Source organism: Henckelia pumila, chromosome 1 (genome assembly GCF_033568475.1).
Source record: "Henckelia pumila isolate YLH828 chromosome 1, ASM3356847v2, whole genome shotgun sequence".
NCBI lineage: Eukaryota > Viridiplantae > Streptophyta > Magnoliopsida > Lamiales > Gesneriaceae > Henckelia > Henckelia pumila.
In genome coordinates this window covers 77,090,338-77,162,426 of record NC_133120.1, presented here as the reverse complement: position 1 = coordinate 77,162,426, position 72,089 = coordinate 77,090,338, and the positions used below count along the sequence as shown (strand labels likewise).

The following is a 72,089-nucleotide window of genomic DNA, read 5'->3' as shown; positions in this document are numbered from 1 at the left end:
GCCCATTTACTTAAATCTGGCCCAATAACATACTTAAGCCCAATAAAATTATTCTAAGCCCAATTAAAATAATTTAAAGCCCATAAAACATTCTAGGCCCAAAAACAACTTAAACTGGCCCAATGGGCCCAAAAGCCCAAAGACTGACCCAATAACTTTCATGGGCTCAAAAGCCCATAAAATTAATGGACTAACTTAATTAAAATTTTAAAAGCCCAAATAAAATTATTTGGGAGTCCAAATAATTTTATTTCTAATTAATTGGCCCAAAAACCAATTAATTCATAAAATACTTTAAAAATAAAAAGACTCGAGCCCGGCCCACCAACCCGGACCCTGACCAACTTAACCCGACCCACTACCCTACTGACCCGACCCGGACCACATACCCGACCCGGACCACACCCTAACCCTAAACCCGAAGCTCCCCCTCCCCCTTCCCTTCTCGGCCGCCGCGTGCAGCAACCCTTCTAGGGCTGCTGCCGCCCTGCTCCGGCCACCCCTGGCCGGAGCCCCGCCGCCCAGACGTAGCCCACGTCTGGGCGGACCAACCCAGCCCAAGGCCTCAGCCCCATGCATCTCCTACACCATAGCCGATCACCCTTTCCCCAAAACCCTAACCTGCACCGAACTAGAACACCCGATCGCCTAGCTTGCTTCCTGGGCTCGTTTGGCTAGAACCACTCGAGCCACTCGAGTCCAGACCACCCTTACACGACCTCAAGACCCCTGGCCAGCAGCGAGACGCGCCATTAACCAAAAACATGAACATGAATGCCCAAAACGTGAACAAGTGCATACCTTCAACTCTTCTCGATTTTTTTTCTAAAAAATTCTTAAAAAAAATGATGCTCACGCACACACACACACGTATAAATACTGATATAGTACGTAAAAATAAGAAGAATCATGCCTTGCACCGAAGTTTGAAGAGAAAGGAGTGCGTGGGACGATTCCGGGACGACGGGACGACGATGACACGCTCGGAAGCTTCAAGATCGTGGCTATGGTGTTCTTGGAGGTGTCTCGGTCAAAGGAGATGATGAACAGTGGGGGTGGCGGCTGATGGAGGTGAGTGATCGGTTAGGTTTTTGGGTAGATTAGGTTTTGGGTTTTTAATTTAATTAAAATAGGTTTTAGGATAATTAAAAGTTTTAAATATAAAATTTAAAATTTAAAAACTCCCATTAAAAATTAAAATCTGATAATTAAAACTAAAAATATAAAAATCCCGAAATTACAAATTTAGGGAATTTTAAAAATAATTAAAAGTCATTAAAATGGCTAAATTTTGATAAAAATGGACTCCTAAAATTATATAAAATTAAATACTAAAAATTTTGAGGTAATAAAACTCAAAATAATATTTTTGGGCTCTAAAAATGCTCATGGAATAAATTGGCTAGAAAGTTGTCATCTCGTCCGTCCACGGTCCCGTCTACGCGATCAAAACAATTAAAATACTAAAAATCGTAAAATCACTAATTATGGGTTAAATGCTTAAAATAACTTAAATCATGCACAAATAATTCACATAATTATTTAACCCATAAATCTAAAATTTAAATAATTAAATACCCTAATTATGCATGCGGATTTATGTATTTAAAATACCGGGTGTTACAATTCTCCCCCCCTTAAATTGAATTTCGTCCTCGAAATTTAAAGTACTTACCCGAACAACTCCGGGTAGCGAGTCCTCATGTCTGCCTCGGTCTCCCAAGTAGCTTCCTCCTCTGAGTGATTCAGCCACTGGACTCTGACCATCGGTATGACTCGCGTCCTAAGCCTCCGCTCCTCCCTTGCCAAGATCCGCACTGGCCTCTCCTCATACACTAGATCTGGTGGCAACTGCAAGGGCTCGAAATCCAACACATGCGACGGGTTAGAGACATATCTCCGAAGCATGGATACATGGAAAACGTTGTGCACTGCCGCTAGCCCCGGTGGTAGAGCTAAACGGTAGGCCAACGTGCCAACTCTCTCCAAGATCTCGAATGGCCCTATATACCTCGGATTAAGCTTGCCTCTCCGGCCAAAACGCACTACTCCCTTCATCGGTGACACCTTCAGGAATACGTGATCATCTACAGCGAACTCCAAATCTCGTCGTCTGGCATCTGCATAACTCTTCTGCCGACTCTGAGCAGTCCTCATCCGATCCCGAATCTGAGTCACAATGTCAGCTATCTGCTGCACAATCTCAGGACCCAGTAGAATCCGCTCACCAACCTCATCCCAATGCACAGGAGATCTGCATCTCCTCCCGTACAATGCTGCATAAGGAGCCATACTATAGACGACTGAAAACTGTTGTTATAGGTAAACTCCACTAATGGCAGTCTAGTCTCCCAAGAGCCCCGAAAATCAATGACACAAGCTCTCAGAAGATCCTCGAGAACCTGGATCACCCTCTCCGACTGACCATCTGTCTGGGGATGGAATGTTGTGCTGAACAAAAGCCTAGTCCCCAAAGCCATGTGCAGACTCTTCCAAAACGCAGATGTGAATCTCGGATCTCTATCTGACACAATAGACACTGGTATGCCATGCAGTCTAACAATCTCTCTGATGTAAAGCTCTGCATACTGTGTCAAAGAATAAGTAGTCCTCACCGGCAAGAAATGAGCTGACTTGGTGAGTCTATCCACGATCACCCAAATCGCTGTGCAACCTCTGGCACTCCTCGGTAAGCCAACCACAAAGTCCATCGTAATATTCTCCCATTTCCATTCCGGAATAGGAAGAGGTCTAAGAAGTCCTGCTAGACGCTGATGCTCTTCCTTGACTTGCTGACAAGTCAAGCACTCTGACACCACTCTCCCGATGTCACTCTTCATCCCGGGCCACCAATACAATAGCTGCAAATCTTTGTACATCTTCGTACTTCCGGGGTGAATGGAGTACGGAGATGTGTGAGCCTCTGCTAAAATCTCAGCTCTCAACTGATCGACGTTCGGTACCCACATCCTACCACGGTACTGAACGATACCATCCACCACTGTATACAAGAGGTTACCCCTAGCCTCATCTCTCTGTCTCCATCGCTGCAACTCCTCATCAGTAGACTGTCCATCCCTAATCCGATCTCGCAGAACTGGCTGCACCGTCAACACTGACAAGCTCGGTGCATGACCACTCGGATAACACTCCAAGTCAAATCTCTGAATCTCGCTCTGTAGTGGTAACTGTACAGTCAAACATGAGACCACTGACGACTTCCGACTCAAAGCATCTGCTACTACATTAGCTTTACCCAGATGGTAGCTAATGTCACAGTCATAATCTTTCACCAACTCCAACCATCGGCGCTGTCTCATGTTCAACTCCTTCTGTGTGAAGAAGTACTTGAGACTCTTGTGGTCTGTGAAAATCTTGCACTTCTCTCCATACAGATAGTGCCTCCAGATTTTCAAAGCAAAAACCACTGCTGCCAACTCCAAGTCATGCGTCGGGTAATTCTGCTCATGAATCTTCAGCTGCCTCGACGCATACGCAATAACCTTACCACACTGCATAAGCACTGCGCCTAAACCTAGTTTAGACGCGTCAGTGTACACCACTAACTCCTCGTGTGGTACTGTCACCGCTAACACTGGTGCAGTAGTGAGTGCTTCCTTCAGCTGATCGAAGCTCCTCTGACAGTCTGAACTCCAAATAAACTTCGCGTTCTTCTTGGTTAAGGAAGTCAAGGGTACTGCAATAGAGGAAAAACCCTTGATGAACTTCCTATAGTATCCTGCCAAACCCAATAAAATGCAAATCTCTGAAGCATTCTTCGGAACGCCCCATTTCTGCACTGCCTCAACCTTCGACTGATCCACTGCAATCCCATCTCTCGAAATAATGTGGCCAAGAAATGCCACCTGCTCGAGCCAAAACTCGCACTTGCTGAACTTGGCATACAAACGATGCTCCCTCAAAGTCTACAAGGCTGTCTGTAGATGCTGCCTATGCTCCTCAACGCTCCTAGAGTAGATCAAGATATCATCAATGAAGACTATGATGAACTGATCTAGATACGGTTGAAAAACTCGGTTCATGAGATCCATGAAAACCGCTGGAGCATTGGTCATCCCAAATGGCATCACTAAGAACTCGTAATGCCCATAACGTGTCCGGAAAGCAGTCTTGGACACATCTGCCTCTCTAACTCGCAGCTGATGGTAACCAGATCGCAGGTCGATCTTGGAGAACACCGAAGCTCCCTGCAACTGATCAAATAAGTCCTCTATCCTCGGCAGTGGGTACTTATTCTTCACTGTGACCCTATTGAGCTCTCGATAATCGATGCACAGTCTCATACTGCCATCCTTCTTCTTCACAAATAATACTGGAGCTCCCCATGGAGAAAAGCTAGGACGAACAAAGCCTTTCTCTAATAATTCCTGTATCTGCTCCTTCAACTCTTTCATCTCGGTAGGAGCAAGTCTGTATGATGCCTTGGAGATAGGCACGGTGTCTGGCACTAAGTCGATGCTGAACTCCACATCTCTCACTGGTGGAATTCCTGCAATATCCTCCGGGAAGACGTCCGGAAAGTCACGAACCACCTCTATCTCTGATAATGATCTGCTAGATGGTTCTGATGCCGTGACAATACTCGCTAGAAAACCTCGAAAACCCCGTCTCAACAACTTCCTCGCCTGAATAAGAGATATCACCTGAGGTGTACTACTGCTCTGAGATGCATAGAAAGTAAACAGGTCGCCTTCTGATGGTTTCACTGACACTGTCCTTCGACGAAAATCAATCGAAGCTCCATTGACTGTCAACCAGTCCATACCCAATATCAAATCAAACCCGTTCAACGGCAAAACCACTACATCTGCGCGAATGGAGTGCCCCTGTAGCTCCAACTCCAGTTCTCGAATGACACTAGAGGTAGAAATAATCTGTCCTGACGGCATAGTGACATCATAACCACTGTCGGCAAATCTCAGGTGTGATGCCTATCCATCTGATAAACTCTAAGGAGATAAATGAATGCGTAGCCCCTGAATCTAGCAACGCAAATATGGAGTTTCCTCCTACTAGAATTCTCCCGATGATTAAGGAGGTATCTGGGTCTGCCTCCTCAGCCTGCATGACAAACACCCACCCAGTGGTGTTCTTCTTCCTTGAGCAGTTGTATGCCCCATTCCCTAGCTCCTTGCAGTGGTAGAAAATGTTGGAACCGATCAAACACTGACCTAAGTGAGGCCTCTAACACTATGGGCACAAGGGAACTACTCCTGTCTTAGGGGCCCCGCCCCTCTGCTGCTGCTGCGGCTGGCGCCCCTAAGGCCTCTGCTGCTGTCCCTGCTGATTCGGGCCCTTAGACGGCCCAGTAAACTGCTTCTTCGCAGAAGGCTGCGAAGATGGTCGATAAGCTCCTGGCTGGAACTGCCTCTTTCTTTGCTGTTACCTCTGCATCTCTCGTCTTCCTTCCTCAGAACGCAATGCTCTGCTAACTGCCGCCTCGTAAGTAGTGACATCCAACATGCGAACGTCATGCTTGATGTCAGCCCGCAATCCACAAACTGTCTCAACTTCTCTGGTGGACTATCTGAAATCAGAGGCACAAAGCGACAGCCCCTCTCGAACTGACTCACGTACTCGACCACTGTCTTGTCCCCCTGACGGAGACTCATAAACTCCCGGATCATGCGACTGCGCACATCCTCTGTGAAGTACTTGGCGTAGAAGATACGCCTAAACTCTGTCCATGTCAGTGTAGGAAGGTGAACTCCCCTGGCAGCACCCTCCCACCAAAGCGCTGCGTCACCCCTCAGCATGTACGTCGCACAGTTCACCCTGTCGGTGTCTGTGATCCCCATATAAGCAAAGATGGACTCCAGAGAACGAATCCATCCCTCAGCCACCAAAGGATCGGTGGTACCAACAAACTCCTTGGGTCCCTTCTTCTGGAACCTCTCAGCAACGTCCTCCTCATGGGACAGCCTAGGACGAGTAGCCTGCTGCTCTAACTGAGCAGTAATCCCTGCCATCATATTCGCATTGGCCTGCTCCAATGCTGCTAGAGGGTTCTGCGGAGGTGGAGGTGGAGGTGTAGGTGGAGATCCCCCACGTCTGTTCATCGGTCTGGGAGGCATTCTGCACCACCACATATTTCTTTACGTAAATCGCCATGCATAACTAAGTTGTTTAAAATTAATGCTAACTTAAATTCTAAAAATTAAATCATGCTATAAACACTTAAAACTTACAGACCGGTAGCGTGGATTTCTGAGCTCGCATAGCAGTAATGACCCCTCCAAGAACCGTGCTTTGATACCAACTGAAATGACCCTAACTCTCTAATTATAAATAAATATGCGAAATTTTTTTTTTTTTTTTTTACTTACTAAATAAAAATATGTACATACATGCCCATACATATATGCACAGAATAAATAGATTTAAAAATAAATAAATTAAATAACTTAAATAAAAATTGCATTCTTTAAATAAAATAAATATCTGAGTCAAACATTTAATTAAAAATACTGCATAAAAAAATGATGTAAAATTTGCATGCACTGAAAATATTCAAAACCACAACCACTGAAAAATAATTAAAAAGTGTAACATGCTGACGTAATTAAAACATGCAATGTGACTCAGACATTTATCACGGTCACGGGGTCACTGCATGTCCGCTCATATCTCCTCGCCGCCGGTAGGAGCTACATCCTCCTCTACGAACTCACCTGCACCATACCAGTGTAGTGAGCCTAGAGGCCCAACATGCTAACATAACAAGGGTTTAAAATAATTTAAATCACTTGGATACTAATACATAACATATACATGAATGAGCATGCTTAAAAATATCATGGCATAAACATAACTTAAATTAACTTAAATAACATAATACATAAACATTGTTGAGCAGTTAAATTTCTAACATCGCATGGTTGTATCCGTAGTGTAACCTTAAATCATACATTAAATACTGATCAGCGTGGAAACCAACGTACGTGGCGGTGACGAATCACCTCTTAAATTGGCAGTAAACTGCCCTTCAATAGTTCACATATGGGGACGAGTCCCCCTTAAATTGTCACACTACTTCAACTTCCAACATAAAATATTTTATTATGGCTCAACCTTAAACATTTAATTATGCATAAAATTATTTCATGAATGCATGTACTTAAATAAAATGTGTGTCCTTCATATATATTTAATTTAATTTCTTACTAACATATAAATATTAAAATAACTTCAATGCATAAAAATAATTAAATATATAACCAGGACACATGCAAATTTCTCATGGATTGTACTGGACTGCTGGCCCTAACACTCAAGCCCATTTACTTAAATCTGGCCCAATAACATACCTAAGCCCAATAAAATTATTCTAAGCCCAATTAAAATAATTTAAAGCCCATAAAACATTCTAGGCCCAAAAACAACTTAAACTGGCCCAATGGGCCCAAAAGCCCAAAGACTGGCCCAATAACTTTCATGGGCTCAAAAGCCCATAAAATTAATGGACTAACTTAATTAAAATTTTAAAAGCCCAAATAAAATTATTTGGGAGTCCAAATAATTTTATTTTTAATTAATTGGCCCAAAAACCAATTAATTCATAAAATACTATAAAAATAAAAAGACTCGAGCCCGGCCCACCAACCCGGACCCGGACCAACTTAACCCGACCCACTACCCTACTGACCCGACCCGGACCACACCCTAACCCTAAACCCGAAGCTCCCCCTCCCCCTTCCCTTCTCGGCCGCCGCGTGCAGCAGCCCTCTGCTCAGGCCACCCCTGGCCGGAGCCCCGCCGCCCAGACGTAGCCCACGTCTGGGCGGACCAACCCAGCCCAAGGCCTCAGCCCCATGCACCTCCTACACCATAGCCGATCACCCTTTCCCCAAAACCCTAACCTGCGCCGAACTAGAACACCCGATCGCCTAGCTTGCTTCCTGGGCTCGTTTGGCTCGAACCACTCGAGCCACTCGAGTCCAGACCACCCTTACACGGCCTCAAGACCCCTGGCCAGCAGCGAGACGCACCATTAACCAAAAACATGAACATGAATGCCCAAAACGTGAACAAGTGCATACCTTCAACTCTTCTCGATTTTTTTTCTAAAAAATTCTTAAAAAAAATGATGCTCACGCACACACACACGTATAAATACTGATATAGTACGTAAAAATAAGAATAATCATGCCTTGCACCGAAGTTTGAAGAGAAAGGAGTGCGTGGGACGATTCCGGGACGACGGGACGACGATGACACGCTCGGAAGCTTCAAGATCGTGGCTATGGTGTTCTTGGAGGTGTCTCGGTCGAAGGAGATGATGAACAGTGGGGGTGGCGGCTGATGGAGGTGAGTGATCGGTTAGGTTTTTGGGTAGATTAGGTTTTGGGTTTTTAATTTAATTAAAATAGGTTTTAGGATAATTAAAAGTTTTAAATATAAAATTTAAAATTTAAAAACTCCCATTAAAAATTAAAATCTGATAATTAAAACTAAAAATATAAAAATCCCGAAATTACAAATTTAGGGAATTTTAAAAATAATTAAAAGTCATTAAAATGGCTAAATTTTGATAAAAATGGACTCCTAAAATTATATAAAATTAAATACTAAAAATTTTGAGGCAATAAAACTCAAAATAATATTTTTGGGCTCTAAAAATGCTCATGGAATAAATTGGCTAGAAAGTTGTCATCTCGTCCGTCCACGGTCCCGTCTACGCGATCAAAACAATTAAAATACTAAAAATCGTAAAATCACTAATTATGGGTTAAATGCTTAAAATAACTTAAATCATGCACAAATAATTCACATAATTATTTAACCCATAAATCTAAAATTTAAATAATTAAATACCCTAATTATGCATGCGGATTTACGTATTTATAATACCGGGTGTTACAGCTCCGGCCAGGGGTGGCCGGAGCAGGGCGGCCGAATGGCCAACATGTGAGGCTGCCGTGAGAAGTTGAAGGGAAGAGGGGCTAGAGTTGTGTCTTGTGTTTAAGTGGGCCGGGCTGGGGTTTTTTTGGTCCGGGTTGGGTCTAAATTTTATTGGGTCAATTTATTTGGGTCCGGGTCTGGGTTTTATTAGTTGGGCTCGGGTGTTATTTTAAATTAAATAAGAGATTAATTAACAATTAATGGGTTTGGGCTTGGTTAATTAAGTAATTGTACTAATTTAATGGGCTTTAATAATTATGAAAGTGAGCCCACTAATTTTTCATGGGCCATATGATCCATGAGAATTATTGGGCCAAGCGGAGTCGGGTTTAATAATTTTATCGGTCTAATTTATAAGTTAATGGTTAGTTAATAATTTTATTAATTTAATTTTAAGTTAATTAGTTAATGAGCCTAAATTATGTTTTTAGTGAGCCCATTAGTTTCTCATGGGCTTGGGGGCCCATGAAGCTTAATGGGCCAGGTCAGGTTGGGCTTTTGGGTTTTTGAGCCAGTCTAGGAATTTTTGAGTTAAGTCTAGTGGTCAGCAGCTCGAACAAGTCCTTGGAAAAATAAATGTTCGTAAATATATATTTAATTCATGCATGCATTTTTATTAGATATATAAGTATTATTTTTAAGAAAATAAATTAAATATATATTTACGGACAAATTTTCATGAAAATAAAGAAATAATGAGAATTTTTATGTTCATGCATCATGTAACAATTTTTATGATAATTTTAAATGCATGTTAAGAAAAATATATTTTTTATGGAAGTTGAAGTGAAGGTGGAAAGTGATGTGGTTGGAGGCCGGGATACCTGGGCCCGGTGACCTTCCTAATGATGTATAAGTATGATGAGCTTATGGATCCAGCTGAGAGGGCTGGTGAAGTGGCAGCACAGAGGTGAAAACCCCACCGCCGCGTACATTGGTTTAAGATTGATCAATCGCTCAATATGATGCCACCGACATGGATACGACCTGTTGAGAACTAAGAAATCATGATATGTTATTTTTACGAAAATTATAAAGTATGATGAATTATGTTATAGCATGATGATTTAGCAGTATGATTATTTATTTATGTTTATATGCATATAATTTTAAGATCATGCACGTATAATTATTATTCACATATTTTATATGATGTGTGCTTGTGTGTGGTTTCATTTTGTTATGTAAGGATAGAACGTGCTGAGCCTCTAGGCTCACTAGATTTAAATGGTGCAGGTGAGCAGAATGTTAATGAAGTTAATGTGTTTCCGACCGGCGGCGAGGGCGTATGAGTATTCAGGCGGCTAGTACCCGTGACCATCGCTCTATTATGAATTTTATGTTGAGACTAGAACATTTATGTCCGCATAGGTTTTATTATTATAGATTTTTAGTATATGCATGATTTTAGATTTAAGTATTTATTTTCTAAGTTTTCATGAATTTTTGTGAAAGAAATATTATTTAGGAGTTTTATTATGGCATTCATATAAATTATTATTTAGTAATTATTTTTAAGTATTTAATTGCATGCGTGTACTTTTATTGTATCTTTGGTGCATTTGTATTTTTAAATTAAGTAAAGTTATTTTTAAGTACGATATATATATGTATGGGCATATATATATTTATATTCATTATTTTATAATTAGAGATTTAAAAAAAAAAATTTCACTAGAAGTTCTAGGATGTTTCATATATATCACGAGAGACCTACTCTATGTCATACTAAAAAAATTGTGTGAGCCCGGGTACCCTTCATAAGATAGGGTGAGCCCGTGTACCCTTTTTGATTACAGTGAGAATAGATATTCTTGACATAGTAGGATGAGCTCGGGTACTTTTGACAGGATAATGTGAGCATGAGTACTCTTGAAAGGGTAGGATGAGCTTGGGTACCCTTGACAGGATATGGTGAGCACATGTACTCTTGACATGATAGGATGAGCTCGGGTACCCTTGACAGTGTAGGGTGAACATGAGTACTCTTGATAGGATATGATGAGCCCGAGTTGGATGATCTACACACACTCAAACAAAAAGGTTAGTGGGGCGTCGAAAATATTTTCGGCCTAGCCACTCTAACGCTCAATTCAGTGAAGCATTCACGCAATGAAAAGTAAAATACTTAAAAAATATATGTATATAAAGTGTTTGAGAGAATGAAATGACATCCTTGATTTTACCTTTACTCACAGGTCTACAAGGTTGGAGACCATTCCGGGATTCTCGGGTAGTGTTCATGATGTAGGACGTCTAACACGTTCTGGTATGGGCACTATTTTAAAAACATGAGAGGGAACACATTCCTTGATTATCGGTGGACGTAGTTCATGATGGATAGACTTAGTGTATTTACCTTGTCTGGCCAGGAAGTGTCTGAGATGCCAAGGCTTCCCATCCTGGCCAGATACATTTTTACACCCAGAATATATCATTAGACCCGTCGGGTTGGCCCGCTCCGCTATACAAAATAGATGGGTTAAGTCGCATTTTTTCAACCCGTCTAATGTAGGGTTGCGACGGGTTGTGGGTCGGTCCATCATGCTAACCCGTTTTGACACATCTAAATATCATTCCACCATGTCTCCATGGTTACTCTTAACCCGACCAAACTCCCTTCCTACTCGGGTTCATCTTCTATCCAGTCTTTCCTGGGCTCTCCCTTCCCAGCCAGAGTCTGAGGATGACCAGTGAACTTCCGAGGCATCAATTATGTTTTAGGGTGGAAAAATTGTTTCCACAAACAACATATAGTAATATAGCCTTAATTCTCGAAATCAGAATAAAAACTAGTGATACGTGGGAATCTTTTGAATGATGTGAAAATAAATTCAAATATAAAAAGATAACATAAATTTTATATATATATATATAAATTTTTATAAAATTTGTAAAATTTGAGTCAAACACGAGTCGATACAAGGATGTCAAGATAAATTGAAATATAAAGATAACATAGATGTTTCTTTAGCTCTAATTAATGCAAAATTTGAGTCAAAAGTGGGATGATGCAAGGATGTTGAATATAAAAAATTAACTTCAAATTAAGTTCATTATTTGAAGGATTAAAAAAATGGTCGTATTTGTCAAATTAAAAGGGGGTCTGTAGTATCTCCATTTTTAATTAAGTTAATCAAATGTCTAAACAATTTTAATTGGTCAAAAAATGATTAAGAAATCCTCATTTGGATTTAATGAGTTGAAAATCGGATTTAAGATGATCAGAAATATTCTATAAATCCCCAAGTGTCTGGGAAATTCGGAAGCTCCGAAGATCAGATCGGAAGTTTTGAAATGGTTCGGAAGACAATGTTAGATTTTGGATGCAACGAGTAGTTCAAAAGTTCCGAACTGCAGATCGGAAGATCCGATCACCTTTGGATATGAAATTAATGGTTTTCTGATTGATGACTTGAATCGAGAGAGTTCAGAAGCTTCGAACCCCCAGTTAGAAGATCTGAACTCTGCAAGCACAGTGAGTTGTCCTATCACAGGACACACGTTCAGTGGATAGAGTTTGAAATCTCCGAAGACACGTTCGAACGCTCTGAACTCAGATCGAAAGCTCCGAACTATGGATTGAAAGTTTCGATCGTTGTCTACAAATAGAGGGCTGAGGCAACCATTTCACTTTCTCATTTCCAACCTTCCTTCTAGTCTTTAGTGCATTCTTGGACGCTCTAGTCGACGGTTTGAGGGTCGGGCGATAAAGAAGCGCTACCGAGATCGTAACGAATTTGTGCCTAGAGTTTGGGGTCATTGTCATCAAAGGACTGACGACGGACGCATGTATAAGCCTATACTCTAATTAGCTTTTGGGAGTAGTTATTTGTCTTGTTAAGACTTTTGGTACGCAATTAGTGTTATGGTAATTACTTGCTTATATGCTGAACTTATGTGCCTAGGGGTATAAACGAGCCGAGCTACTCGTGAGCAACTCGGGAGTAGCTCGGTCAAAGCTCGACTCGAGCTCGATTTGACCGAGCTCGAGCTCGAGTAGCTCGAGCATACAATCGAGCTCGAGTCGAGCTTTGAAACTATGTGATCGAGCTACTCGATAAGCCACATATATATTAAAAAATAATATAAATAAATATATATAAATATAATAAATATAATATTATATTTATATGTTAATTTATTTATAATATTTATATATTTATTTATAATATTTATATATATTATTTTATTTATATATTTATTTATTTTATAATATATATAATATTATATTTATTTATTAATATATTTTTAATTTATATATATATATATATATATATATTATATATATATATATATATATATATATATATAATATAAAAGCTCGAGCTCGAGTACTCGAACTACAAACGAGCTCGAGCTCGAGCACATATTTTACTACTCGATCGAGCTCGAGCTCGAGCTCGAGTAGTAAAATATGAGCTCGAGCTCGAGTAGTGTGCTACTCGAGCTCGGCTCGGCTCGATAACACCCCAATGTGATCCAAAGTTGCTAGGTTGCTTGATTAGAGGTACAAACGTACTATCCGAGATATCCTGGTTGAGTATGCATGTTCTATGTTTGCATGTTTATATGTCGTGTTCTATGTGCATATATTATGTCATAATTATTATGTTGCATACATTATCATGTTGAGCTTGTACCTTGGTATACCCATAGTGGGGCCGCTCAGTCCCGTATTCTTGAGTGAATGGTTGACCCGTTAGTACGAGATCATGTTACCGATATCCACGGATGCTTTCTGGTCTGTGAGTCACCTCCTGATGCGACAGTTTTCATTTGTTGTAAGGTTTAATTTCCGTTGTTTTCATTTGTACTCGTATTTTAAGTTTTAATTGCATGTTGTTATTGTTAAGTAGGTGATCCAAGAGCGGGTCACTACATTATCTTTGCTCCTCCTGGAGCTCTACTCCCCATATCTCCATTTGTTGATACGCGTCATAGTTTATATATTTTTAAATTAATTTTTCTAACTTCTAAAATATCTTTATTACCCACACAAACAATGTGTGTAAAAATACAATATTACAAATATTTAGAGTTTTTTTTAATAAGCGGAAATTTCTTATGATATTTAAATTCTAATATATAAATTTTGAAATTTTTTAATTTTTTTATCCAAAATTAAATCGATATTTATAAATATTAATGGTTAAAAATATAATAATGACATGGTTATAATTTATAAATAAGAGCGAATAAATAAAACAAGAAAATTAGTAAATGAAGAAATAAGTGAGATTAAAAAAGGGAAGAAAAGAAAAAAAGATGAGGGAAGAGAATTATTGGTGGCAAAGGGAAAGTGAAAAAACAGGGAAAAAATTAATAAATAAAAATATAGTGGAACACGTGTCTACAAATGAAGAGGCGGAGCACAGCTCCCGGAGGAGCATAGACTTCCCCGTCAAATTAGTTGGTAGTTGTACACATTATGTTCAGTTCCGAGTGTTCTGTAAAATAATTTTTTTTAAAAAAAGAAAATAAAAAAGGATTGAAGCAAAAGATTTATTATAATTAACAGATCTCGAGAAACTCAAATTTAAATCTGAAGAATTTTTAAATATTTTCCTATTGCGAAATATATATATTTTAAAAAAAATTAACGGAAGAAAATGCTATGAATAATTACGTGGGACAGCACTTTATAAATTAATGTTATAATTAAGTGGGTCTAGTTAATTAATGATGCAAACAAATCGAAAGTACAGGAATAATGAATCATGGTTAAGTTTTGATTAGACTTAGAATTCCATTAAATCTTAATAATAAAAAGGTTAAATAATAAAGTTATATAATATAGGTATAATTATGATTTCAAATAATGCTTTCATCAAATCAATTAAATTTAGTTAATATAGAGGTTGGATCAAGATTCATGTATCAAAATATGTTCCACCAGAATTTGATTCAAAATTCTTGGGTTAAAGCTTATTTGGGTGAGATAATTATCGGAATAGGTGATCCCATAAGAAGATTTCGTACACATTTATCTCACATTGTTATATGATATGGCTAGTTGGGTGAATTGTAAAAAAACAACTTAATGGGTAAAGACAGATATCCGTTAAGACAACTTCGTCGATAAGATAATATAAGATAAAATATGATCGATATATGTAAGGTGATAAAGGACAACACCAACAATATGACACGCTATTCTTCAAATTTATGAGCTATTGATACTTGATCAGTTGGTAAGATCGATCAAGGTCAATAAACCTAAGCTCAAAAAATTGAAGCCCAAAGATATAGGGTCCATGAGAACCAACTCTGATCCAAGGTGCTTAGCTCGGATGCCAAGCTAAAAGAGTGCGGATGGAACCCCAAGGTGGGGGGATGAGATGGAAGAATCATTCCGAACTCAAGGAGATTAAGGTATTAAGAGGGTAGGAAATAGAGCTCGGATCACTCTCACTGAGGACAGGAGATTGGTTTGAGTCTTGGGGTGTTCGGAGAGGCATCATGAATTAAAAACAATCTAAATTAAAGTGACGATATATTAATTCAAAAAAATTGATTGTTGTAAACCCACTCTTTGTACTAGTTCATCCATAAAGAATATTCTTCAGCTCATCACATTTAAGTGTACACAATACATGATTAGTGATCGTCCATACTGATAGAGTCACCTTCCATTTGGACTTTTGGTATCTTATTCCCCTATAAATATCATGCTTGGATCTGTTCTTGTGTTCATTTTCGTAACACACATTTATATATAGAATTTGACTTGAGTGTTGGATAGGACATGTTGGAACACACCTCCGTCCTCTTCCTAATGTTCATTCCTTCGATCTCAGGTGAGCAAGTTGTCCACGCTGCCGAGTTTGGCAACCACTTGACTCAGCAACTTTGATTTTGTTCAGTGATAATTGAAGATATTGTCTCATATTTTTCAAGAACATCAGTACTCAAGTAGGTGCAATCCCTAATGTTCCTCCGTCATTTAGCATGGAGCTTTGCTCTGACACATAAGCATAATGAAATAAAAGTTTCGTCTCTATTAACAACTATAATTTTTGGCTTAGTAATGATTAACATTTGATCTAAAAATAAAAAAAAATATGCCAGTTTGATTCAAATTAGAAAATTTAGTAAATTATTAAATCAATATATATATATATATATATTGCAATAAATGAATATATTTTTCAAAACAAGATATTAATATTCGAAGTATTTTTTTTTTTTTTTTTTTGAAAAAATGGTTCACCGACTCCTCCACGCTTTTGCAATGTGAATACCGTTGCTAGTATTAAAATCTTGCGCAGAACTCGAAAAGAATCTTTGCCATTACAACTAATAAATTAAAATAAACAAAGACTTAATTACCAAGTTTTGAAAAGCATGGGAACTTGTTGCCTAACATAATCATTCATTCTTCACAGGCAAAATGTACTTTTGTTAGGTACTAACAGCCGTAGATCCGTATTAACAATTAATTTAATATTAATTATCTGCAGACATTATCTGAGTTTATATCCCAAAAGCTTAACTAAATCAAGCTTTAATACGTTCGTTTGAGGAAAATTAGGCAAACCCATGTGCCAGCCTAAGCTTTCTAAAAGGTTTAATCAATTATTGTTGTTATTTTTGCTTATTTATTATTTGAAACAAACAAATTGTTTTGTTTATGCGGCGTGACAACACTCATAAACCAAACATATGTTTAATGTTGAATGATGGATAAATTGATAGGTATCTGTCGTGTACGAAATGGTAAATAATTTTTGCTCGAATATATATCGAGGTAATATTTGTAAGAACTTATTTTTAATGATTTTTTTTCAGTATAGATTTGTCAAAACAGGATAGATAATCTGACCGACCTTTAATCCGTCAAAATCCGTTATTTGACGAGGCGGGTTGTAGTGACCCAACCCGAAATCTCCTACAATTTAAGAGTAATTAAGCATGCAATTTACTTAATCAAACGATAAACAGAATTTAACAGCGGAATTTAAAAAAATCGCAACAGTCGACGGAATACAACCGACACTAAAACCCATAAATAATATCTGAATAAATACAACCAAATCGAAACATGGTATCAAATCCCTAACCACTAAGGGAACTCACTGCAACTCTGGCACCTGGTCTCAACCCTGCCACGATCCGGCGTCATCCAACCTGAGACATGTCCCGTCGATTATGGTGTCCAAAAAATTCAAAAATACTGGACGTAAGCGACTACGCTCAATACAAAAGCATAGATATACAAACAAATATGATGCATGAAATGACTTTAAAACTCAGTCTGCTCAGGGCCGCCAATCGAATATACAGTACCGGCTTGAGTCCACTCCGCAGGATACATCCACACATTCGTCCTATCACCGTTGCGTCAGTCTCCGTCGTCACGACGTCTCTCGGTGATATACAAATCACAATAAATGTAGGGCCGAGCCTCCCTACCAACATGACTCATCTCCAAAGAGATAAAAGTTCAATATGATCATGCATGTGCAGAAAATAGTAAATCATGGCACATAAAATGCAACATATAAGTGTATATCATGTCGACTATCTCGGACAGTACTTACGTACCTCAACACTTGAATCTCCAGAATCACAAGTCTAGATCCCAACCTATAATTCAATATTACCATATCATTAATACTGTTCTAAAAGTCTTAACTAAGATAATAGATACTCTTTAATTTTAATAGGGATCTCAAGCTATACTTGCATCTGTCGTTAGCTTTTTGCAGTCGAAATCCCAACTTCTGGACACAGCCCTGCCACGACTTACGCAACGCCTTGCAAACTCCCGAACTCTGCCTAAGCGGCTAGAAACCGCCCAAAAGTACTAAGAAATCAGAGGAAAGAATTAGTGAATTGGCAAAGAATGAGGCTCTTGGACCCTCTATTTATAGGCCATGATCGGACGGTCCGATCTGCACCTTCGGATCGTCCGATCTCCCTTGATCACCACGTGTAATGATTTCTCGACAAGTGTCCCTGCCAGTACTTCGGACGCTCCAATCCCACTTCGGATTGTCCGATCTCGCTTCATGACGTCATCTTGCTGACCTTACACTTGGACATCTGGCTACTATGAGTTCGGATCATCCGATCCTTCGATCGGATCGTCCGATCTTTCCTCTGCCTCCGAACTCCAATGGAGCTTCCGAACTTATGCAGATCGGATCCTCCGATCCTGGTTCGGATCGTCCGAACTGGTCCAAATTATCGAAGTCCAAATTATTATTCAAAGTTAGCAACTCTATATTTAAGATTACACTTAATCATATAAATTTGGGTACATGTTACTACACGGGTTGTGAAGATTAGTAACCCAACACACCTACTTGATGGGTTGAGACATATTGACCCACAACCGCTACAACCCATCAATTAGCAGGGTAGGGCTGACTGAAAAATTTTCTACCCAACCCACCTATGTGATAGAGGGGAGGCTGGCCGGCGAGCTAGTCTATTACGACAACTTTAGTTCTAGTTAATGAAATGCTTGGATATTATATATAGAAGTAGTGAAACACTTAAAATAAGCTCTCCTAATTACTACTTCAATACATAAAGATATGAACAGAAAACACCTAAAATAAAAATTGATGAAAAATCCATAACTTATTTTTATAATTTTTTTGAAACAAACAAATTATATTAATCACTGAATGAAAATAGAGCTTTAGTAGCCAGCAAGTGCACCACTCCATTCGTTATGTGTCACATGTATGTTATCGATAAGATGGTTGATAGATCAAGTAGGGACTAAATCTCTAACACTAGAACACCATCCGGATCCAGATAATCATCAAATTGGATTACTACTTGAATCGTCTGCAAAGAATTCGAAAAGATACAAACATTCGAAAAACCTTGGTCTGCACAAAGGTTCATCCCGAACCGAATAGTTGCAAGCTTCGCATTCTTAATCGATCTCGGATTCTAGATACCACAAGCCTTAGCCCCAAGAACCCATTTCTGCGAGTCTCAGTTAACACCCCCTACACTGCGTAAATCACTGGAAACCTCAAAACCAATATTTACATCCAACCATAGATAATTAGGTGAAACAAACTTTCAATACGATCTGATATAACATTATTTTTTGATTTAAGATTGATTGAATTTAGATCGGGATGATTCGATAGACCACTATAATTTGGTTTAATTGACTAACCATGACCTTATAATTTCAAAACATCAGTATATTTTAAGTTTGTTAAAGAAGAAAACCTCAAACAATTCATTTTCTTGAAAAAAAAATATAAAATCTATTTCACAGAAAAAAAAAACATGTGAGAAGTGTTTGTAATGTGCGGGCCGCAATAATTTTTAGTATAATGTTTTTTTAATAAATATAGCAGAAAGAAAGGAATTTAAAAGTTTAAACCACAACATACCCGTCGGGGGGGACTGAGCACAGGTCACGTGAGGTGTGTGCGGTGTGCACGTGCAGAGTACGGCCAAAAGGACAGCAGCAGTAGGTGAAGACTGGGTGGACTCCAGCACGTGACAAATTTATAAAAATTGTATAAAATATTTAAATTTACCAAGTATGGCAACGTACGGCTGAAGCTTCTGGTCCATTAACCAAGTTGTTTCTTGACCCCATTTGGCCAAAAGTGGTTCCATTATCTCACTTTGTAGTTTGTATAATTTTCCTATAGACCTATCTCTTAGCAGAGACGGTTATTATTTCTCTCTTCAGTTTTTTACATTAATGCGTAATTGATGTTAGAGCCGTCAATTTGGGTTAGACTCGTCGGATTGGTTCGCCCCGCCACACAATTTTAAGTGGGTTAACTAAAGATGAGCCTAGATGGGCTAACATGCCTAGGCCCACGACCCGTGCGGGTTGGCCCGCGGTCTTGAAAAATTATTTTTTTATTTTTATTTTTATTATGATATATGTATTTTTTAATAAAATTTGTGAATTTTTTTATATTAATTACTTTATATAAAATTTACACGTATAAAATCAATAATTAAAATTTTTATTAATATGTTTCTATTAATATTTATTTATTTATGAAATAAAATTTATTGTGATTATTTGCTCTTTCGTTGAATCCATACACGGTTGATTTATTGTGATTGAAAAAACACTAATAAGTTTCATTTCTCAATTAAACGTTTATTCGATTATTTTCATAATAATAATAAAGGTGTTGATATTGATTATCACATCCTCACATCTCTGCAAAAAAGGAGAGACTATATCATGTAAAAAATTAAACTATTTCGTATCTATTTAAAATTTTCACCGAGATTAAATTACGACACAATTTTTAGTTTTCCAGCGAAATTAAAATGAGGATTACCTCACTTCACATGATGTATTATAATTAAATTTTTTTTTATACGTAGTGTGTATCTCCACTACTAGTATATTATCAAAACTAAATATATCAAACTTTCAAAATTCCTATAAGATCTTTTAATATCATCCAATTTTAAACTATCATAACACTTGTAATCCAAAAATTACTATAAAATATAATAAATCTTGAAAGATCTTAAAATGAATCTTACTCACATAGTTATTTTAGCTAAATTATTAATTGAAATATTCATAAGAAGCTATTTCCAAAGAAACAAAAGATACCATAGACCAAAAAAAAAAAAGGGGTAAACTTCCCAAATCTGAAATTTAAAAAGATTGACTGATTTATTCGAAGAAAATTAAAAAAAAGGAAAGTGAGAATGGTTGTTGTAACCGTGGATGTGGATCCAACGGCTGTAAAGGCGTGTCAGTTATTTACAGCCTGGATTCTACTACAGTAGTATTTTTTTTCATGCTTTCAGTTGTTTGTCGTTTTCCGAAATATCAAACGAAATCCCAGAATGCGCTCCAGCCTGGCTGGCTCGGTCAACATTCACCTCCATTCGTATTAACTTCCAAAACGGTCGGTGATTTTCTTTATTTATTTTAGGTGTCCCCCTCCTCCCACTGACACGTGTCCCCCTACAGCTGTTGGACTCGTAACTGCCACTCACCCTTCACCGGCTCGACCGGTCGTCCCTATCCTCTTTCCCCCATTCCCATGTATAAAATCCCACCCTTTCCTCTCATTTCTTCTAGAATTGGCCTAAAAAAATCAAATAAATTTCAAATTCTAGGGTTTTGTTTAATTAATTGATTGATTGAATCTACGGTTTCGGTTTGGTTTTATGTTATGGCGGCGATGGTGGTGAGGAAGGAGAGTGATCGGATAAAGGGGCCGTGGAGCCAGGAGGAAGACGAGCTGTTGCAGAGCTTGGTGGAGAAGCATGGCGCCAGGAATTGGTCGCTGATCAGCAAATCGATTCCGGGTCGTTCTGGGAAATCTTGCAGGCTTCGGTGGTGTAACCAGCTTTCGCCGCAGGTGGAGCACCGACCCTTTACGCCGGAAGAGGACGATACTATTCTCGGGGCGCATTCCAAGTTCGGAAACAAGTGGGCCACCATCGCCCGATTGCTCTCCGGCCGGACGGATAACGCCATTAAAAACCACTGGAATTCGACGCTCAAGCGGAAGTGCCAGTCCATGACGTCGGAGGACTTCAACAGCTTCGATCCCGAAGCTCAACAGCCGCTGAAAAGATCCGCCAGCGTCGGCCCTGTAATGGCCGTTTCCGGCTCCGGGTTCTGCTTCAACCCGGGTAGCCCATCCGGGTCTGAGGCCAGTGATTCCGGTGTTCCTGTCTACAGACCCGTTGCTAGAACCGGAGGATTCTCGCCGCCGGACCCGATCACATCTCTCACCCTTTCACCTCCGGGGTCCTCTCTCAAAGAAAAGCCCTACCCGAATCTTAACCCGGCGATCGAACCTGTTCTGAAACCCAAACCCGTTCCCCGCCCCGTTCATATGATTCAATCCCACCCGCCACAACCTCCGCAGACAACCGTGGGGGAGAAGCAGTTCTTCAACCCCGAGTTCTTATCGGTGATGCAGGAGATTGTGAGGACGGAGGTGAGGAACTACATGGCGGGGATTGAGCAGAAGGGCTTTTGTATGCCGACCGAGGCCATTAAGAATGCAGCGGTGAAGCGAATTGGGATAAGCAAGATTGATTGATTGATTGATTGATTGATGTGGGAAAATTCTGTAAGGAATCAAGAATTGTGATGATGATGCTTAAGAGAGTTTAAAAGAAATAATTTTGGATAAGAGGAGACTGTGTACAGGGCAGGGGAGGCGTGGAGAAGGAGAGACAGGTGGAGGGATTTCATGTTTAATTGATAAATATGTTTAAACAAAATCTCGAAAGAAATTTTCCTCTAATTAAGGCTTTTTTACTTGTTCCACTTCTGAATCACTCTTTGAACAATTAATCAATTTTGGAAGAAATCCCTCTCCCAAGCTTTTAAACAGTTTCATGATGTTTAAAGTTCAAATTAATGTATTTAAGATCCAATTAAGTGACGACTTTCATAATATTTAGCTTCGAAATTCATGCAATTCAACTTAAATTACAATTCTCATCACATATATATAGGAGTTGATATGTATGATAATACGAAATAGATGGCATATAAAAGGGGGTGAATATCAACAAGGAAACATCATAGCTTATCTATCTTTTTATACCATAGAATGCACATCGGGGAGTACGAGTTTTATTTCTTTAGGCAACAAACGTGTAACTTCTTCCAAATCCCTTAGTCAACTAACATGCTAACAACTTCTCTCATCGTTGGCCGATCATCTCTATTTTCCTGCACACATTTTAAAGCCACTTCCACCAATTTCCCCATTCTTTCCGCCTCATATTCACCTACAAAACTAGGATCAACCATTTTCTTAATCCACCCCCCCTCATTCATAACACAAATATTCATCAGCATCTTCCCCTCCGTCCCACCTTTTCTAGTCTCATCATGCAACTCTTTCGGGTTTCTCCCAATCACCATCTCCAACACGACGATCCCATAACTATACACATCGACTTTAGAAGTGATTGGAAGGCGAGAAACCCATTCCGGAGCCATGTAACCTCTTGTCCCTCGAATCCTCGATACGTTCATGTTCTCCTCGCCGCTTCTGTTCAGAAGCTTCGACAGCCCGAAATCCGCCACCTTCGGCTCGTAATTGGAGTCCAAAAGTATGTTCTGAGGTTTAACATCACAGTGCAGAACCCACTCCAAGCATTCTTCGTGCAAGTATGCTAGCCCTTTAGCCGTGCCAACTGCGATGTCATATATTTTCTTCCAATCTAGTTTGTTGGAGTAAAGATTTTCTGCAAGCGATCCGTGCTCCAAATACTCGAAAATAAGTAGCCTATACTTCCCTTCAGCACAATAACCCCAGGACTCGATTAAATTTGCATGATTCATCCTTCCAATCAAGTTAACTTCAGCAAGAAACTCAGCTTCTCCTTGATTCGGTTCAATATCTAAGAACTTGATAGCCGCGATCCGATTATCCGGTAAAGTTCCCTTATACACCACACCGCTGCCTCCTCGCCCAATTTCTTGGCTGAAGTTATTGGAAGCCTTCTTGAGTTCTGCGTATGTGTATCTCTTGAATAATCCAGAACCAGCTTGAACATACCCTTGTCCCGTTGGACTTGAACTTTTGCGGGTTTGGTACAAGTATATAAGCAGACAAAAGATTTCGAATGCTCCGATTGCTACGGTACACCACAATAAGTACTTGAACCAGCCATCCTCCCCCTTCTCCCTGTACTGCCTGCTGAGTTGCGTGACAGAGCTCGGACACCGCATGTTGATATGGTCTATCGTCGAATTTCTGCCAGAAGGCTCCCAAGATTGAGGCAGTTTCAAGTAAAACCACGACCACACTCCCGGAGTTTGTAATCCATTTAACAATGTTGGCTTAGTATAACAAGTGTACGTGCCAGTAGTTTCCATATCGTACTGGAATCCTTTGCATTCACAGTCACTGGAGCACAATTTCTTGCATTGATCCAAAGTACAGTTTGGGAAGAACCCCTTGTCGTAGCCATAAAATTGGTAATGATTATGCTTAAGAAAGTACGGAGAATAGCTATCTCTACATGGAAGCTCGAATTCTGGGACGCATCCTTTCGACCAATCGGTAGCGTTTTTCATCTTGTGTCCTGCTAAGCACGAACACCTCGGACTCGAATCATGTCTGTAAGAGCACACACTGTTGACACCACAAATGCCATGGACCTTACAAGGTTCCCTGAAGGCTTGCCATGTGATATTCCAAATCCTCATCCCTTTGTCTAAACTGTAAACTCGAAGGTTACCGTCGTGATCCAGAGTCATTCTTCTCTGAGGCCCGAGACCATAATCCGATGTATTGATCTGGAATTTGTCCGAGGACAGAAAAGATCCTCTTAAATCAAGGGTGGCAATCTTGCTGGCATTATAGCTAGTCCTTCCTTCGTCCCAAATACGTCGCCACGGCGGAGGCCAATAAATACTAGTAAAATCTCCGCTATCGTAGAGAAGAGACAGGACACAATTATTGTCAAACAACAACGTATAAGAACCCGAAAAATAGTCACCAAAGCTCCGCGAGGAGACTAGTTTCGTATTTCTTTGAAGTGATTGGAGAGGAAGAAGTGTGTTCGTGGGGAAGTCGAAACTTCTCCAAATATCAACACCATCTTCTCTGTGGAGAACAAGATTGCCATCATCATGGAGCTTCAATACCACCGGTAAAGACGATTCGGTGCCACTGTTCCATACAAACAACCGTCCCGCGTCTCTTAGGACAAGATCTCCGGAGTCTTGCAAAGATAGCCTCGTGTCTCTTCCATTAACCGGTCTGTCCCGATTAGCCATCCAAACTAGAGTTAAATTTCCATCAAACAGAGGCTGCGTGTACCATATCGAAAAGATGTAAGCATTGTCACCGACTGAGTAGAAACCAGCGGTGAAAACGGCTGATGGCGATGAGATTAAAAGGTCTCGCGGAGGTGCCAGCGATGAACCTTGAGTTAAAGTTTGATATGATCTTGTGGAGGATGATGAAAATGGTGGGAATATGATCAAATTAAGCAATAAGTATTATCAGATAAAATATGAATTTCATATCTAGTGATGTCTTATTATATGTGTGTTAATCGTGCTTCGAATTCTATTCATCTCATAATGAGTAATAATATATATTATTTTATTTCTATAAATCTATCTCAAAAACCTATAAAATACTACTGAATATAATGGTGAAATTGGTTCAGGGAGGACTGAACCAAACGCGATTACCATTCAAGTCAATTAATTGGGTCTTCCCAAATTTCTAATATACACATATATTAATAGTCCATCTTTACAATTCACAAATCAAACCACCAAATCATAAAATAATAATTATAATAAAAATAACACCAAGTATATATCCTCAATTTAGTAGTCTTACAACATGCCTCCGTGTACATTATTCTTTTCTTTCCTAACTTTTGACAATAATTAACTAACAACTTTTGCGAACTCTTAAATTCTTTTGTATTTTTCAAACGTTTTCGGTCCATTAACTTCAATTAAATTGATGTAGACAAGTTTTTTGTATGAACTTTTGCTTGTTTACATAATTAAAATTCACGTGGTCAAATAAAATCTCGATCTGAATAAGAAAGATTCGCCTGTTCGGGCAGATGGTGAACGGAAAAGTTTAGATATAAAGTTGTTGCTCCTAAAAGCCCTAAAAAAAACTTAGCGTGGATCGTTAGTTGTTCAAGAACAGAGCGTTAGAAGTGTCGTTATATAAAATATTCACACATTAATACATTAACTACGTAGTTTGTTTCCACCCTTCACTTCCTTGTGATTAATCTATATATACCAATAAAAGTATGGATAAAGAAGATTGTTTTTCAATTGTGTATTGACAAAAAAGCAATGCTATATGTACAACCAAATTTGTATAACAATTTTTACACCACAAAAAATTCAATACAAAATTTTAATTTATCAAATCTCACGATACATTGAATGCAAAATCTCACGATATTATATCGAAATCTCATGAGATAATAGCAACATATCACGACATAATTGTTGTAAATATCGTTGTACGATATATTGGTTGTACCTCTAGCATTATTCATTGAGAAAATTATCCCTACCCTTTATCCACACTTTTATGTTATTATTAAGTATAAGTATTATTACTTTGACCCACTAACTACTCACCCACATTTTTTTCAACTTATCATTCCACTAATTAGTTATTATTATACCTAATTAACTCTTAATAAATAAAATAAAAAAATTATTTAAAAATCAAACTTAAAAATTAATTGTCATTAGAGCATTAAAAATCAATAGAAGTTAAAAAAATCGGTTATCTAATGGATAATTAATTATTAACCAACTAAATTACCCACATTTTTCTCAAATTAATTTAATTCATTATTTAAATTGGAGTCCAATAAAATTGTTAAAAATAGAAAAATAAAGTTTAATTATATTTATATTTTAGTTTGTAGTCATATATACTTTTAATTTGAAATTATATATACTGCTATAATGATAAATAAGTATGGATAGAGAAGATTGTTTTCCAATTGTGTATTGACAAAATTATCCCTACTCTTTATCCACACTTTTATGTTATTATTAAGTATAAGTTTATTATTATACCTAATTAACTCTTAATAAATAAAATAAAAAATTATTTAAAAATCAAACTTAAAAATTAATTGTCATTAGAGCATTAAAAATCAATATAAGTTAAAAAATTCGGTTATCTAATGGATAATTAATTATTAACCAACTAAATTACCCACATTTTCCTCAAATTAATTTAATTCATTATTTAAATTGGAGTCCAATAAAATTGTTAAAAATAGAAAAATAAAGTTGAGTTATATTTATATTTTAGTTTGTAGTCATATATACTTTTAATTTGAAATTATATTGTGAGACCTCGGTTCTAAACATCTAAACTCGAGTTAAACAATAACTAAGCATACAAGATCCAAGATTAAAAGCACTAATTTTTTTTTTTGAAATAGTGCCTCGCTCGATCGGTAAGATCTTATCGATCGAGCGAGCAACTTAGAAAAAGTCACTGCCCGAGAAAACCAACAGCTCCGCTCGATCGGTAAGATCTTACCGATCGAGCGGCCACCAAAATTGCAAAATAACAACTCAGCAAAAGGACCTTCGCTCGATCGGTTAAATCTCGCCGATCGAGCGGTGACAGCTCTGAAGCAAAAACCAGCATAAAACTTGCTAGAACTTAAGTCCAATACATTCAAAATACCATCATGCATTACAATCACAAATTCTCCAATTAATACATGAAATTCTGGAGTTCAACAGCTGCTCAAAAGTAGAGAACATACAACAACAACATAAAGACGAAGTTCGATAACTAAACATGTTCGAACATAACTAGGTTAACATGCTAAAATCAACTTCTAAACCGAGTCCCACGACTAACTCTCCCTCTTGTTGCTAACCGGGCCTTCGCTGACTCGATCCTGCCTCACCTGTTGCCAAGTACACATACAAAACAAAGCAACAGCCGGATAAACCGGTGAAAAAGACATTCCCAGCAAAAGCAACATAACAAGTAATATATAAACAACATGCTATCAAAACAACATATTCAAGTCAAAGCTAATGATATGCATGTCTTTAAAACCAGGATATCAATTCTGATAAACAAGGGAGTGCTGCTGTGCTTTTGGGATCCCGAGGATGAGATCACGCAACTACTCACCGACTCTCCCAATCGAGGTGGTGCCACGTATCCCAATCCTCTAGACTTTGGTGCGACTATGAGGAGTATGCTGACACTAGGTGAACTTCTACAACCTAGGCCACTCACAACATAGCCCCCAAACTTCTAAACAAAAAGGGTTGTTCTGCCCGCTGAAATCAAAGTTGGCTCAAGATAAATGCATAACAAAACATAAAACATAAGCCACATAATAAAACTCAATCAATCGACAAATATAAGTTCCACATACTAGAACAAGTATTGATGCAATATGTGATTTTAAGGGAAACTCGAGAACCAACTGTCCCGAGTATGCTATCCCACCAACGCAGACTGCTTTTACCTTTTAATGCAGTAGTTCCAACTCTGGATAAGCTACAATAAAAGATTGTATCAAAGACTATACAATCTAAACAACAACTACGGTTCAAGATAAATCTCTTTACCGTTCTTCATCCAATTTCTTGATGATTAAATGTTGTTAACACCGGGCTTGACAAACTCCAAATGAATCTGTTCAGAACAACTACGGTTCAAGGTAAATCTCTTTACCGTTCTTCGTCCAATCTCTTGATGATTAAATGCTGTTAAACACCGGGCTTGACAAACTCCAAACGAATCTGTTCAGATACAAATAGATGATCAACAACGACGATTAATTCACAAGTCAAAGATCAACAACTCAAAAACGGTTCAAATCTCCAAAACTCAAATCGGCGGCATAATGGCTATAACCGAACAAACCGGGATCGCATACAGCAGTTCAATATCGATATCAACTCATATCAATGCTAATACAACAATAACAAGGCAATTCCAACAAATCCCAAAAACCTCATTTTCGAAAATGACTTCCAAAAATCATAACAAATCCGAACGTCACTCTATTTCAAAACCGACAGATAATAAATGATCAGAACTCTGTCAAGAACAACATACTCGAATCTCAAACGATTCTAACAACATCCGAAAAATAGAAAGTATCCGATCGTAGAAAAACTTACGATATAACGGAGCTCTCGCTGCAGTGATCGCTAAACTGCTTTCAAAATTAAATTTCAACGGACGGATCGAGCTCGAAGAGAAATCCCAAAGCTTGAAATCTCAAAAGGGCGCTTCAATGGAGGTGGCGTGCAAGGAGGAAGAAGATGGAGAGAATGAAGACTAGTCTCAAGTCAAGATAATATATTAAACTCCAAAATTGCACTTTAGTCCCTGAAATTTTCTAAATTTTCAAAATAGACAATGATCAAAATCAAGTCGGCTCTTGAACTCTGGAACTCTGATTATCTCAAATAAGCTCATTTAAGATAAAAAATGGGGCGTTACAATTCTCTCCCTCTAAGAAGAGATTTCGTCCTCGAAATCAATAAGAATCGCAACTCATAAGATATCATTCTGTCGGCAGAATGATCGGAGCGTCCGAACCCTCTTTGGGCCGTCCGAACTTCGACATCGGAGCCTCTGAACTCAACAACGGAGCCTCCGAACTCAACAACCCTCTAACCATTATCGAGCGTTCTTAATCCATTTCCGAACCTTGTTAACCCATCTGGAACTTCCTTAATCATATTTCATTTAATCTAACATGATCGTTCTATTAATCATTCATTAATCGTTAATTCTGGATACGGGTTACTACAGGGTGTTAGACAACCGATCACTGAAGTTCCACAAATCGCTGATGATATTCCAATAGATCAAGTTGTTAATGAGGATCAACAAGAAATTGTTGATCAACCAGTTACTCAAAATAACAACCTAAGGAGATCTACTAGAATAAGAAGGTCAGCGATATCTAGTGATTATATTGTGTATCAACAAGAATCGGATTTTAACATCGGAGCCGAAAATGATCCTGAAACGTTTTCACAAGCCATGAGTTGTAACGAGTCAAAATTATGGTATGATGCTATGAAAGAAGTAGGGGTGGAATAGGGTCGGGACCCGTCCCGTAAACCCCCTACCCAACTCCCGTCCCGAAAAGAATCGAGAAACTTTTTTTTCTCCTGATCCCGTACACGAAACATTTCGGAACCCGACTGTTCGTGATCCCGAACATTCGGGATCCCGTCGAGTAGGGAGAGAAAATCCCGAATTTTTTTTTCATGTTCAAGATTTCGTTCAAAAATTAAAAAAATTATGTGATAATTTTATTAAATATACTATTTAGAAACTTATATTTATAAATAAAAATAAAAATTCAACTTAAAAAATATAATTTTAAAATATTCCAGATAATGTTTCAAAGTTTTGTTAAGAGAAAAAATATATCGAATAATTATTAATAAAATGTTCGGATACAATTACTAAATAAATTTTTTTAAATAGATTGTCAAATTAATCTCTTGAGTCTTATTCTACATATTTGTTCTAATTAGATAATTATAAATATGAATTAATTAAATTATTAATTAATTTTTTAAAAAAAATACACAAAAATAAAATGACATTTTGTAATTTTATAATTGGATCGTCCCAACAATAAAAATTATGCGAATTAAGTCCACAATTAAGTGTTATATGAGTTGAAACCTAATAATATTTAGCTTATTATATTAATAAAATATATTATTATATTATTTTGGGACGGGTCGGGAATCCCGTCGGGATAAGGTTTTATTTCCGATCTTGCTCCCGATATTAATCGGGATAGGAAAAATCCCGAAAGTTCGGGTCAGGAAAATTTCGTGTTGGGATTTTTTCGGGACGGGAATGGGATGGCATTCGGGAAGGGTCGGGATTTCGGGAGTTTTTGCCACCCCTAGAAAGAAAAGATGAATTCTATGGCATTTAATGGAGTCTGGGATCTTGTTCAGTTGTCTGATGGTATAAAAGCCATTGGATGTAAATGGGTCTTCAAACTCATTGAGCAACATTGAAAGATATAAAGCAAGACTTGTCGCTAAAAGGATTCAATCAAAGGGAAGGAATCGATTACAAGGAGACCTTTTCTCCTGTATCTAAGAAAGATTCTCTCCGTATCATTCTAGCATTAGTTGCACACTTTTACTTGGAATTACAACAAATGGATGTGAAAACAGCATTTCTCAATGGAAATCTAGAGGAAGAGGTTTATATTAAATAACCTGAAGGATTTTTCTCTAGTGATGGTGAGCAATTGGTTTGCAAATTAAAGAAATCTATATATGGATTGAAACAAGCTTCTCGCCAATGGTATTTAAAATTTCATGATGTTATCTCTTTATTTGGATTCGTCGAGAACATCATGGATAATTGTATATACCAGAAAGTCAGTGGGAGTTAAGACTTGTTTCATTATTCTATATGTGGATGATATATTGATTGCAACCAATGATATGGGTTTGCTGTATGAGGTGAAACAATTCCTCTCTAAAAACTTTGATATGAAGTATATGAGTGATGCATCTTATGTCATTGGCATTAAGATATATAGAGACAGAATTCGAGGAATTCTAGGTCTGTTTCAAGAAACCTATATCAACAAGGTTTTAGAGAGATGTCAGATGAAAGATTGTTCACCAAGTGTAGCTCCAATTGTAAAAGGTGACAGGTTCAATTTGAACAAATGCCCAAAGAATGATCTTGAACGGGAACAAATGAAAAATATTCCTTATGCTTCAGCTATCGGAAGCATGATGTATGCTCCGATTTGTACTAGACCTGACATTGCATTTGTTGTTGGGATGTTGGGAAGATATCAGAGTAATCCAGGTTTAGACCACTGGAAATCTGCAAAGAAAGTGATGAGGTACCTTCAAGGGACCAAAGACTATATGATTATGTTCAGACGAACTGAGAATTTGGAAGTAATTGGCTACTCTGATTCAGACTACGCTGGCTGCATTAACTCTCAAAAATCCACTTCAGAATATATTTTCATGCTAGCTAGTGGAGCTGTGTCTTGGAGAAGTGCAAAGCAGACATTGACTGCAACTTTCACTATGGAGGCTGAGTTCGTATCTTGTTTTGAGGTCACCTCACAAGGTGTTTGGTTGAAGAGTTTCATATCGGGGCTTAGAATTTTTGATTCTATATCTAGGCCATTACAATATATTGTGACAATTCAGCTGCTGTTTTTATGGCTAAAAATAACAAAAGTGGTAGTCGAAGTAAATACATCGACATTAAGTATTTAGCCATAAGAGAACGTGTTAAAGATAAAACAGTGGTTATCGAACACATTAGCACTGAATTGATGATTGTCGATCCTTTGACTAAAGGCATGCCACCATTGAAATTTAAGGATCATACTGAAAGCATGAGACTTGGTTCATATATGTAAATTTGTTGTAAAAACAAATTAATGAAACTCTGTTGCGATATTTTCTCATATTTGTTGTGTACACATTCATTGATTCGAGAAAAATATCAATAACGTTGGACCTCGAATAAACATACAATAAAGGTTTATTCATAAAGCTTGAGAGACATAATACATTGTGATACATGGAAGATAATACTCGCTTATCAGAGGACTTGTCGCCATGATTCATGTATTTTGTTTTTTTATATATATTGGCGTGTATATGTGCCAAGTGGGAGACTGTAAGAAAATATGACATATAATTAAACGAGATATCTTCGATGACGGAAGCTGTGACGACTGATGCCGCCATACTTGAACACTGTGCATATGGCGTCTCACATTCAAAAAGGTGAGACACGCAACGCACACTTATTTTGAATCTCGTGCTCCCGAACACTAATTGATAGTATGAGAATTTGCCTATAAATACCGAGGCTCCTGAGGTCCCTAAACATACAACTCATAACAACACAAATACACCATCTGCGAGAGAGTTGGAGTGTTTAGAAGGCTTCAACTGGAGAGGAAAGCAACACACTTACAAATTATTCGATGGCTGGAGGTAACGCTCGATCTTGCTTCCGCATATTGTTTATCATGTTCATATATTGTATAAACATGTTTATTGAGAAAACTCTAACATACCATTCCTACGAGTTCCTCCCCCCGTCCTGGGTTCGGGGATGACGAGCATCTCCCGGGGTATCGAGCAAGAAGAATTGGGACAAAGAAAAACTGAAAGGATTAAACGATTTAAAAAAAATTAATGCTTTTCATTTCTTCTCACAATTATATTGCATTTTATAGACAATCAATCGTATTCACTATACAGTAAAACATTTTTAAATTAATAATGTTGGGACATGAAATTTTATTAATTTATAGAAGTATTAATTAATAATTTATTATTTTAAACATGCATTTTCGAATTAACTAATATATATTAATTACATTGATGTATCACTAGAAGTTTTCATATTATTTACTAAAAAATATTTCTATATTATTCAAATGAAAATTGATGTGTTCACAAGTGAAAAAAATTATAAGAAATTACGGCTCACACAACTGAAAATTTCATTAATGATGAAGTTGAAGATGATGTGGTATCTTCGGAACCACCTAAGTAAAGAAAGCATTCATATAGAAAACAACGATTCACAATTTGATATCGCAGTTCGAGAATACAACAATGGAGATTCTTATCTCGCCTTCGTAAGGCTTTGTTTGTTGAATGCGGAATTGTGATGTCGAAAGCTTTGGAACAGAATGAGTTTGAATTGTTTGCAACAATGACGTGGGCTGTGTGGTATGAATTTTGTAAGAGAATGCATGAGCCTAACAGAAAAGTGGAAAGAATCAAAGTTGATTGGGCCATTATGCCGCTGGATACATTTAGAAACGCAATTATCAAATGCAATACTCTGAATTTACCGAGGCAATGTATATCATATTCGGTGTGGAGGCCTCCAGTATCTAATCAGTTAAGAATGGATGTTGATGCGGGGTGTATGTAGTCGAAAATTTTGTTTAGTTTGGGGGTGGTGATCAGAGATTCTCACGAGCTGGTTATTGGGATTAGGGCTGAAATCATTCGAAATCCAGGCTCGGTAAAAGGAGTGGAATTCACACCTATCCGTCATGGCATGGCTTTTTGTTTGCACTATGCAGAGCCGGTTCTTGTTATCTCGAGGCTCTGGTCGAGCCTATCAATTATGCCCCAAGTTTATCTTTCGATCAATAAATTTTCTTCTACATGCACGACTTCATCAAAAAAAAACTTTTACATCATTCATAATATTATATGTACCTAAAAAAATACAACACAACCAACTCATTTAAAATGTCTTTTTGATACACTTTTGAAGGAAAAATCATCAATTATATAACCATTTAATGTTTTCCAGAATATTCTTTGCAATGCATAAAATGAATAATCCATTTAGTCTATCTTGAGTTATTGTGATCCGTAAATAAAATTTTGTTAATTAAAGAACAAAAAATTTCCCTCAAAGTTCATAAAATACACAACAATTTAATCAAACCATAAAAAAATCGCTCAAAATTATGATTAATTAAAGAACATTATTGATTTGAAAAAATGATTACTCCACAAAGCACTAAATAAAAATAATAAAAAATTAACAAACCTGAATCAATAAGAAGAAAAGTTTTCGTGAGATTGTAAATATATAAACTTAAGTATCGCAAGATTTTTTCTATTCACGACCAGTTTACGGAGTGAAATTTTTTTGATAGATATAAAGTTATATTTTGATTGACAAAAAAGATTTTAAAGATATAAATTTTAGGAATAATTGACTTATTTTAAAATTATTTTATTTGATATATATATATATTTATATTTATAGACTTATTTTAAAATTATTTTATTTGATATATATATATATATATATATATATAATTTTTAAAACTTTTGTGCCCCATTTTTTTTTCAAAATATTTGGGCCCTGGGCAGAAGCCCTGGTAGGCCCTGCCCCAGGGCCGGCTCTGGCACTATGGTTTTGTTGGTGTTTGAATTTTTCAGATTCGCTTCAGACGGTTCAATCAGTAACTCAACCAGAAGAGGATCTTAGTCCAAATGATGCTTTAGCTTTGGAAATTCTAGAGCTTCTTGACAATCCAGCTTTTATCTCGTTCCATCATATGCGAAAATCATCGAATGAAGTGGCTCATTGTCTTGCTCGACAAACTCTCTCATCGTCTTGAACTTTGAATGGTTTAATGATGTATTATCTAGTTGGCTGTCTAATGTTGTAGAAACTGATTTGAGAATTCCTTGATATAGATTGCTTGTTAACTTTGAAAAATAAATAAATAATATTTTACATATAAATCAGGAACCCAGTAACGTATTTTTTTTAAAACAAAAAAAAAAAAAAAAACTCATTAGCGTGGTTGAACGGACGGTCGGTCTTCCATGACGTGCAAGACCTGGGTGAGACTATGCTGCACCTGAAGAAGAGTTCTTCTCTAGGTGCAGCATAGCCCTTGGATCAATAGGGCCCACATTATAACATGTGGAACCCACATGGTCCCACATGTTATCATGTGGGCCCTCCCTTGATCCAAGGGCTTAGCTGCACCAGGTGTAGCATAGGGCCCACATTATAACATGTGGGACCCACATGTTATAATGTGGGCCCTCCCTTGATCCAAGGGTTTAGCTCCACCAGGTGTAACATGTGGGCCCTCTCTTTATCCAAGGGCTTAGCTCCACCAGGTGTGCTACACATGGTAGAGCATAGTCTTACCCCGCAAGACCTATATGAGTCAACTTGGAAATTGAACAAAAACTTTTTAGCATGGTTGTACGGACTGCAGGTCTTCCATGACGTGTGAGACCTATAGGAAAGTCAACTTGGAAATTGAATTGAACTATGTTTTTGTCCGAGATTGAGGGAACTTGGAAATTGAATATAACTATAGAAGCTAGAAATTAATGAGTGGTTGATTGTCTTGAGCTGTGATTGAGTATATTTTAGAATTTTATTTCCAATTTATAGCAATTTAGCTCCTAATTAATCTTCACAATATAGTAAAAATAGTGTCTGAATCATTTTATGATGTTTGGATATGGTGTTTTGCAACAGCACCACTGTAATCCAACGTCATATTGCACACCGTGGAGGATTTCGAATCTCATTTTATGACATTCGAAGTACCCAACATTTTACCTTTTTTTATACTTTTTGAAAAAAACGACTGAATTGGTGCACTGGTTCCGACTTCCGACTCCTCGATTATTTTGAAAAAACAATTGATGCTTTCACCAAATTTCCCTTTGAATTGAATTGCAGTCGAAAGTAATTCATGCGAATCCAGCTAATTGTTCCCTTTCTTAAGTGATGTAATTGCTGTCCTATAGAAACCTTTACTTGCCCGTTGCCTTTCCCCTTTCGTCATGCTCGCACACTTCTTCATGTTAAGTGTAATTTCTTCCCAACTTCGTAATTATATATTTACTAGGTTTACATATGCTTATCATTTTTTTTTCGAAATGCATATGCTTATCATTTAACAGATCACATAGGTTCACAAATTTGTATTAAGAGTCATCGATTGTTTTTACAGTACCCAAAAAAATAATTAAATAGCGGAGCACATATCAGTTAATGTTTCAAAAGGTATATTTGAATTTTGATTATCACAACAGGAATCAGAAGAAAGAATTATAAAAATTTTTAATACTCTGTTTACTTCTAGGGACAAATTACATCATCACAAAATTACGAAACCAAGTCAATCCTGGGAAAATCCTCAATTTAAGCGAATTTTAAATGAAAAATGTCATGCTGAGGTAAATTTATCACCTAGTCATTCGTATTCACCTCCCCCCAAACTTGACGCATTTGGCATTCGGGTGGTGAATGTTAAAAGCAAAAAGTGCAGGGGAGATAAGTACAAATTACCAATTTATTAATGGTACTCCCATCCTTGGCCCTGTTTCGGAAATACATACACCGGGGAAGGTCCATTAGAACCCATTACCAGCTCCAAACCCAGGTTCTAGACCTGTTGATCAGGGTTGGACCTGCCCTGCACCCCGTTTCAATGGGTTCAAACCACCCCGAGCTGGGTGGATTATCGCGAGGTCGGTTTAATTGCCATCCTAGGCCTACAACTGAAAAGCCGCAATATACGCGCTACATTATTAGTACTAGTGTTGAAATAAGGATCAAGCAATCTGGTTCTGGTTACTAACTCACCAATCAAGTTAAGCCTTTGTGGGTTGAGTACTCAAATAAGGTTAATTTTCCATCAATAATATTGCCATCTTGTACAAAATAAACTCGACCAATATCCACTCTCATCGGGGACACGAAAGGTCTAAGGACGACGGTTTCAATCACCATTGCTCACACTAATTTTACATCACTACAAGTCTACAACCATATCCAGCTTATAGAACTACACTCATGAGCTTCCCCACCACAATCATTTACTTTCAAACAGATTCAATAAATGTTTTAAAATCATATCTTGACCTGTGGATAAACTCAATTATCATCTTTTTAGTTTCATATCTAGACGCACCAAGAGGCCAATGTATTGTTGGTAATCTCAGTGATGAAACTCCACAGCAGCAATGGCCAACAATTAAGCATTTAGTATAACCAGATCTAGAGGTTATGTTTGTGCAAGATAAAGATCCAAGATTGCTGCTCTTTTGAATCCAACAAATTCATTATCAGTAATCACAATTCCATATAAAACATATACTTGAGCACACTAAAAGGGCAAATAGTACATTATAATTATAATCCAATTCCAGATTAATAGAAAAATAAATCGCGGACAGAACACTTACATCTTAAATCTTTCAATTGGATCATTTATTTCGATTATTGAAGCTCATCTTCTCAAAGTACTTAATTGAGAGCAATGAAAGGGAAAGATTCACCTCATCCTTCCCCCATCTAGCCTTAGACTTGGCTGTACTGTGCGGCTGTGGTTCGGGAGCCAGCGGAAGGCAAGGCCACGACGAAGTGACCGGAGACGTCGAAGAAGATGGCTTCAGCAGAGGCCAGAGATGGCTAGAGTATAGTTGGCGGAAGCCGCCGAGGGCTAGAACGACAGCTCGCAGCTGAATGGGGCTGCGATGGTAGTGTCTGGTGCAGATCAACTCCCAGATCCGCTCGTCCTGAGCCGTCCTCTTCCATTGCCGGTTGACGCAAGACGCCTTAGCCAAGGTGCGGCCGTCGTCCACGTGCCTGAGAACCTCGTACAAGAGGTTGTCATCTAGCAGCACGGCTTCGGCCCCTAGCGGCATCCCTTCTTCTTCCTCCTCTTTCCCATCTGGTCTGATCTTCTTATTGGTGTCTTCGTCGAAGGAGGCGGAGGAATCGTCGTCTCCGGCGGCGAGAGGACGTTTCATGGTGGCGATGGGATTGAAATTGTCTAGGGATTGGGAGGGTTTTGATAGAGGATAAGTGAAAAAGGAGACTGATAATTGCGTTGGTTCGTGATGGGGTCAAATGAATAATTTTGGCCGTATCGTACGAATTGACTGGTTTACCCCGTGGTGGTGGAGACTTCTGGATTTGTAATTTTGTATACAATATCATTACAATCCCCTCAACTCGTGCTGTCCTTTTTCTTTTTCTTTTTCTTTTTTTTCATTGTACATCATTCGAAATTTTATTTAAAATATGATATGTTCTGTGGCTTGGATAAATATTAGACTCATATTTGAAATTCTCCAATTTGGGTTAAACTTGTATATATTCAAATTTGAGTAAGTTTCATATTCATATATCTACATTCATGAAATGAATCGATCCATCTCATATTTTTACTTTGACATAAAAAATAATATTTTTTTATGAGTCGTGTCAACTGTCGAATATGATAACTGTCTTATAAAATTGATTCGTGCAACCATTTCACAGTTTTTGCATTCATTTTTTTTTCTAATTGAACTCAAGTTCAAATTTTTTTATTCGATAATTCATGTATCGTTCGTATGTAATAAAAAAGGAACTACATTTTTTGTCATTTTATTTGTAAATTTTGCATTTTTTGTCATGTTAACAGCGATTTTGTATTTTCAATCTTGTAACTTGCAAATTTTTTTTCTAATTTTGATCCTGTAACGGTGAATTCTCATTTGTAATCTTGTAACTTATATATTGTTTTCATTTTTTGTCCTTTAAGTTGAATATACTATTTTCATTTTTGAACTTTTTTTTATCGAAGTCTATTATGTTTTTCGATCATAAAAAGATTGAAAATAAAAGCAAGTACAAGTTAAATGATAAAAAAATTAATATAATATACAAATTACATAACTAAAATTGAAATATCTCATAATTGAACCAACAAAAAAAAACATGCAAGTTAAGTGATTGAAAATATAAAGTCATCGTTAACAGAACCAAAAGTGAAAAAAAAAAATACAAACAACATAATCCTAAAACATATTTCTGCCAGATAAAAATAGATATTTACCTAGGGGCCTTCCCGACCCTAGTTAGACCCGTTAAAATTATTTTTTCAAAAAAATAGTAAATAAAAAAGTTAAAATTAATCATAAGTTACTTTCCAGATATATATTTCTAATGTTTAGAAAAAAATATTATCACAAATTAAAATTTATTAATTTATATTCAACCTATAACCAAAAGAAATCATACTTATATATTTTCATATTATAAACATATCATAATAAAATAAATTTATTTTAGTCCTAAAATACTAAGTCAGTGACTGAAAAAGTTTCTAAAAAACACTTCTAAACTTTTTTAAAAAAAAGTTTAACAAAATTTCAAAATTTTGTAAAAGAAAAGTTGAAAAAACTTCCTAAAAGCTCTCTCAAACACTACCTAAGAACTAATATTAACGATTAAGGCATCGTTTAATTTGAGTGATGATATAAGTAATACATAGATAAGTAATATAATGTATTAAAAAATAAATAAGAAATATTAGTTAAAATAATATTGAATTTCATTGATAGATTATAGTTTATTTGATTTGATTGATTAAATTTTATATAAAAATATTAATGACTATTTTGTTTTTTTAACAATAAATAAAATAAAAATTATATTATTTATAAAGGATAATTAAATAATTTAAATTCAATGATTTGATTGATGTATTATATATAATTAATGTTTTGATTGACGTAAAATAAATAGTTAATATATGGATAAATGAACGTGGTATGAAATGAGTTGTACATATATTAACAATATGTTGAACAGAACGATATCCATTATTCAATACAATAAAAAAAATATAAATAAAGAGAACCTTTCAAAAAAAGATAGAAATAAGTATTAATTATATTTGTGCACATACATGGCAGGACAGGTTTACTCAGAATTCTATCCACGGGAACGGGACATTTTTTAACGAAAGCAACTCAACCTCAAGGAAAAGAAAAAGAAAACCAACAGACCCTGACGAACTTTGTCCTGTAAAATTGCACATGGCTATCCGATGCCCACTATGAAATCTAGCTTTGTCAGGTAAAGCTGCATTCCACGCACTGAAACAAAGAATGACTAATTTTTCATTGATATATTTGACCCAACTAAGAAATTTATCGTTTTAGTTATATTTGAAATACATAAATATTTTAAATAAGCTTACATATGCTTAATCTAACATTTCATCCTAGTTATACACAAGGAAAATGTAGCTACTACAAATTTACGATGCTCCTTGATAATTGGTACCATTCAAGTGTTCTTTTAATGACTTTTTCTTCCCATGTTCGAATGAAAAGAATGTGAGGGCAAAGGATGACGCATTAACCTCTCTGGTCTCTACTCTCTACTTGGGTTCTAAAACAGATAACACTATGTAACCAACTAGGGAAGTCACTTAACTGGATTACTCTTTTCTTTTGTAACTTAGTTTTCTAATCAGACACTGAGATTTCAAAATCAATTAGGTTTGTTTGCCCTTAAGTTCCTCACAGTTCTAACAATAGACACTGATACTGCCCAAACGATCTTTAAACTTCCACCCCGGGTCTGATAAAGGTGCACTAACCATTTCTCTAATATGCTGCTTCTTATTTCCAAACTTCTATCCCTGGTCTGATAAAGTTGCACTACTTCACGTTGAAATTACAAAAATAAAATAATAATAATAAGAAGAAGAAAGATAAGCATCTTATCTAATGTTTGGCATATTATTTTAGGCTGCACCTCATCAGGCCTATTCTTTAGGCAAATCAAGCTTTGCTTCAAGCCATCATAGTTACTAAAAGCCAAAAAGCATGTGTGCAATAGGCTTAAGGGTCAGCAAGGCTCAGCCTTTGAGCCTAGAAACATGCCCATGGCACAACCCTTTCAATGAGGCGCACCTCTAGGGCATAGGCATAAAACATGCGTCTAGGTGCAGTTAAAGGCTCAAGGCACATTTCAAGTTTGCCTCAAACAAGAAGATTGCATTTATTTATTTTTTTTGAGAAAGAAGATTGCATTTTTTAAATAACATCCAATATGTCATTCATTATTGCATATGATAGAAATATATTTATTTTATGATTATTCAACGGATTATGTATAATATATTATAGGGCTAGTGGGTATAGTAGATTCAATAACTATGAAACTGATTAACCTCAATTTTGAGCTCAAGCCCAAAGATACCTACACTCCTATAGAAAAGAAATAAAGGAAAGAACTAGACCGGCTGAATCTACCAAGAACCAACACCTTTTCCGCTAAATGAGATCATAATTAGGAGTGAACATTATCAAGGGGATATTGCCACAACTAAAAGCAAGGGAAAATCCCAAAAAACATACACATTCTGAAGCCAATGTCATGGAAAATAGTGTTTATATTATATTAGCAAGGAAGGATCCATATAACAGTCAGAGGAAGATAGACCTCACCATAAAACAGATTACATAAACAAGTACACCAAGATTTAAAAAGAAAAGGACAGGCTAAAATTTTTCATGGAGGAGAGTTTACTTATTCATCATCGGCAACCGACTCGGTTTTCTCACTCTGAGGCGGAGCCGTGGATCCCGCGTCCTCCTCCTCAGCCTTGGGCGTCGGCTCATTCGCCGGCTGCGCTGCCGGAGCCCCCGATTCAACAGATCTGGCCTTCACAGTCTCCAGCATTCTCTTGCTGATCTCCTTGGAGTAAACCTGAAGAATCTCGATCCCGTCATCATCGCTAGCAGCCGTCGCACCGACCGATTCGAAGGCCTCCTCCTCGATACGTTTGGCCACATCAACGGCCTCATCGGGTGAAAGGGTGCCGTACCGCTTGGACAGTATGGAGGTGGATGATAGGGTCTCGACAAGGCGGCTTCTCACAGCGTTGCGAGTGCGTTCAGTTGGCGGCCAAATGCTGAAAGAGACATTAGTGTGTTTCGGGGCGACGGCAGTGCTTGTGGCGTCAAGTTGAGGTTCGGCTTCGGCCATGGTGGTGGTGGTGGTGGTGGCAGCGGCGGAGGTGGCTTTCAGGCGTAATTGGTAAGATTAGGTCTCGGAGTGGGGGGTTATATTGGATTTGGGGATGGAAATGGAATTATGGTCCGGCATGTGTTTCAAATTTTTTGTCAATTTTTTTTTAAAATTAATAAACTAATACTAACAGTGTGTTTGGATGTCTAAAAAAAGAAATTTGGAATTGGATTTGGATTTGGATTTGAAATTGGATTTAGATTTTAAAATCCATGGAATTGAAATTCCATTTTGTGTTTGGCAAAAAGTTAAAATATATTTTGGAATTTGATATTATAAATTTTGGATAAATTATATTTTATAAAAAATTATAAAAAAAATCTTAAAATATATAAGTAAAGTATATGAATTTATTATTAAAAATAATTTTATTGCTTTATAAACTCAAATCCCATGAAATCCCGTGAAATCCGACCAATTTTGTCAAGATTTCACATAACTAATTGAAATCCCATCAAATCCCACCAAATACCAATCCCGTTTTGAAATCTCAAGTTGCCAAACAGTGAAACGGTATTTTCAATTCCAAATCCCATCAAATCCCGTCCAATTCCCGTGATCCAAACACAGTGTACCGTTCTGTTTACCATATTACTAATGCAAACATTTGTATGAGACTGTCCCACGAGTCATGTTCGTGCAACGGATTCGGGTCGGATTAACCCATTTTTTAACCCGTGAGATTCAAGTCTGAGTCTTACTCTATTTTCTCCCAATTTTTCGCATTGACCTACTTGTTTTTGAGCTTCCGCATTGGCCTACTTTCAATCGATAGATCGCTGCTATTTTCCCAGCTTCTCAATCGCTTCCATCCATCTGAAATCTCTGGCTACATTGAAGAACGAAGATGGCGAAGATTGCTGCTATATTGAGGTCTAAATTTCCTGTTTTAAAAAATTATGAAATCGACAAGATCCCTGGGAAATTTAATTTTCGCGGTTGTTCTATATCTAAATATGTTGTTATGTGTCTAACTGAAATCTGATTCAAAAATTTTGGCTGTATTTTGTCGATCTTTTTAAATGTCGCGCATGTTTTTCTTGTTTTCAATAAAGTAATTTCTTGTGAGACAGGGAAAAGTAATTGATTTTGCTTGTTGTATTGTGGGTTTGCATCGACTTTCTCAGAATTCTACTATTTTTTGATTTTTTTTTTTCTTCATTCCTCTTAGTTGCTGTCAGTTTCAATTTTGGATTAATTGTTTTCCTTTTTCTTATGTTCGTATTCCAATAGTTCTTGATTTTATTGTGAGTTCTTCCAGGAATTCGAGCATCAATCAAAATTAATGTGATGGTTTTCTTAAGTTGGTTGCAACTTTGGTTGACTTGGTGAAATCAATGTTTTCTTTTTTTTGTGTGATTGGAGGTTTTGGATTGATGATTGTAATATAGTTAACATTTTCTGGATTTTTTGGTTTATGATAGCACTAGTTCACGATTTCTCTTTTCGGTTTATTCCTCGATTTTCTGTACAATTATTTCTAAAATATTACTTTGCTGAAATTTTGATTTATCGAATCGCCGTTATTCCATAAAATTGGGTTTCGCATTTCTCTTGCTATTTTTTTTTTTTCTGTTTTGATGTTTATGTGTTCGAGGATTCTGATGTGAACAAGGTCTGTTTTGATTTTCTAGAATTTGGTAGTAATTGGTTGTGAAGTTCAGTCAATATTTTTGTAGGCTTCTTTATGCGCTTGATTTATAGTTTGTGAAATTCTACTCTTTTTGTAATTGAATAATGCATCAGTCTTCTTTAGGCAAACTCAGGAATCTTCAACTACTGGATCTCAAGAATGATCACCTCAATTTGATCAAATATTCATCTTGGATTTGTGATATACAATAGAATAATTCCACCACTTGTGTGTGCTTGGATTCACCATTGAATTTAGATTAAGGAATACAAGGATTGTCCAGCAAGAAGGCCAAGTAGGCTTCTCAGTAGAAGCAGAATCCTCGAGAGGAAGAGAAGGTAATTCTTGCATCATGTATGTTCTTAGCTGCAATAGTTGAGTTTTGCTATATACATCATTTATGAAGTATGAACACTACTACCGATGATAACTCTCTTTCCTTGTGTCGAATTCGTGCCGATGCCTAAGCCTGTTTTAATCGAAGTCCTACTTCCAAGTGAAAAGTACTAGTACTTTTGAACATCATTGATATGTATAATTTATGTTTTATCCATTTGATGTTTGCTTGGTGTCGTTAGAAGCCATACGCCCATACCACACGAATCATATAATTGCACACATTTTCAGTGATTTAAATCCAATGTTTTGAAGTTACCATGAGCTAATGAAATAAAGGAGCCAATCACTGGTGAAATTTCATAATTGCATAGTATTTTTTTTATTGATCTAATTGGTGTTTTAGTGCTGGATTTTCTTTGATTCTTGTTGTCCTCATATTGGATGATTTCGAAAGAATTCAAAAATAAGTTGTCTTCCTCAAAGATGACAAGAAAATCATAGCTGGCTTTGAAATGGGCATTATGGATTTTCGATGAGAATAGAAGATTTTTGTGACATTATCTTTAACTTCGTACACATGTCATCCACCTTAAAATATTGTGCATTGACATAAGAACCATTTATGTAGAAATGAAGAATCTGCAAATGGAGCTGTTGAAAAATATGAAAAAAAAAACACGCAAAAGGAGAAGATACGCGGATGCACTGAGCCAGCTGACTTGATGATAGAAGAAAACAGTCGAATACGGCATACTATTTGAATCAGAGAGCTTTTTAATTATACATTTTTTTCGGTGTTCTATCGTTGGATGTAATTGCAAGACATGGCATAAGATCAATTTTGGATTGAGACGAGTAGATCTTTCTGTGTGTTTTATTGTTCTTTTCACAGTTTAAATTTGATCTGCTTCTGTTCCAATTGTGATCTTTATTGATTTTGGAATTTTCACCCATCATACTTGGAATTTCGCCCCTGAAATTGTTGCTGGTTTTAACATTACGAGTCATTAATACTGCATCGCATTCTTGCTGTACAAATTCTTTAAAGGAGGAAAACTATGTAGCTTCTGGATTATGATATGTGTAAAATTTGCAAATGCCATCTTATATGAGTTCCATTTATTTCTTTGTATTATATATTTCATTTGTTTTGTCTTTATTTATGGTTATTTTGGCTTGAAGCTTGGGATAATCCAAAGAAGTGGTCTTGCATAAAAACTAATACATTTATCATAAAAACTATTACTTTAGATCAAAGAAATACTTTTTATTTTAAATTACACGTTATAATAATATTTTTAACATAAAACTATTACTTTTAATCAAAGAAATAATAATTTTTATGTCAAACTTGCATATGTTAAAAATAATATTTTTCACATAAAACTAATATTTTTATTATAAAAATAATACGTTTAATATAAAAAGTAATACGTATCACCGAAAATTTAATATTTTTTCTTTCAAATAACACGTTAGAAGTAATACTTTTAACATAACAACAAATACTTTTGATCAAAAACATTATATTTTTCAAAGAAAAAATAGTATTTTTTATGTCAAACTTCCATACATTAAATGTAATACTTTTCACATAAAAACTAATATTATTATCATAAACACTAATACTATTCAGAGAAAAAATAATACTTTTAATGTAAATTTAACATACGTTAAAAGTAAAATTTTTTAAATAAAAACTATTACTTTTGACAACAAAAGTAATACTTTTCACAGAATAAATAATATTTTTTAATGTCAAATTATCATACGTTAGAAATAATATTTTTCAAAAAAATAATACTTTTATCATAAAACATAATACTTGTAACATAAAAAGTAATACTCTTTATATCAAATTAATATACATTAAATGTATTAATTTTTATGATAAAAATATTAATTTTTATGTAAAAAGTATTATTTTTATGTGAAATAATATAATGTTTTTTTTTCATATAAAACGATATATATTTATACCGTATTGAAATTACTTTGGTACGGTTTATACCACCCATATTCTTGATCACGCTATTCTGTGTCGGGGGCATAGAGGTCATTTTCCAGCTTAACAAATTGACTCTAACCAGCTGCCGTCAACTACTGCTTTGAAACTGTCAACAATTCTTTATGACTTTGATCATATCAAACAACAGTGAAAATAATAACAAAAAAATCTCATATATATTTATTTTCGATTACTCAAAGTTGAAAAGCTGTTGTTTTTTGCCTAATTCCCACTTGATTTCCATCTTTGAATCCCGCAAGAAAAAGCGAATACTTATCCAATCTTGATCTTTCACGCGGAAGTAATTTCGATTTTCGTGATAGAATTCTGCAGAGAAACAGATTTTCATTCACTTCTTAGGTTTGTTTTCTTTTTGAAGTTCTGCAGGAGAAGCTAGCTATCGTTGGATACCAAGGTTTAATGGTATCGAAGTTTAGCTATTAAAGATGAAGACGCGACTACCTTTTCCACCAAAGTTGTGACCAGCTACCACTCGAGGAGTAGTATCATCTAAACCAAGCTAGTTGAAAGAACATATGAGGATAGTTAGACGAAAGAACAATAAGGAAACCAACTTCAATCCCTATCATCTAGATGGATAAATTAGAGATTCAAATAGTTTATTGAATAACCATACTACATGGAATACAGATGGGTTGATAGGACAAACTATTCTGCTATTGATTATAAGGTGGAGCCAGATTCAAAGTAACAATAGAAATGGTTGCAATCTTAGTGTCTCTGAAGTTGCATTTAGGCAAAATTTTGCATGCTGCTACTTAATGTGGAAGGCAAAGACAAAAACTTCATGACATGAGCAATAGTTTGAATTTACATCAGGCAAAGCGTTGCGTATCATTTGGGGAAATTGGAAGCTACCAATGAACAAACAAAAATACATGAGAAAACATTTAAGAAAAATATTTGTGCGCCTACCACAGAAACCAGATTATGTAATAAAAAAATAAAAGAAGCATCTCTAAACTAATCTTGTGAAATGCATACTACCTTTCTAAAAACTAAACAGCATCACGTAATGTTTGAGACACCAAATGACTGCCATTAGCTATCAAAAACCAGTGAGAGTAAAGAAATTCAACAATCCCAACCAAATAATGTTTAGCATTATCTCGATCCAGAGCTATAAATTGACATTTTATACTATATAATAGCGTCAACATGTTCAAACGGAACAGCAGAACTTATACCATGAAAACACTTCAATGTTCAGTCAACCTATCATAATCCATCAAAGTAACCAATAAAAAATCATATTTCCAGCTATAAAGAGCATAATATAACCAAATCCTCTTGTTGTTAGCAATTTCCAATAAAATGACAAATTTGATATTTTTTCTAAAAAAAAGCCTGTTAAAATGCTAAGCTAACGTTATTTTGGCCAATTTCCAGCTACTGCTCACTAGCAAAATTCGAAAACAAAAGCATAAAATCTCTTTTAACAAATGAAAAAGACAATACGTAATAGGTTTGAACTTTGAAGCATAATCAAGATACCAAACAACAAGCTTACTGCTTACATGCTGGCAATCCGCTTCTTTAATGGCCATTTCCTGGTAAAAGGCATTTCCAAAAGCCACCACCATTCTTTAAATTGGGATTCAAGTTGGATGATTTTCTGAGAAATAAAATATCTTATTTAAAAATTGAGAGCTCCGAAGCATTAACTAGCCGGAGAATCCATCAAAGAATGATATAATATATAAAGTTTAAATGGATTGATCGTGATGAATCATAGACACACACATAAAGAACAATCATGATCATTGGTTCTTATAATCATGAAAATCACAATCAACCAGATATATATTTATACATAAACACACGCATATATATGTTGTAAACAAAAGAAAAGCGAAACAAACATGTTTCCCCATTTGAAGTGGAGTTCAAGAACAAGGCGCTCTTCATGAGGGGACAACTTTCCCCTTTTGAGGCCAGGATGCAAGTAATCAACCCCAACGCAACCTGCAACTTTTCCCACTTCTTTTCAAATCTGAGACAACAAAAATCAATTTTCAAAGTGAATCTTTTTGGGCTCTCCAAAAAATACCGATCCATGCCCAAAACAAGCCAACCGAAAGAGCGGATCACCCGCCACCTTCAAACCTGAAACATTAGCAATGAAATTCCATCTTCTATCACCAAACAAGTTGATGTACAATACAAGCTGGGCATCTTCTTCTTCTTCTGTCCACGACCCTTTTCTCGTCTCACGATCTAATTTCTTTATTTGACTGTATCTGCTGTCTCTTTTCATGCTCTTCTGAGTCACCAGAAGCTTGGGATGGTAACGAAGGAAAGAATTGAAATCTGTCTGAGTTTGAAAGATCAAACGAACAAAATAGATACCAGAAATACGACTATTACATCGATTTGAATCCTGAAACATAAGAACCCTGAATTTGTTCAAAATTATGGAAAAAACAACTAGAAATGGACAAAAAAATTGAGAAACAGATGAGTAGAGAAGAGACTCACATGCGCTGCAAAAAGATTCACGAGAGAGCAATGTATAATCGGCCTTGAGCTTTCAATTTGACAGACCAAGAGTTTCGCGAGAGTGAACAAAAATTGGCTCAGCCCCGGGTTCGAGAGAGAAACGGAGAATATGACCAAACAAAGAAGATCCGATTAAAACTAATTGGATAATTTTATTTTTTGGGTTGACCCGTTTCATTGTGAAACAGTTTCACAGGAGTGTTACTCTATTACTAATATACATATAACTTATCACATCTCATTCCACATTTTTCTCATCATATTATTTATCCATATATTAACTATTTATTTTACATCAATCAAATCATTAATTATTTATCTCACATCAATCAAATCATTGAACTTAAATTACTATATTACCTCTTATAAATAATATAAATTTTATTTTATTTATTATTAAAAGAACAAAATAGTCATTTAACATTTTTATATAAAATTTAATCAATCAAATCAAATAAACTATAATCTATCAATCAAATTCAATACTATTTTAACATCATTTTTTATTTATTTTTTATTACATTATATTACTTATCTATATATTACTTATACCATACCTCAAACCAAACGGTGCCTAAAAGCCTATGTAATTTTAGGAACGATATAAAAAAAATTAATTTAAGAGAAAATTACAAATTTGATCATATATATTTGGCTCTATGTTTTGATTGTTTATCATTATATTTCAATATTACTTTTGCATCATTTCATTTTCGACAATTTTAATATTTTTCCATAAGAATATTGATATGAAATTGTGCATATTCTACTTCCCCAAAAAAAAAATTTGTGCATATTCGTGTTATGAAGTGACTCGAGTTCCATTTTATTTAGATAAGCTATATTTAAGATAATTAAGCAAATCAAAATAATTATAAACGAGTTAGTTCGTAATCACTAAATTGAGATGGGAGCGCACGAAGAGATCGGAGCATCCAAGGAGTAGTTCGGACAATCCAAAGAGGTCAAATCATTTGAAGTGTGTTCAGACCTTCCGAAGTCATAATGCCAACGAGATGACTTATATATCAAGAGTGCACGAACACGTATCAGTTCACACTTTCAAACTCGAAGCTCATACCTTCTGAAACCGAGACGAAAATAAATATTAAATGAACTTAGGAGAAACTTGCCGAACTGCCAACCACGCAATCTAGTTCCCTTTGAAAACAAGGCAAATTTACGTGGAAACTACAACTGAGCAACATATTTAATACTGTGGATTAAGCGTACAAATGACTTCTTTGTGTAGTTGCATCTTTGTGGAAATTTGAGAATGAAAGTAACATTGGATTGAAGAAGAGTAACAGTAAGATGAATTCTATATTACACCGGTCTTACTGGTGAGAGTCCATGTTTTTATGGTCGTCGAGTGAAATTCATTTGGTATGATATTTTTTTTCCCGCATAAATATATGTTGGTCCCAGGTGCGGCATCACGAGATAAAAACTATGAAAATTGAAGAATAAAATAGACACCAAGATTTACGTGGAAAACCCCCCAAAAATTATTAGGGTAAAAACCATGGGCAAGATCAAAAGATTCCACTATAATATTTGGAGAATTACAACCTCTTTCTGTGTTTCCAAAGAGACATTCACTCTCTTATACAGGAGAAAACCTATCTCACAAATATATATAAAAATAATTAAGGAAAGAGGAGAACTCAAGAATCTGAGAAATGAACTTGAGATGGGATGATTTCGAATGCTGGGAATGCATCTATTTATAGATGCCAAAATCTGAACCTCAGGTGTGAATACGCGTGAAGGAAAATCAGAATGAAATTGCCTTCAGCTACACGAATTTTCTTCAGCTGCACATGGAATTTGACTAAATGCATATGAATGCATTATTTATGTCACTTGCCAACATTTCTCCCACTTGGAGATTTGATTGAAAATCAAACACATCTCCACACATCCTTTCAAACTTGTCATTCCTGTTGCTTACGTTTCTGCTAGGCCACTTGAGGATCTACACCACTCAAACTTATATGTGTTCACTGGCTTGGTCAGAAAATCAGATATGTTATCCTTCGTATGGATCTTCAGCATGTCCACACTTCCTTTCTCTACTACTTCTCGTACAAAGTGAAATTGAACTCCAATGTGTTTAGTCCTGGAATGAAAGGCTGGGTTCCTTGCAATGTGCAAGACACTTTGACTGTCACAAAATAGAGGAATCTTTTTTTGTTTGTGCCCAAGCTCCTCCAATAACCTTTTAATCCATATTGCCTCCTTGCAAGCTTGAGTAGCTGTCATGTATTCTGTCTCCGTTGTAGATAATGCCACAACTGTTTGCAGTTTTGAAACCCAGCTGACTGCACCTCCTGCAACTGTAAACACATAACCAGTAGTAGATTTTCTCTTATCTGGATCACCTATGTAGTCTGAATCCACATAGCCCCTGAGTGTAAAATCTGATCCTCCAAAACATAATGCAGCTTCCGAGGTACCTTTAATGTATTTAAGGATCCTCTTAACCGTACTCCAATGCTCTTGTCCAGGATTCGCCATATATCTACTGACTGCTCCCACTGCTTGTGCAATGTCTGGTCTTGTACAAATCATAGCAAACATTAAACTTCCTACTGCTGATGCATACGGTACTCGAGACATCTCCATCTTCTCTGCTTCACTGCTAGGACACATCTCAGAAGATAACTTGAAGTTAATAGGAAGAGGGGTTGAAACTGACTTACTATCTTGCATGTTGAAGCGCTGCAAGACTTTCTTCAAATAATTTTTTTGGGAAAGCCAAATCTTCCTATTGCTTCTGTCTCGGTAAACTTGCATCCCTAGAATCTTGTTTGTTGGTCCCAAGTCCTTCATATCAAATTTCCTAGCCAACTGTGTCTTCAATTCTTGGACCCGATCTTTGTTGGGGCCTGCTACCAACATGTCGTCCACGTACAACAGCAAAATGATATAATCATCATTACCAAACCTCTTGAAATACGTACAAGGGTCTGCACTGAGTCTGTTCTACCCAAGGCTCATGATATAGGAATCAAATCTCTTGTACCAACACCTCGGCGCCTGTTTGAGACCGTACAGAGATTTATTCAACCTGCAAACCAAGTTCTCTTTGCCTTTTTCTGCAAAACCTTCTGGCTGAAGCATATAGATTTTTTCTTCAAGATCGCCATGAAGAAATGCTATTTTCACATCTAGCTGTTCCAAATGTAGGTCAAACACCGCACACAATGCCAATACTACTCTGACTGTTGAAAGTCGAACCACAAGAGAAAATATCTCATTGAAGTCAATTCCTTCTTTCTGAGCGTACCCTTTGACAACCAATCTCGCACGATACTGCTCCACTTGGTTATTGCCATCACGCTTGATCTTATAGACCCATCTGTTACCGATAGCTTTCCTTCCTCGTGGTAGTGTAACAAGATCCCAAGTTTTGTTTCTGTCCAATGCTTCCAATTCTTCCTGCATCACTGTCATCCACAGGGATACATCCGAGCTTTGAGTAGCCTCATGGAAACTCGATGGCTCACCATCCTCTGTTAATAGACAATATGCAATGTTGCTTTCAGTGACATAATCTGAAAGCCAACCTGGTGGTCTTCTCTTTCGAGTTGACTGCCTCACTTTGGAAACCTCTGACTCAACTGGTTCTTGTTCCTCGTGCTCTGGTACTGCTTCACAAGAAACTTGATCTTTGTCTGTCTTATTTTCCACATAAATGATAGTAGTTTCTGAATTCAGTGTGCCTTTGTCTCCCTTCACTTTATCTTCCTCGAAGATAACATCTCTGCTGATGATAAGCTTGTGGACAGTAGGATCCCACAAGCGAAACCCCTTTACTCCATCAGCATAGCCCAAGAAGATACACTTTCTGGATTTGGAATCCAACTTTGATCTTTCTTGTTCATTGTACAACACGTACACCGGACTTTCAAATGACTTCCAAATGTATGTAACCGAGAATAATCAGCTGGCTTGCCAGTCCACACCTCCATTGGAGTCTTCAAATCAATCGCCACTGAAGGAGAATGATTGATAATATAAGAAGCGGTTTTGACTGCTTCTGCCCAAAATGACTTTGGTAGACCCGCAGTACTCAACATGGCCCTTGTTCTATCCAACAAAGTTCTGTTCATCCGCTCTGCCACTCCATTCTGTTGAGGCATGTAAGCCGTCGTGAACTGTCTTTTGATGCTCTCATGCTGACAGAATGCATCAAATTCATCACTGGTATATTCTCCTCCATTGTCAGTCCTCAAACACTTGATTTTCTTATCAGAATCAAGTTCAACCGCGCTTTGAAAACTTTTAAGACTTCAAAAACATCTGACTTCTTCTTGATTGGATACACCCAACATGTAGTAACCCAGATACCATTTTAAGATAATAATATGTTAAACATGATTAAGGGTTGGTATTTAACCAATTTCGGAGTGTTATTGGACTTCAGAAGTAAAATTTGGGCTTTTTCATTTTGGGCCGGATAGTAAGTTCCGATCCCAGATAGTAAGCTCCGATCCCGGATAGTAAGCTCCGATCGGAACGGAAACTCCGATCCTGGAACGGAAGTTCCGATCCCCAGCTGTCAAAAATGATCGATGACTCAGTCGCGAGTTTTGACAAGTGTCGGTCATAGAGCAGATCGGAAGCTCCGATCGTAGATCGGAAGTTCCGATCCTGGCATGGCAGACATGCACGCAATGAGCTGGATCGGAAGCTCCGATCCCGAAATCGGAAGTTCCGATCCTGGCCGAGAAATTTGGCTATAAAAAGGGCCGTTCAGAGTTCATTTTCAATTACGAATTCCCGAGTTTCCTTCTTCAGTTATATAGTGTGAGATATACACTTGAGAGCCCTATCGGTTATAATAGAGGTTCTGGAATAACCAAGGTGTGGTTATAGTCATCCGGGACTAGCGACTCCAAAGGGCTAACTACGGACGAAGGTATGGTCAGGGAATCTATTTAAGTTTTGGGAGTACTTATTAGCTTAGTTAAGGCTTATAGAATTTATGTAGTGATACGGTGAACTTTTGAATATAGGCTTGGAACCTAGGATCTATTATACTTGAACTAGCCTAGAGGTACGTACACATTGACTGAGATTGCCAGCGAGTATACATGTTTATATGTTGCATTTATTTGGCATTATTATATGGCATGATGTATGATTTACCGTTTTCTATACTCATATGTCATGTGCATATACACGTTGAGCATATACCTTGTTATACCTGACTATAGAGCCGCTCAGCTCTATACTCGATAGTCTGTCACTGAGAGTACCGCGACGGCGGGGGCATTTATGTCTGTCTACTCTGGTGTACTAGACGAGTGTGGTTGCACCCAGAGGTTGATCCATGCGGTGGCAGCACTCATATGGCGCCGGTTCTGAGCATGACTTTTCAGATGACCCTGTACCAGTCATCATGTTGCATGCATTATATACATATGTTTACTCATGTCTATGTACTGGGCGTAGCGCTCACGTCCTAGTTGTTATCTTGGACACCCTATTCCATGGGGCAGGTCGCAGGATGGACGTAGCTGGTAGTTCAAGGCAGGACTAGGGAGCAGGATCTTTGAAAGTTTTTATACAGCACGATTTATTAGTTGTATAATGTTTACTGGTTAAGAATTTCGATATGGTTGTATCATTACAGATTTAAGCCTGGATTATATTACTAAGCTGATATGTAAATTATGGATTATGTTTCCGCGCGTTTTTACTCTGTTAAGTATTTTGCTGTATTAAGTTTAATGCATGCTATTAGTTGCCAGTTAGTAGGTGATTCCATGTAGGGTCACTACATTTTTGGTATCAGAGCATGCATAGATTTTGGGATTAGTACTTGGGATTTAGTTTAGTCTTGAGTAATTCTTGCGCATTTGGGGTTTTAATGTGCAATTCTTTTCAGGATATGGCTGACGAGAGTCACGGTAGTGTTGGCCAGGGAGGTGGTCATCATCATCGTCATCACCGCCATCATGATGATCAACATCTTCATCATAAGGGTAGACGTCGCTACTCTATCAATAAGTTCATGCAAGTAGGACCGAAACCCTTGGTGGGAGGCGAGAATCCTGAACAGGCGAGGAGTTGGATGTCTAAACTCGAGAGTACTTTTCGTGCTTTCGATTGTACTGAGGATCAGAAATTGGAAGTTCTAGAATTCGTTCTAGAGGATAGAGAACGTTTTTGGTGGGATGCCAAAGCTGCTCAGGCACGTACTGAGAGAGGACATGTGACTTGGGGGGATTTCTGTCGGGAGTTCCAGAAATTGTATTTTCCTCCGGCTGTTCGCCAAGCACGATCTATGGAGTTGCTTACTCTGAGGCAAGGATCAATGACTATTGATCAATATCAGCAACGATTTCTTGATCTGCTACCTTTCAGTCCTCATATTAATGAGAGTGATGCATCGAAGTACGATATCTTTTTACAAGGTTTGAACCAAGATATCTACTCTCAGGTTGTCGTCTGTGATGACCCGGTATCTTTTGAGACTTTGGTGAACCGTTGCCGTCTTGTGGAGACTAGCAACAGGCGTGCACAATTGATGATGCCAGCACAGCCTAGTAGATCTTTTGAGCCTCGAGCTCAATCTGTTGTGCAATCCGGACCTACGTCTTCTTCTACTCCTACTACTTCATCTGGATCTCGTGGTTCACGAGGTATGTTCCGTTTTGGAAAGAAGAAGAAGAAGGAGGAGTTTTGTAGCCATTGTGGTGGGAAGCATCCTGCAGCTTCATGTCGGAGAGCTACTGGTGCTTGTTATATTTGCGGTCAGCAGGGACATCTGCGGAGAGATTGTCCTCAGCACATGGGTTCTGCTAGTGGATCGGGATCCCAGGTTGGATCTCAGGCATCTACTTTTCCACGTCAGCAGCCAGCACCACAGAGTTCTTCTGGTTATCGTCCCCAGACTCAAGGGCGGGTGTTTGCTCTGTCTCAGGAGCAGGCTACTGAGGGAAGCGATCGCATGTTGGCAGGTAACTTCTTGTTATGTGGTATTCCTGCACTTGTATTAATTGATACTGGAGCATCGCATTCCTTTATTTCTAGTCGCTTCGTTAAGAGACATAGATTACCTTATGTATCATTAGATATGGATTTAGTTGTATCTACTCCGTTGGAGCAGAAGGTAGTAACTAAGCGTCTAGTGATGGGTTGCCTTCTGGAGTTTGAGGGTAATGTTTTATCGGCTAATTTGATGATATTAGCGATGACGGATTTTGACTGTATCTTGGGAATAGATATGCTGACTTTGTATCACGCTACTGTGGATTGTTATCAGCGTCTGGTACAGTTTCATCCCGTTGAGGGTGATAGTTGGTACTTTTATGGTGAGGGTGCGCGACCTCCGATGCCACTTGTTTCGGCTCTGAAGGCATGTCATGTCTTGGAGTCAGGTGGGGAGGGCTACCTCATCTATGCAGTTGATATGTCCATGAGTAGTACGTGTATTGATCAGCTACCGGTTGTCAGCGAGTTTCCTGACGTATTCCCTGATGAGATTCCTGGTTTTCCTCCGGTTCGAGAGGTTGAATTTGGTATTGATCTAGTACCAGGAACTACGCCTATATCCCGAGCACCTTATCGTCTGGCACCGTCAGAGATGAGGGAATTGAAACAGCAGTTGCAAGATCTACTTGATAAAGGATATATTCGTCCGAGTGTTTCTCCATGGGGAGCACCTGTTTTGTTTGTCAAGAAAAAAGATGGATCGATGCGATTATGTATTGATTACAGGCAGTTGAATCGTGTCACCATCAAGAATAAGTATCCTTTGCCGCGGATTGATGATCTGTTCGATCAACTACAGGGTACTTCTGTTTATTCGAAGATAGATCTGAGATCTGGATACCATCAGATGCGGGTACGAGACTTAGATATATCTACGACTGCTTTCAGGACCAGATACGGGCATTATGAGTTTCTGGTAATGCCATTCGGTTTGACGAATGCACCGGCAGTCTTTATGAATCTGATGAATCAGGTATTTCGAGATTATCTGGATAGATTTGTCATCGTCTTCATAGATGATATTCTTGTCTATTCTCATGACAAGGATGAGCATGCACAGCATTTGAGGATTGTTCTACAGACATTACGAGATAAGCAGCTATATGCGAAATTAAGCAAGTGTGAATTCTGGCTTGATCGGGTAGTATTTCTCGGTCATGTGATTTCTAATGAAGGGATATCTGTTGATCCTAGTAAGATAGAGGCAGTGCTGAACTGGTCTCGTCCGACGACGGTTGCTGAGATTCGTAGTTTCTTGGGTCTAGCGGGATATTACCGTCGGTTCATCGAGAATTTTTCACAGTTGGCCAGGCCTTTGACTCAGCTTACACGGAAAGATGTTGCCTTCATTTGGTCCTCGGATTGTGAGGAGTCATTTCACGAGCTGCGTAGACGTCTTACTACTGCACCTGTGCTAGCTCTACCTTCTGGATCAGGAGGTTATGTTGTCTATACTGATGCCTCTGGTCAGGGGTTAGGATGTGTTTTGACACAGCATGGACATGTTATTGCCTATGCTTCTCGACAGTTGAAGTTGCATGAGAGTAATTATCCAGTGCATGATCTCGAGTTAGCCGCCATTGTATTTGCGCTCAAGATTTGGAGACATTATCTTTATGGCGAGAAATTTGAGATATTTACGGATCACAAGAGTTTGAAGTATTTATTCACTCAGGCAGAATTGAATATGCGACAAAGACGCTGGATGGATCTCCTGAAGGATTATGATTGTGAAATCAAATATCATCCAGGTTCTGCTAATCTTACTGCTGATGCCTTGAGTCGGCAGGTGAGACTGTCTGCACTTCAGACTAATGAAATATCTCATATGATTCAAGAATGCTGTTCATTGAGTTTTACGCTCAAGCACAAGAAAGGGAGGAATGGGATTCGTTTGTATACTATTCTATCTGAGCCGGTATTGTATTCTCGGATCAGAAATGCTCAGATATCTGATGTTAAGACTCAGCGATTGGCACGTCTAGCCAATGGAGTTAATACATCTGGATTCCATTTTCAGGCAGATGGTTTATTGTGCCTATCCAATAGAGTGGTTGTACCTAATGTTGCGGAGCTCAGGAATGATATTCTATCTCAAGCTCACAGGAGTCGATTATCAGTTCATCCTGGAAGTATGAAAATGTATAAGGACTTGCGAACTAGATTCTGGTGGAAGGGGATGAAGCAAATTGTGTATCAATTTGTTTCGAGATGTTTGGTTTGTCAACAGGTCAAGGCTGAACATCGACGACCAGGTGGATTACTGCAGAATCTTGAGATTCCCGAATGGAAGTGGGAGCACGTGACTATGGATTTTGTCACCCACTTACCTATGACATCACGTCAGTGTGATGCTATCTGGGTCGTTGTTGACCGTTTGACGAAATCAGCACACTTTATTCCTTATAACCGGGAGTATTCTTATGATCGCATGGCACGCTTATATATTCAGGAGATTGTGCGATTACATGGGATTCCAGTGAGTATCGTCAGTGATAGAGATCCGCGATTTACTTCATATTTTTGGGGTAGTTTTCAGCAGGCGTTGGGTACCACTCTGAGTTTGAGCACTGCGTATCATTCGGAGACTGACGGGCAGTCAGAGCGCACTATTCGTACGCTGGAGGATATGCTACGTTCTTCTGTCATGGATTTTGGCTTATCTTGGCAGGATCAGTTACCTTTGATTGAATTTGCCTACAATAACAGTTATCATCGTAGTATTGATATGTCACCATTCGAGGCATTGTATGGTCGACGGTGTCGTACTCCGTTATTCTGGGATGAAGTCGGGGAACGGCAAGTCGAGGGTCCTGAATTGGTGCAGCAGATTGTAGACAAGGTAGATTTGATCAAGCATAGGATAAAAGTTGCTCAAGATAGACAAGCCAGTTATGCGAATATTCGCCGCAGGCCACTTCAGTTTGAGCCTGGTGAATATGTTTTTCTGCGAGTATCACCTTTCAGGAAGGTGATGAGATTTGGTGTGAAAGGCAAGTTGTCTCCTCGTTACATTGGGCCTTTCCAGATACTGGAGAAGATCGGAGATGTTGCTTATCGTTTGGCTTTACCGCCATCTCTTTCCAGTATACACAATGTTTTTCATGTGTCGTTGCTTCGACAGTACATAGCTGATGAATCTCATGTGATTCAGTCTACTAATATTCAGCTAGAGCCAGATCTGTCTTTTGTTGAACGACCAATCTGTATCCTAGACAGGAAGGAGAAAGTTCTTCGGAACAAGACTATACCACTTGTGATGGTACAGTGGCAGCGCCGAGGCGTTGAAGAAGCAACTTTGGAAACTGAGAGTCGTATGCGAGCAGAATATCCTGAGTTGTTTGCTTTGTATTTTTGATTACCATATAAGATGTAATTCTCGTTGTTGTAATAAGACATGGTTTGATGTTTCATATTGTATCTTTGATTTATCTTTAGATGTTATTTCGCGGACGAAATATCTAAAGGTGGGGAGAATGTAGTAACCCAGATACCATTTTAAGATAATAATATGTTAAACATGATTAAGGGTTGGTATTTAACCAATTTCGGAGTGTTATTGGACTTCAGAAGTAAAATTTGGGCTTTTTCATTTTGGGCCGGATAGTAAGTTCCGATCCCGGATAGTAAGCTCCGATCCCGGATAGTAAGCTCCGATCGGAACGGAAGCTCCGATCCTGGAACGGAAGTTCCGATCCCCAGCTGTCAAAAATGATCGATGACTCAGTCGCGAGTTTTGACAAGTGTCGGTCATAGAGCAGATCGGAAGCTTCGATCGTAGATCGAAAGTTCCGATCCTGGCGTGGCAGACATGCACGCAATGAGCTGGATCGGAAGCTCCGATCCCGAAATCGGAAGTTCCGATCCTGGCCGAGAAATTTGGCTATAAAAAGGGCCGTTCAGAGTTCATTTTCAATTACGAATTCCCGAGTTTCCTTCTTCAGTTATATAGTGTGAGATATACACTTGAGGGCCCTATCGGTTATAATAGAGGTTCTAGAATAACCAAGGTGTGGTTATAGTCATCCGGGACTAGCGACTCCAAAGGGCTAACTACGGACGAAGGTATGGTCAGGGAATCTATTTAAGTTTTGGGAGTACTTATTAGCTTAGTTAAGGCTTATAGAATTTATGTAGTGATACGGTGAACTTTTGAATATAGGCTTGGAACCTAGGATCTATTATACTTGAACTAGCCTAGAGGTACGTACACATTGACTGAGATTGCCAGCGAGTATACATGTTTATATGTTGCATTTATTTGGCATTATTATATGGCATGATGTATGATTTACCGTTTTCTATACTCATATGTCATGTGCATATACACGTTGAGCCTATACCTTGTTATACCTGACTATAGAGCCGCTCAGCTCTATACTCGATAGTCTGTCACTGAGAGTACCGCGACGGCGGGGGCATTTATGTCTGTCTACTCTGGTGTACTAGACGAGTGTGGTTGCACCCAGAGGTTGATCCATGCGGTGGCAGCACTCATATGGCGCCGGTTCTGAGCATGACTTTTCAGATGACCCTGTACCAGTCATCATGTTGCATGCATTATATACATATGTTTACTCATGTCTATGTACTGGGCGTAGCGCTCACGTCCTAGTTGTTATCTTGGACACCCTATTCCATGGGGCAGGTCGCAGGATGGACGGAGCTGGTAGTTCAAGGCAGGACTAGGGAGCAGGAGCTTTGAAAGTTTTTATGCAGCACGATTTATTAGCTGTATAATGTTTACTGGTTAAGAATTTCGATATGGTTGTATCATTACAGATTTAAGCCTGGATTATATTACTAAGCTGATATGTAAATTATGGATTATGTTTCCGCGCGTTTTTACTCTGTTAAGTATTTTGCTGTATTAAGTTTAATGCATGCTATTAGTTGCCAGTTAGTAGGTGATTCCATGTAGGGTCACTACACAACATCTCCTAGAGAAATCATCAATAAACGAGACAAAATATCTCGCTCCTCCTAGGGATACCACCGGTGCTTGCCAAACATCAGAATGAATCAGCTCCAATATGCCTTTGCTTTTGGCAGTAGATGTGCCAAACTTTAATCTGTGTTGTTTACTGGTAACACAATGCTCACAAAAGGGTAGAGTCACTTTTGTAAGCCCCGACAACAGCTTCCGTTCAGAGAGAATCTTCATTCCTCGTTCTGACATATGGTACCTATGGTGCGAATAGTACCATCAAACATTTTAATTATACACTGTTTCTATCGTCAGAGTGATTAGCGCAAGCAACAACAATTAAAGCGTTAAATAGTGGATAATTCCAAAGTACAACAAATTCAATCGACAGAATACAACCGACGATAGAAACAGTGTATAATTTTTTATACAACCAAATCGAAACTAGGGTATCAAAATCGCTAACAAACTACCTCTGCACGGTAGCAACCTTAACCCTTCTGGGAACCACCGGGATCGTCCAGCCTTAGACCTGACCCGCCAAAAGGTGTCCCAAAACACGAAACATAAAGGGCGTGAACGACTACGCTCAATACGGAAGCAATGATATAAATACAAATATGAGCATGCACATGACTTTAAAAATCAGGGTTAAATCACTTTACTCATGGCGCCTGGAATACACAGTACCGGCAAGAGAGCGACTCTGCGTGGTACTCGTATATTCCCAAGACACGAATCCTCAGGAAGAATCGCCTCGACTGATGGAAACTGTCATGACTCACATCATACCCGATGCAGTCTCCGTAAAAACATATGCATGTGCTAAAAACAGTAAAACATAGCCAATACAGCACATACATCATGCATCACACACATATGTATAAATATCATGCTGGCTATCTCGGTCAGTACTTACGTACCTCTAACACTGCAGGTCAACTCCTAGCACACCCGTCTAGGTCCAAAGCCTACAAGTCTGCTCTACTGCGTCTACACATGCAAAAGTCCATGCATCACTATAAACGCTCTAAAAGCCTTAACTAAGCTATTTCATACTCCTAAATATTTTTAGGAAGCCAAATTATACCTTCGTCCGTCGTCAGCCCGCTGGTGTATAATCACCTCAAAACTTAGGCACACCTCCGCTACGACGCCGGGATCGCTAGGCAACTTCCGGATTCCCAATAGGATGCCTAGAACTCCGTAGATCTAAGTAAGAAGGTTCGAAAACCAGAGGAAAGGAGGGGAAATCGGTGCACAGAATGAGGGCTCGGACCCCTTATTTATAGACGGCGATCGGAACGTCCGATCCCTCATCGGAATGTTCGATCACGAACGGAGCGTCCGATTGTGACATCGGAATGTCCGATGTCACCTCACGTGCATAAGCAGTGACGTCATCTTGCTGACGTCGGTGATGACGCCAGCCCTAGCCAGAACGGAACGTCCGATCCTCCAACGGAACGTCCAATCTAGATCGGAGCTTCCGATCTGTGCTTCGGAGCTTCCGATCCACTTCGGATAATTTTAGGCAAAATTTAGTAATTAATTTCCTTAATTACCTTGATTAATTGCGGGTCACTACATTCTCCCCACTTAAGAAATTTCGTCCTCGAAATTACATTTTAAGGAAAACATAGTACGCAAAAATCATTGCTCTTATTACAACTGAACAATATACATTCGATACAACAGAGTACAAAATCTTAAAACAACTCGGGGTGCTCGGCTAACATCCGACTCTCCAACTCCCAAGTAGCTTCCTCTGTACCTCTGCGTTGCCACTGTACCATAACCAATGGTATTCGCTTGTTACGAAGTACCTTGTCCTTCCTGTCAAGAATCCGCAGGGGTTTCTCCACATACGATAGATCCCGATCTACCTTTACCCCGGTCGGATGCAAAATATGTGACTCGTCCGCCACATACTGCCTCAACAAGGACACGTGGAACACATCGTGGATCTCCGAAAGATTCGGTGGCAAGGCTAGATGATAAGCCACGTCTCCAACTTTCTCGAGAATCTCGAAAGGACCAATAAATCTTGGTGACAACTTACCCTTGAGACCAAACCTCATCACCTTCCGGAAAGGTGATACACGCAAGAATACATACTCTCCTTCTTCAAAATAAAGTGGCCTGCGGTGAGTGTTCGCGTAGCTAGCCTGTCGATCCTGGGATGCCTTAATCCTGCGTCGGACCAATTCTACTGCATCAGTCATCTGCTGAATCATCCGAGGACCTTCCACCTGCCGCTCACCAACCTCGTCCCAAAACAAAGGTGTACGACAACGACGTTCATAAAGAGCCTCAAATGGTGCCATGCCAATGCTGCTATGGTAGCTATTGTTATAAGCGAACTCCACCAATGGCAAATGATCGTGCCATGCTGGGCCAAAATCCATTACGGTAGCTCGAAGCATGTCCTCGAGAGTACGGATAGTCCTCTCCGATTGTCCATCAGTCTCTGGATGATACGTTGTGCTCAAACTCAAAGTGGTACCAAGAGCACGCTGAAAACTCCCCCAAAATCTTGAGGTGAAACGAGGATCTCTGTCGCTCACAATACTCAGTGGAATACCATGCAAACGGACAATTTCTTGCACATACAGCCGTGCCATCCTGTTGAAGGTGAAATCCCGGTTATATGGTAAGAAATGCACGGATTTCGATAATCGGTCAACAACAACCCAAATTGCGTCGCAATTCCTGGAAGACATAGGCAAGTGGGTGACAAAGTCCATCGTCACATGCTCCCACTTCCACTCAAGAATATCGAGATTGTGAAGTAGACCTCCGGGTCGACGATACTCTGCCTTGACCTGCTGACACACAAGGCATCGGGACACGAACTGATAAACGCTGTGCTTCATTTCTTTCCACCAAAATCGAGTACGTAGATCCTTGTACATCTTCATGCTGCCAGGATGTACTGAGAACCTAATATGATGAGCTTGCGATAAGATCTCGTCTCTAAGTGTGGAATCATCAGGCACAACCATACGACCAGAAAGACACAACAAACCATCCGCCTGAAAATGGAAACCTGTTGAATTCTCACCCTCAGTGAATCGGGCTAATCTCTGCATCTTGGGATCAACACCCTGTGCCTCACGAATACGTCTATACAAGGCTGGCTCGGCAAGCACAGACGCAACACGAACTCCCTGTTGTTCCTTCTTATGACGGAAAGTGAAACCCAAGGAACAACACTCTTCCACCATTCGTGACACTGCACTGGTACGAAGGGAACTCAAATAAATCTTGCGACTAAGCGCATCAGCAATCGGATTAGAAGATCCTGGATGGTAATTGATTTCGCAATCATAGTCCTTCAGCAAGTCCATCCAACGGCGCTATCGCATGTTCAACTCTGCCTGAGTGAACAGGTACTTCAAACTCTTATGATCAGTAAAAATCTAGAATCGTTCACCGTACAAATAATGACGCCATATCTTCAGAGCAAAGACAATGGCTGCAAGCTCTAGATCATGTACGGGATAATTCCCCTCGTGAGTCTTTAGTTGCCATGAGGCATAGGCAATCACATGCCCATTTTGAGTCAACACACACCCCAAACCCTGAAGAGAGGCATCGGTGTGGACTACGAAACCACCAGATCCAGTCGGCAAGGATAGCACTGGAGCAGTCGTCAATCGACGTCTCAACTCACGAAAACTGTCTTCGCACGCGGAAGACCACTCAAAAAAAACATCCTTTCGCGCCAACTATGTCAAAGGCCTGGCTATCTGAGAGAAATTCTCCACGAATCGACGGTAGTATCCGGCCAAACCCAAGAAACTACGAATCTCAGATTCTGTCGTCGGGCGCAACCAATTAAGAATAGCCTCTGTCTTGCTAGGATCCACTGATACTCCATCTCTAGAAATGACATGACCAAGGAACACAACTCGGTCAATCCAGAAGTCACACTTGCTGAGCTTAGCATACAACTGATGCTCTCGCAAGGTCTATAAAACAGTACGAAGATGAAAGGCATGCTCATCCATGCTACGAGAATACAAAAGGATGTCATCGATGAACACTACAACGAACTTATCCAAGAGCTCTCGGAAAATCCTGTTCATCAAATCCATGAAAACAGCTGGAGCATTCGTCAGACCAAATGGCATCACTAAGAACTCATAGTGCCCATATCGAGTACGAAATGCTGTCTTCGAAACATCCTCGTCTCTAACTCGCAACTGATGATACCCAGAATGCAAGTCGATCTTGGAATAGACAGAAGTACCCTGCAATTGATCAAACAGATCGTCAATCCACGGGAGAGGATACTTGTTCTTTACTGTCACTTTGTTCAACTGACGATAGTCAATGCACAAACGCATCGAACCATCCTTCTTCTTGACGAATAGAACCGGGGCTCCCCAAGGTGAAACACTGGGCCGAATGTAGCCCTTATCAAGAAGATCCTGCAACTGCTGCTGAAACTCTCGCATCTCAGATGGAGCTAATCGGTACGGTGCTCGGGAAATCGGCGTTGTCCCTGGCAACAAGTCAATGCCAAACTCGATCTCTCGCACAGGTGGTAACCCTGGAATCTCGTCGGGAAACACATCCGGGAACTCACTGACTACTGGTATCTCCTCCATGTCCGGACCCTCTAAGGATGCATCAATCGCATAGATCAGGTAGCCTTCCCCGCCAGACTCTAAAGCACGTCGGGCTTTCAGAGCAGAAACCACTGGCATCGGGGTCGCGCTCCCTCACCATAGAAATACCAAGCATCCTCAGCCTCGGGGCGAAACTGGACAAATCTCTGGTAGCAATCCACTACCGCTCGATACGAAGTCAGAAGATCAATCCCGATGATACCATCAAAGTCATCCATCGCTAAAACCATTAGGTTAGCGCTCAACAGATGTCCCTCAAATCCCAAAATACAACCCAAAACAAGACGCTTAGCTAAGACTTCCTGACCCATCGGAGTCGAAACCGCTAACAAGACGTCTAAGGAAACAAAAGGTAATCTATGCCTCTTAACAAACCGAGCTGATATGAATGAATGCGAAGCACCGGTATCGATCAAAAGATAAGCAGGAAAACCGCACAAACTAAAAGTACCTGCAATCATGTTCTCACTGTCTGCCTGAGCCTGCTCCTGGTTCAGCGCAAACACCTGCCCCTGAGCACGCGGGCGCGATGACTGTCCTCTCGAAGAAGACTGAGAATGATGTCGCTGCGATGGCTGCGACTGCTGACGCTGCTGCGGTGAAGGCTGCTGCTGATACCGCGGTGGCTGATAGATAGTGGTCTGAGAACCACCAACACTCCCCGAACCACTCACTGTACCGGTCAAAGTGGGACAATCTCTCTTCATGTGACCCTCCTGGCCGCACTGAAAACAAACACCAGTGATATGAGGACATGGTCCTGGGTGATGCTTCCGTTTGCACTGACGACAACGTCGTGAATCACCAAAAATATGAACACCACCAGATTCTAAAGAAGAAGAAGAAGTACCACCCTGTCTCTTAAAAGACTGGGCCTTTGGACCCAAAGAGCTAGATGGTCTGGATGCAGAAGATCCGAAAGTCCTGTTCCTCTGCAGACTGTCCTCTGCTTGGTGACAATTGTTCACCAAATTCTCGAACTTCCTCTCTCTGCCCACGGCAACCAACTGATGAATGTTAGGGTTAAGGCCCTGAAGAAATAGATCGTGCATCGTCTCTGAGCTACTCGCAATATGGGGACTGAAAGAAAGAAGCTCAAAGAATTTATGCTGGTACTCATCAATGGTCATAGTACCCTGTCGCAAACTCAGCAACTCGCTCGCCTTCGTCTGACGCAAAGTTGGAGGAAAGTAATGCTTCACAAAGGAAGACTTAAACTCAGTCCAAGTAGCGGTACCCCTGGCGGCAATAAACGGAGTAGAAGTAGCTCTCCACCACCTTTTCGCATTTCCCTCTAGAACAAAAGCTAAAGTCTCCATCTTCTGGGCTTCAGTACACTGATACTCCCGAAAACAACTCTCCATACGCTCCAACCAGTCCTCAGCAACTGCAGGAGTCTTGCCACCTACCAATGGCTTAGGAGCCATCTGAAGAAAATGGTTCATACTAAAACGCCTATGATCCTCATGATGATGTCTATGGTGATGTCTCTTTGGTGGATCACCCCAACGATCACCGCTAGCCTGACTTTCGTAATCATCATCTGCCATCTGTCAATAACAACAGACAACTCTTAAAATCCGTTTTACTAATTCCCAGTTGCAATGCGCTCTGATACCAATAAATGTAGCGACCCTACCCGGATCCACTATCTAATCAGAGTGATTAGCGCAAGCAACAACAATTAAAGCGTTAAATAGCGGATAATTCCAAAGTACAACAAATCCAATCGGCAGAATACAACCGACGATAAAAACAGTGTATAATTCTTTATACAACCAAATCGAAATTAGGGTATCAAAATCCCTAACAAACTACCTCTGCACGGTAGCAACCTTAACCCTGCTGGGAACCACCGGGACCGTCCAGCCTCAGACCTGACCCGCCACAAGGTGTCCCAAAACATGAAACATAAAGGGCGTGAGCGACTACGCTCAATACGGAAGCAATGATATAAATACAAATATGAGCATGCACATGACTTTAAAAATCAGGGTTAAATCACTTTACTCATGGCGCCTGGAATACACAGTACCGGGCAAGAGAGCGACTCCGCGTGGTACTCGTATATTCCCAAGACACGAATCCTCAGGAAGAATCACCTCGACTGATGGAAACTGTCATGACTCACATCATACCCGATGCAGTCTCTGTAAAAACATATGCATGTGCTAAAAATAGTAAAACATAGCCAATACAGCACATACATCATGCATCACACACATATGTATAAATATCATGCCGGCTATCTCGGTCAGTACTTACGTACCTCTAACATTGCAGGTCAACTCCTAGCACACCCGTCTAGGTCCAAAGCCTACAAGTCTGCTCTACTGCGTCTACACATGCAAAAGTCCATGCATCACTATAAACGCTCTAAAAGCCTTAACTAAGCTATTTCATACTTCTAAATATTTTTAGGAAGCCAAATTATACCTTCGTCCGTCGTCAGCCCGCTGGTGTAGAATCGCCTCAAAACTTAGGCACACCTCCGCTACGACACCGGGATCGCTAGGCAACTTCCGGATTCCCAATAGGATGTCTAGAACTCCGTAGATCTAAGTAAGAAGGTTCGAAAACCAGAGGAAATGAGGGGAAATCGGTGCACAGAATGAGGGCTCGGACCCCTTATTTATAGACGGCGATCGGAATGTCCGATCCCTCATCGGAACGTCCGATCGCGAACGGATCGTCCGATCGTGACATCGGAACGTCCGATGTCACCTCACGTGCGTAAGCAGTGACGTCATCTTGCTGACGTCGGTGATGACGCCAGCCCTAGCTAGAACGGAACGTCCGATCCTCCAACGGAACGTCCGATCCAGATCGGAGCTTCCGATCTGTGCTTCGGAGCTTCCGATCCACTTCGGATAATTTTAGGCAAAATTTAGTAATTAATTTCCTTAATTACCTTGATTAATTGCGGGTCACTACATGATCATTTCCCATGAATACAGATCCTCCTGAGACTGGTTCATACTGATCGAACCATTCTCTCCTTGACGTCATATGCCACGTCGCTCCTGAATCCATAATCTATGCATCACAAAATTTGTGTCTGCCTTCCGCAACCGTTGCTGCTTCGCTGAATAATATTTCACCACCGCCTGAAGTACTGGCCACATTTTCTTGAGATCCCTTATCGATGCTCTTCGTACACTCTCTCTTGAAGTGCCCTTTACCGCCACATTTAAAGCAGTAAATATTCTTCTTCTTACTTCTTGACTTGGATCTACCATATCTGTGGCTCCCACTGGAGTCACGCTCCGTCAATCTTCCTCTCGTCATCGATAAAGCCTCTGCTTGCTTCGATGTTGCCAACCTATCTTCCTTGTTCCTTCGACGACTCTCTTCTCCAAGAACCGCAGTTAAGACATCGTCAAAATTTAAATTATCCGAAAGAACATTGTTGGTAACATTGATGATGAGCTGATCGTATGAATCTGGTAGACTCTGAAGAAGAAGCTCCGCACGTTCTTTTTCCTCTATTTTATGCCCCATAGACGTGAGCCGGGAAAATAGAGTATTCAGTGTATTGATATGGTCGGTCATCGATAAGGATTCCGCCATCCGAAGAGTATAAAGCTTTCTCTTTAGGAAAATTTTGTTGTGTAGTGACTTGACCTCGTACAATTTTGTCAGAGTATCCCAAATAACTTTTGCGTTTTTTATTTCAGAGATACTTGACAAAACTTCATCCGCTATAGCCAAGTGCAAATTGGCAACAGCATTGTGATTCATCTCGTTCCACTTTTGATCGTCCGTGACATCCGTCGGTCTATCTCCAATAGCTGTCAAGCAACGCTTTTTTGTTAGAATTGCTTGCACCTTCAATTTCCACAGCAAAAAATTGCTCCCGTTGAACTTTTCTATCTCGTATTTTGCCGTCATCATGACTACAAGAATCCTGCCTTATAAAATCTTCAAAAAATCTTTTCTGATGCGGAAGATCAGTCAAAGCTGCAATCACAGAGCATACTCAAAATTTTAAGAAATTTTACGCCAAGGCTCTGATACCACTTGTTGGTCCCAGGTGCGGCATCACGAGATAAAAACTATGAAAATTGAAGAATAAAATAGACACCAAGATTTACGTGGAAAACCCCCAAAAATTATTAGGGTAAAAACCACGGGCAAGATCAAAAGATTTCACTATAATATTTGGAGAATTACAACATCTTTCTGTGTTTCCAAAGAGACACTCACTCTCTTATACAGGAGAAAACCTATCTCACAAATATATATAGAAATAATTAAGGAAAGAGGAGAACTCAAGAATCTGAGAAATGAACTTGAGATGGGATGATTTCGAATGTTGGGAATGCATCTATTTATAGATGCCAAAATCTGAACCTCAGGTGTTAATACGCGTGAAGGAAAATCAGAATGAAATTGCCTTCAGCTACACAAATTTTCTTCAGTTGCACATGGAATTTGACTAAATGCATATGAATGCATTAATTATGCCACTTGCCAACAATATACTCACCCATCTTTGCCCGAACAAATAATATTTTCGTTAAAAAAAGTTGACCTTGAAGGAGACCCCTCCGCATGAGTACGAGGTTCCATTTGCCCGTGCAAAATTTAAATTGAGGGATGTGCGCGAGTAGGCAGGAACCCGAAGGAGAGTACAACATGACTCAAACTCCAGAGTTACCCCACAATATTTTAGTAGAAAATATGTTCACACGAATATCGAACCCGCAACGTCGGAAAATTTCTTCACACGCCACCTCAGACCTTACCAACTCGCATGCATACGTCGTATGGGCAATAAATAACAAATAATATTTTAGTGCAGCTGAACTTGATGACTTCTCTTTCGGGGGAATTAATTATTATAACAGTTCACAATTAGGTCAACACTTGCAAATGAAGCATGCTTAAAACAAGTTCACCAAAACAAATCATTTGTTACTCTAATTCCCTTGTTACAATCATGAATTTAACTTAAATCAATGTCACGACACTCCGAAATTCCACCTTATCATCACTTTCGCCGGCCGATTCATCTCTCACACTCCCACCGCCTCCATTTCTCCCCTTGTACCACTTCGCTACACACACATACACCAAGAAATTCACACAGTTTATCCCTGTCAAAATCCAGTAAAAATAGTCCAGCCTGCTTTGATTGAGATCATCCCTCAGCCACCCTGTTTTCACCCCTCCTGTAGTTTTCTCTATGATCTTGACAATGGCGGTACTCAGCCAGCTTCCTATCCCAATCTCACACAGAAACATGGCGCTGCTTATGCTTCTTGTCCCATCCGTAGCCTCGTCGTAGAAGAATTCGAGTTGTCCCACGTATGTGAATACTTCTGCTGTCCCGATGAGGAAACATTGTGGGAAAAGCCAGAAAACGCTGACGGCGGAATGATTTCCCCTGCGGTTTCTTTCAACCAATGCGGCTGAAACCATGGCGAAGATGGAGACAAACAGGCCGATACCCATTCTCTGGAGGGAGGTTATCCCTCTTGGATGGCCTGTTTTGGCACGGAGAGATGGGACGATGAGCTTTTCGTATATAGGTACCAATATCAATGCGTTTATGGCACTAAAAACCGGGGTGGAGCTTGCCGGGATTTCGAAATGAGGTCCAAGTTTTCTGTCCATGACGTTGGCCTGGACGATGAAAAACGTGGAGAGCTGCGCAAAGGAGATGGCGAGGGCGATTGTTGTTGCCCAAACGGGTAGGATTCGGACAAAAGATTTGAATTCTTCCACTTGTGTTACAGTACAGAGTCTCCATTGATTCTTGGTGTTGCACTCCGGGTTTGTTATCACAGCTGCTTTATCAAGAAATCTGCAGGTAAAATGATATAGTTAGATTGCATTTAGCTTATTATTAGAATTATGTTTCCTTACAAGGAAAAAGAACAAGTCTTTAGCAAGAACTATTGTGAAATACCACCCAATATTCCAATACATTGAATAAGTACTTGCCTGTATTGTTCCGTGTGAGCAAGCTTTCGTGCACCAAATATGGCAGATTCTCTGGTGTTCACCTCATACAGATGATCTCCTCGCCCCACTTCGACGCCTCTAACATGATTCCTCACAGAAGCCACAATCACTTGAACAAATCGTGTAAAAGCACTTCCCATCGGCTTCTGATACCGATACTTTGTCAAACCAACAACCAAGATAAAGATTGAACTGATCATTGCCGCTGTTGGAACCCCAAACCCCCAAGTCCATCCGAACCGCACTTGTATGTACACCAAAAGGGTTATCCCTGAAAGGGCTCCCATGTTTATGGCAAAGAAAAACCAGTTGAAGAAGCTGTATTTTTTATGTGCTTCATTTCTATCAGATTCGTCAAACTGGTCTGCGCCAAAGGAGGAGACGCATGGCTTGATGCCTCCGGTCCCAAGGGCGATAAGCGCCAAGGCACAGTATAGGAAGGCTGTTTGGCTGGTGGACGCTGGAATGCAGGGCTTTTTCGTGCAGTGAGGTGGTCTTAAGCTGTCTATGGAGGCTGAAAATGTAAGCAAAACCATTCCCTGATACGAAAACACGAAACTATAATGAATTAAACATTGGTGCAATGCAGAAGACCAGTAAATTAGATAGAAGAGCATCTGAAACTTGTTGATAAATCTACAAATGCATGCGAATTAGACATGAGAAATCGAGGACCGCGAAGGCAACGGCTTCAATTAATTATTAATAACTGGTGTATGCATCTTAAAGATTGACTTATATTGTAAAACAAAGCCACATACTTATTTTAGCTTCTTTATATCAACCTGTCCTTTGCAGTACAAAGAACAGTTTCGTTTCCTAAAGAGAAGCCCATCCGTGAGTTTAAACGAGAGACTTTCTTAAATTTTAAGTCATTTTACAGTTATTTCTTGTGAAGTTGATGCAGAACAAATATTATATAGTACTACAAATATAACTAGGATTAATAATGAACTTATGGGGAGTGGTATCAAATTCTTGAATAAGCTAACTAGATTTGAAAGTTTAAATGTTTGCCGGTAAATAAAGAAAAGATTTATGTTTTGTTGGTTCTTACAACAGCGTAGATGCAAGAAAAGATCATGATGGTCAGGAAACGGCCCAAATATGCATCAGCAAGAAAGGCTCCAAGCAATGTAAGAACATAGGCTGCTCCAATCCAATCTGTTACGTGTGTGGCGGCATTGGGGATAGGCTGATGCATTTCACGTGCTAAATAGGGCACCATACTCACAGCAATTGCAAAGAACGCCAA

The 72,089-nt window shown here is 38.7% G+C and overlaps 5 protein-coding genes across 5 annotated transcripts in view; 1 reads left to right on the top strand and 4 right to left on the bottom strand.

Moving 5' to 3' along the window:
- Positions 1 to 20,971: 20,971 nt before the first annotated feature.
- Positions 20,972 to 22,171, top strand: LOC140881715 (transcription factor MYB73-like). Its single transcript, XM_073287245.1, has one exon. It carries the CDS (start codon positions 21,069 to 21,071, stop codon positions 21,948 to 21,950), a length of 882 nt encoding a protein of 293 aa, XP_073143346.1. The 5' UTR covers positions 20,972 to 21,068; the 3' UTR covers positions 21,951 to 22,171.
- Positions 22,172 to 22,500: 329 nt separating this feature from the next.
- LOC140881708 (putative receptor protein kinase ZmPK1) lies at positions 22,501 to 24,836 on the bottom strand. The gene has a single exon (XM_073287234.1). It carries the CDS (start codon positions 24,650 to 24,652, stop codon positions 22,535 to 22,537), a length of 2,118 nt encoding a protein of 705 aa, XP_073143335.1. The 5' UTR covers positions 24,653 to 24,836; the 3' UTR covers positions 22,501 to 22,534.
- Positions 24,837 to 36,986: 12,150 nt separating this feature from the next.
- On the bottom strand, positions 36,987 to 37,800 carry LOC140875392 (F-box protein GID2). Its single transcript, XM_073279056.1, has one exon. It carries the CDS (start codon positions 37,727 to 37,729, stop codon positions 37,184 to 37,186), a length of 546 nt encoding a protein of 181 aa, XP_073135157.1. The 5' UTR covers positions 37,730 to 37,800; the 3' UTR covers positions 36,987 to 37,183.
- A 1,829-nt stretch (positions 37,801 to 39,629) lies between these two features.
- Positions 39,630 to 41,871, bottom strand: LOC140875370 (MFP1 attachment factor 1-like). The gene is made up of 2 exons (XM_073279037.1): positions 41,292 to 41,871; positions 39,630 to 39,847 (listed from the first exon to the last, which is right to left on the bottom strand). The coding sequence occupies exon 1, from the start codon at positions 41,748 to 41,750 to the stop codon at positions 41,292 to 41,294; it is 459 nt and encodes a 152-aa protein (XP_073135138.1). The 5' UTR covers positions 41,751 to 41,871; the 3' UTR covers positions 39,630 to 39,847.
- A 27,946-nt stretch (positions 41,872 to 69,817) lies between these two features.
- Positions 69,818 to 72,089, bottom strand: part of LOC140865749 (protein NRT1/ PTR FAMILY 8.1-like) — a 2,794-nt gene continuing 522 nt past the window's right edge. The window contains exons 3-5 of the mRNA XM_073270494.1: positions 71,892 to 72,089; positions 70,814 to 71,373; positions 69,818 to 70,673 (exon numbers count right to left, since the gene is read on the bottom strand). The exon at positions 71,892 to 72,089 is cut by the window's right edge and continues 20 nt beyond it. Of these exons, the coding sequence (XP_073126595.1) occupies positions 69,818 to 70,673; positions 70,814 to 71,373; positions 71,892 to 72,089 (1,614 nt within the window). The remainder of the gene's footprint in view (positions 70,674 to 70,813; positions 71,374 to 71,891) is intronic.

What these genes read in the sequence shown, in the direction of transcription:
- LOC140875392 (XM_073279056.1), bottom strand. Translation starts at nt 37,729, where the DNA reads ATGAAACGTCCTCTCGCCGCCGGAGACGACGATTCCTCCGCCTCCTTC.
- LOC140881715 (XM_073287245.1), top strand. Translation starts at nt 21,069, where the DNA reads ATGGCGGCGATGGTGGTGAGGAAGGAGAGTGATCGGATAAAGGGGCCG.
- LOC140881708 (XM_073287234.1), bottom strand. Translation starts at nt 24,652, where the DNA reads ATGGCTAATCGGGACAGACCGGTTAATGGAAGAGACACGAGGCTATCT.
- LOC140875370 (XM_073279037.1), bottom strand. Translation starts at nt 41,750, where the DNA reads ATGGCCGAAGCCGAACCTCAACTTGACGCCACAAGCACTGCCGTCGCC.